Source organism: Thermobia domestica, chromosome 17 (genome assembly GCF_964235325.1).
Source record: "Thermobia domestica chromosome 17, izTheDome1.hap1.1, whole genome shotgun sequence".
Lineage (NCBI taxonomy): Eukaryota > Metazoa > Arthropoda > Insecta > Zygentoma > Lepismatidae > Thermobia > Thermobia domestica.
The window spans coordinates 38,898,473-38,970,561 of NC_137470.1; the positions used below are offsets into that span (position 1 = coordinate 38,898,473).

Consider the following 72,089-nt stretch of genomic DNA (forward strand, 5'->3'; position numbering starts at 1 on the left):
CGCAAATTTTGATAAAATGCTGGGTCATGTGTTTTAACAGTTCCCCCAACCTAATTTATTTATAACATTTAAAAATTTAATACGTTTATAATGTCAATAGTGGAGTCAAGTTTAGAAAATCCACTTAAGTTTAAATTTTAACTGTTTAGAGGTTTAAAAGTTTGTGAACTTACTATACATTTTTTCCACATATTTACCTGCAGAGAAACAAATTTAACTTTAAAATCGGAATATAAGAATAGAATACAATTTTCTAAGTGATTGTACATAAATTGCCGGAAAATTCCCATTTTTGGGTAAAATATCTTCCTGGGAATTTACCCATCACTATCCACGGCTAGTGATGGGTAAATTCCCGGGAAGATATTTTTCTGGAATATTCTCGGGAAAATTCCCCAAAATAGAAATATTCCGGGAATTTATTTGCAATCACAAAAAAAGTGCATTCTATTACTATATTACGATTTCTAAGTTAAATTTGCTTCTTTATCACAGTATATTATTACTGTTGTCTCCAGAGCATTATTTAAGATGTGTATTGTGATTGATATTATGTTATTTTATTAATATTTTATTATATTTAAATAGTACGCATAAATCTATACTTACATACAATATGTTCTATGCAAGTAAATGTGTGGGGAAAGTGGTATAGTAAGTCCACATACTTTTACACCGCTAAACAGTTTAAATTTATATGTAAGTGGATTTTCTACACTTGATTCTACTACTAATATTATAAACATATTACTGTTTTAAATGATATAAACAAATTAGTCTCTGTAACTAGCAGAAGAAACATGTCTCAATATTTTCGCATACATTTTTATGTTCACAATATTTGCACCATACTGACTTATCTTTATAATTTTGCGTGTAACATTGCCACACGACCGTACCTTTCTCCCTACATAACTCTCGAAATAACATGCGTTAATTCACATATAACAGAAGTCTGAGTACCTCTTGAGATATTCGAGTCAGAGACAGCATACAGACCGACGAGTATTGTAACCATATGGTTCACTTCATCGAATATTAATGAAGAAAATTTTAACTTTTAAGTACACCTCGTATAAAAGCACTCATAGAAATTTTCCTCTCAGCAAACAAAGGAATATGAATATGTATGTGTGTGTCGCGTCTGCGACGGAAATCTTGGTGACCCTCTCGTCTCTTCAAATATGATGCTAAACTTCAGCGCAAAGAGCAAACTTCGTCTCCAAAAATTCCTACCTATGGGTTGCCATAGTTACTTTTGACAATTTCTAGCTTTGACATCACCAGGCTGCATTGTCAGTCTGTCCGCTGCGTAAAAACGCAAGGAGACGGAGAGAAAACTAAGTTAGTCTGACAAATGTTCCTGGTGTGACAACAGCATATAACCAAGGAGTCAGCTCCGGAAGAACAGACGAACGACACTGCGCGAATTATGGTACACTTATTATGCAGTTAGGTAGAATGTTTAACGCATTTATAGTGCGTTAACGATAATAAAAATGTTATCTCAAAAGAAAATATTGAAATCTTAAAACGTTTGCTCATAACAGATACTTTTAAAATCGTCTTAACGACAAGGAGTAACAGCTCAATAAATAAATTTCAATACCACCCAAAAAATGAACGTAAAGTGAGGGACTTCACTCCCAACCTTAAGGATGTCCCCATTTAACCACCAAAAATAATTTTCTTCCAGCATCAAAGTGTATGAAAAGTGACAGTGCGAAATTGCGGAAACTAACGATGTAGTGAAATAAAACCAGTAAACCGCGCCTTCCGCGATTGTAATAAGAATAATTGGGCCAAGTGTTTCATTTCATCATATTCAATTATTTGAATTAAAGTGCCAAAATGCAATGTAATATGTGTTTGTGTAGTTTCAATGTTCTTTGTTAAAGTGAAAAGTGAAATTGTGCATACCGTTTATTAAAATAATTATCATGGTATAAATTTATATTTTCTAGTTTAAGAGGTAATCTAATTTACTTTTCTTTCCAGCAAAAATAATTAATGCCTATACAACATAATAATTTTTACATCATTAAATTATATCGGCATTGAAAATACGATAAGTATCAGCTTTTATAACGATATCACAAAATGTTCTAACCCGAACTCTGAACCGTGTTGTCCAATGGTTATGTGGTCAACTTTGGTAGAAAATCTAAACTGCTATTAAAGTCTAAAGAAAACGCCCGAAACACAAAGGATCGAATCCCGGACTTTCGTAAATGTGTAAGCCCTCCTAGGGAACTTTAGGACATGAACAACATATACTTATATATGTGTTCCCGAAGAGGGTCGTACGAGGATCGAACCCTGATACTGTACTTATATATGGCGTCCGAACAAGGACATTTGGTAAAATTGAATAAACCGACGCTAATTGTATCTTTTATTTACACAGATTGTAGTGCCTTTCTGGTATTATTCAATTCCGTTTTCTAAACATTATTAAATTAATCATCGAACCCATAAATAGAAAAATAACACCTGTTTTGCATAAAATGCGGAGAATTTGGAAAGTAACTGAATACCTAAAAGTAGAAAGTCAATTCAGGTATCGAAAAGAAGCATTTACATTGTTAGAAGTCGAGAATGCTTTAAAAGTAGATCAGGAAGTGTGTGAAATTCGTAAAAGAGCTAAGCACGAAATTGCAAAATCTCTTTTAGAAATGAACATAGAATACAGGGCGGAAATTGAAGATAAAATTGTTGCAAAAATGCTTAAATTACGCAAATCTGATTTCTATCAAAAAGTCAAAGATGAATGTGTTTTTTAATTAGAATGTATTTGTTTGTCAGGCATGGAATATAAGTTGAAAATTCATTATGAAAACTCGTACGCATCGTACGCATTGCGAAAGTAAAGTTAGCTGAAACAATATACAAGAGGCATTTAAAGTATCAAAATGTTAGGGGTAATAGGGGTTCCAGTGATGACCGGAAGGAAAATTGTAAAATTTTACCACCAAGATGGATTAGGTTATTTTATTCTCCTGAGTTTGTAACACTTGCACATGCTTCTTCAAAAGTTAGTAATTTCAAAAGCACTCAAAAGCATGAAGATTGTAAATTTAAGACAGTAACATTAGAAATAAAATTTGCTAAAAATAACAGAATGGGTTTGACTTGAGTTTGAAGGTATTTTGTGGGACATTGCCCTCGTATCCCTCCAAAAAATATATTAAAAAACAGTGGGAAATCAGTGTGTTGAGAGTTGTAGTACTTTACCATGCGTTAGTTCTCAACCATCAGGTGATGTTTTAAATCAGTCTAAAATTAAATTACTTGACAATAAATTTGAACAGGTTGAACAAATATCCGAATGTCAATTAAATGTAGGAAAAGAAATAATTCCTCTTGTTAATCACGTTAATGTTGAGTTAAACGAGGCCAAGGAATTTGTTGTGTCTCTTTCAAATATTGTTGTTGTAGAAAGAGGCAAAACAGAAAAAGAAAAAGTAACAAACTTAACCCAGCTGTTGAAAAGAAGGTTTCTCAACCGCGACCCTCAACAATCGAGCTGGCAACGCCTACCGTAGATACTCATGTCAATCAGAGTCCAGCTGCTTCCACTATTGTTTGTTTGCTTTGTAAAGGAAAAAAAACATTCTTGGGTGCAAGGCGTGCCACACTACGAAAAGGTTTACGGAAGTAGTAATAAATTGCGCTAAACAAGGCAAAAATAAACCACTCAAGCATCCTTGTAGTGTATTATGTTTGTTAAAGAAAAATTGCTTTCTCGGCACCTTGCTAACCAGTAAATCAGAACGTGTTCCATTTCACAAAACTTGTTTCTTTTTGTGTCTGTTACGATTGTTCAAGTACGTCATGAGCAGAGTAGTTTTATCAGCTGTGAGTTGAAAAAGAAATACGGACAAAAGAAATGAGGTGCGTTTCTTTCTGCATTGTCATTTGCACTCAAATTGTCAATTTAGAAAGTAGTAAAATGGCTTTATGCTTTGTAGGCGTTATAATAGGACCGATAACTCAGTAACGTGGGAAATAATATTAAAAACCTGTCAAAACATTTAGTAGGCTACGAAATGTTGTTCGTCACATTGTAAGGAAATGCAATTTTCAAGTTCGTTATAGCAAAAAGCACCGTCAACATAAAAAGAAAGTACACAAAGTCAAACGAAAATGAAAAAGAGTCAAACGTATGTTGTACTGTTTTCTTTTAAATTTTCCAAGTTTGTTCATAAATTTTCTTTAAAAAGTAAAGCTCGTAGTCAATGTAATGCACTAACAAGTAGCCTGTTTTGTTGCACCACCACAACCAATATTCTGCATGCATTTTTGAAAAAGGTGTTCAAAATTTCAAATCAAATCACATTAGTCATTTGGATGTTTACAATGTAGTAAACGTGCTAAGTGCTGACCAGGCATCACAGGATGTTAGCAAAATCACAAACCTCTTCAAAAATAATGTGGTAATTGGCTAAACAAACCCCTTATGCCTAAGCGATTTAAAAATGAGTGTAATCGTAAAGTTAAATGTCAATCACCAATTACTATCAATGACGTGCCATCAGCTGATCGTGATGCAGTAACAAAGGTCAAGCAAACAGGTAAACGGAAAATCCTGGTGAATCAAAAAAGGCAATCTAGTGATCAATCTGAATACAGTGAAATTGATATGCATAGAGAATCATCACGAAAGAAGAGTAATTGCAAGTCAAGCAGTAATAAGTTAGTCAATTTCTTGTGTGATGCAGTGATAATAAATAATGATAAACCAATTTTGTGTTTTGAGCTACTGCTTTCTAAAGCAATCAGGATTGGCGAAAACCACATAGTAGTTTATACATTCACATTAGTCGTCTCTTGGCAAATAAAACCTTTCGAAATTGATTTTGTGTTAAAAAAAGCCTCGAGTAGGTGTAAGCTAAACAAAAAAACTCGTTGTGCTGCATTGCTTGTATTTTATGAAATTAACACGTGCAATGATTTTGGTAATTTAAAAAAAGTTACATAACATAATTACCCTGTTAAGATTAGTAGTACTTACATATCGTGTTGGCGTTAGTAGGCGTCCGTGACCCACTATTTGACCCGAGTGGCTTACCCAAGGCATAAGATGTGTTTCCTTCCCACTTTAGGATAATTTTATATTTTTTAAAGCCAGGCGCAGGCAAATTTCGTATTATTCCATTCTTTATTCTTTTAAATTTTAACCCTTTTACTCTATTTTAAACCCTCATCTCAGGGTTGGGAAACATATAACTATAATTTTAATGTGGATGATGTCTTCTAAATTTAGAAGGGCAGACAGTTTAGAAGTGTAATGGTCTAACAAGCCATACACTGCTTTGTCCATTCTTGGTCAAATGCTAACCAGAATGTAATAAATGTAGAGTATTATGATTAATTATTCATATTGTAGATTTAAGTAAAATTTTTAATACTACAATTAATATTTTAGAAATATTTACGTCTATTTTTACTTTAATTTGTATGTAATATCATAGTCTCATAGTAGTAGTAATAATTAAAATAGTACACTACTTATAAGAACTAAATGAAAATAATCATATATTTATTGTGTTGATTTTCCAATGTGTTCGAAGTTGTTTTCAATAAAAGTAAATATTGAAAATGAATGCTTTCTAATAAAAGTAATAAAATAATTTAATGTAAAACTTGGAAGTGGAAGGCACTATACTAGTAAATATTTTGCTATAATAACTATTTATTATACATATACGCAAAATATTTTTGTGTGTAATGATAAACAATGCCAGTAAGTAGTTACTCAAATCCTCAAATATACTATTTTAAAAGAAAGTATTAACTTTGTTTATATTTTGATGTGTTTAAAATTGTGGCACTTTAGTATTCTAATACAACAAATATTAATATACTAAAATACATTAATGAACTTTATATTAAAATTATGGCCCAATCGTAATCCGAAACTCGTCTTTTACGGACCACGTGTTCGTTACCGAGCTTCCAAATGGACTTTGAAAATTTTTCGCAGTATCATCAAAAAATGACTTAATCAGTGTTAACGTTTTGAAGACGAGTGGAAAAAACTTGGTGACAATAGTGAAAGATCTGTGTTGCAGGGTTCTGTTTGTTTTTGAGTTCCCTCAAAACAAACGTCTTGTCGAGCGCCTATGTAACCATATGGTTCAGCTCATCGAATATTAATTAAGAAAATTTTAACTTTTAAGCAAACCTCGTATAAAAGCACTCGTAGAAATTTTCCTCTCAGCAAACAAAGGAATATGAATATGTGTGTGTGTGTCGCGTCCGCGACGGAAATCTTGGTGATCCTCTCGTCTCTCCAAATATTGTGCTAAAATTCAGCGCAAGGAGCAAACATCGTCTTCAAAAATTCCTACCTATGGGTTGTCATAGTTACTTTTAACAATGTTTAGCTTTGACATCACCAGGCTGCATTGCCAGCCTGTCCGCTGCGTAAAAACGCGAGGAAACGGGCAGAAAAGTAAGATAATATTACAATTGTTCCTGGCGAGACAACAGAATGCTACCAAGGAATCAGTTCCGGAAGAGCAGACGAACGACACTGTGCGAATTATGGTACATTTATTATTAAGTACAGTGTTTAACGCATTTATAGTGCATCAACGATAATAAAAATGTTGCCTCAAGAGAAAAGATTGAAATGTTAAAACATTATTTCGTAATAGTTACTTTTAAAATCGTCGTAACGACAAGGAGTACCAGCACAATAAATAAGCTTCAAGACCATCCCAAAAAAATGAACGGAAAGTAAGGAACCTCACCCAATCCTTAAGGATATCCTCCTGAAACTACCAAAAATAATTTTCCTCCAGCATCAAAGTGTGTGAAAAGTGACAGTGCGAAATTGCGGAAACTAACGAGGTAGTGAAATACAACCGGTAACGCGCGACTACCGGTAATAAGAATATTTGGGCCAAGTGTTACATTTCATCATATTCAATTATTTGAATTAAAGTGCCAAAATGTAACATAATGTGTGTTTGTGCAGTTTCAGGGTTGTTTATTAAAGTGAAAAAGTGAAATTTTGCATATCGTTTATTAAAATAATTATCATGGTATAAATTTATATTTTCTAGTTTAAGAGATAAACTAATTTACTTTTCTTTCCAGCATAAATAACTAATGCCTATACAACATAATAATTTTCACATTATTAAATTGTATCGGCATTAAAAATACGATTAAAATAAGCTTTTATAACGATTTCCCAAAATGTTCTAACACGAACTCTAAACCGTGTTGTCCAATGGTTATATGGCCGGCTTCAGTAAAAAGTCGAAACTGAAATTAAAGTCTAAAAAAACGTCCAAAACGTAAGGGATCGAATCCCAGACTATTGTAGTAAATGTCTAAGCCCTCCTAGGGAACTGCAGGACACAAAACACATACACTTATATATGTCTTCCCAAGCAGGAACGGAGGATCTTTCCTACAAGGATCAAATCCTAATACTGTACTTATACTATTATTAACGGTGGTTCGGGGAATATTGATGCTACTTCACCTCTATTTCTACAGAAATTCTTCATTACTTTACAAACGTTCGTTTTAATCATTTGTAAATTAGTACTTTGCTATTTTTAGTTCGAACGGAAATGGAAATAATAGATCGCATGATTAGTTATATAAAATTCAGTCAAGGAATTTTAACTTTTTTAACCTCCAAATTACCTAAAACCTTAAAGTAAATTATAATAATTAAAAATAAAGTAATTAGTGATATGGTTCTTATAACTTGGAAGTAAAGAAATGGAAATAAATTCCTTCCCGGGAATTTATATGCCAGGGAAAAACCCGGGATATTGTCATTTTTATTTTCTCTCTCATATGAAATATTCCCACTTCCCATCACTATTCACGGCGCGGCGTGGGATGAGGTAACACCTCTCTTCGCATACTATCCGCATCTCAGGAGGTTGCAAGTCTACGAAATTCGGTCTTCGCGACCCTTCCAGCTCAGTTTCTCCACCCACTCCCGGCTGTGAAGATTTTTTTTCAGGGTGGCCAGTCTTATACATACGAACAAACGACTAACTCTATTTCTTGAAATGGAAGAGTCTTGGAGAAAACGAAGCAAAGGAAGGGCAGGTAGTTTTAGGTGTGTGCATTGTCCATTCTCAGCATGATACTTGACACAATCTGTTTCACATTTATCACATGGCTACTGGTTCACATTTGTAAAGAACACTCTCATTTCATGACAATTTATAACTCGTTTTAAGTCCTCCCAGTGAACTTTTTAAAGTGTGTATCCATTCGTGCTTCAAGATAAAGGATTGTCTTCTCACTTATTGAAAATTCGTCCATAGAAAGTACCCTACAATATAGGAAAAGCTAAGAATACTCACTGCAACTTTTTCGTTTCATTTGACCGAGATCCTGCCTCTATGTTGGATACCAAATGCTGAAACACTTGCTGTTTTCCTTTTTCATATCACACAAATACTGGAACCGACACTTAGGAAAGCTTGAGTCACTTTCTTCCTCATTTTATGTCAGAAAATGTAAGCAGGTATTTAGACTTGAGATAAAAGTATACGTGCAGGATGTCAACAAAGGAAACAATGTGGAGTCTACTCTAGTGGCATTTTGATGTCCAACAATCACAAGTTTTCTCACCTTTCTACATATAAACTTATACATAAGAATATTAATTAATAATAATGTCCTCAGCTAAATCTATTATCCATAAAAGCATTATGATGCAATAGAAGTAGATAAAGGCAAAACATTTTTTAATACACCCCCCCAAAAAAGTGTGTCTTGATCCCGGTCGTGTGGTAAGAAATTTCTTTACAGAACTCTTTTTATTGCACTTATTAGACATAGCTGTCCGTCAGATCGTTGCACGGGTTTTGCTCTATCGTCAGTTCCTCTTAGTTATTTTATATTTATCCAAGGGGTCTAGGAGGGCCGGACCCCTAAAATGTTCGCGGTAGGTTTTCTAATGAACTATAATATATAGATGAACTATAATATGGTTGGATCGGGCCTACGTAATTCCTACCCCCCCCCTACATTTTTGGTCTGGCTACTGGCCTGGCCTTTCCCTTTAGTTATGATTTAGTCTAGAGTTGAAGAACTCTTTGGTTTTAGGTGAGCCGCAAACTGAAACAACATAACCTAAAAAGATGAACTCGAAAAAGTTTTCTAATTACTTTTCGTTAATCATCAACAAAGTACTACTCCATAATCGAAAAAGTAGTGTATATTATATTTAAGATAAAGAGGCATATATTTAAGATATGATGGCTGAAATTAAAGAAAGATTGTTTTATTGCTGCGGGTGGGGTGGTCATAATGTATGTAATTGCTTGCATTGTATTCCATTTTTAATCATTCGTTGTTCATCCTTTAAAAGTGAGCATTTTTAAAAAGTACTCTTAATTTGTCATTTATTTCTTATATCTGAATGTTAATAAATATATAGTTTGTACGTTAAAGGGCATATATTTAGCGTATGAACGGAAATATCATTTGATTTTTACCTTGCTGTTTCTGCTCGAGTTTCTTAATTTCTGTTTTTCACTAATCTTTCAGACTGTCCCACTCCGTTTATTACTAAATTCTACTGCTTATTTGTATGCCTGATAAGTATTTCTATTAATATGTATATAGTTTTAATCAGTCTGAAATTTGTTCAGATTCAGAGTCAGATCTGATCAATTGTCCCTAAATTTCCCCTTAATAGCCAAGCATAACTGTAACTGAAATGAATAATTTTGGGTCAAATCGCTCACGTTCGTAAGTTGTTGGATAGTTCTTTCATAACCGTAATTACAAGTATTTTGATCAGATACAAAAAAGAAAGGAGGTTATATTTTAACTTTGAGTAACCATTGGCAATTAGTTATTGAAATTTTCTTAACAAAACAAACTATTTTAAAAAAATGTTTAGAAAAAACTTCCTCTAAAAAGTGTGACCAGCTGTTAGACGGCAAGATAAAGATTTGTTGACAATTTCCTATTTTACCAATCAAAAGCAAACATTTGAATTCATGTTTCAACTGCATACTATATGTATCCCAGTAACTACCCTTCAGTTTTGTATAAATTATCCCGATATTTGCATTTCCATCATTAATGTTCGTAAGTGCTGTAAGAAAGTTTTGGGAACTGTAAGAATAACAGCTAATTCCTTTAGATAATAAGCCATGATGATATTCTTCTTCAGGAAGAAAGCTACGAAATTAACAAACAGGCAATCACCACGAAGAACAGAAATCACAGATCCTGTCAAATTTTTGAGTTCAAAACTACTTTAAATCAAAAATAAGAGATAATAATAATAATAATAATAATAATAATAATAATAATAATAATAATAATAATAATAATAATAATAATAATAAAAGTTGTTTGAGTCGATAATGAATGCTAGCTGCAAGAAGTATAAATTCAATGGTGATGCGAGGTAAATTGATTTATAATTTGTTTTCTGGCTATGGAAGTATCGAGACGGAAAAATGTGTCAAATAACTTGTATTTATTTTTTCAAGCAATCTCTCCAGATTTTCCCTGTCGTCTAATAAATTAAACTACAGCAAAATGAGTCACATATTTACTCTCAAAAACAATATATTCATTGATAAGTTTTTCAAACCTTTTTTTTTTTTCGTCCCTCATTTTAAAAACTAAGACGGAATTTCTCTGGTCTTTAACTGCTGGCTAGCCATGTGTAAGGTGTCACTGAAGCTTGATTTACAGTATCTCCTCCCTCCAAATGATCAGAAGGGAGCATTTCTTTGGATTTCACACAAACATGGCATTCACCATATACCTGGCAAATCTGAGAAAAAGTTTGCCTTTGGAGAGTAATAAACTATCGGAGTTTGGCAGTGGCTGTTATAGCGGGTGCCTCGTGTCTGGTGGTGCTCCGAGAGGAAGAAGGTTAAGTGGGCCTTACTATACGCAAACACTACACCTTCACTTTCTGTTACATTTACGTGTACATACATTCCCTTCTTTTTTATACGCTTTCACTTTTTTTTTATTTTATACTTCCCACTTACCCTTAATTTTTTGTCCTGTTCATATTGGCTTTTCGCCCTCTTTCCCTGTCTGAACTTCTTTCCAGATTTTGACCTTTTCCTGACTTTGACTATTTTCCTGACCTATGTAATTTCTTCCCGATTGTGTCCTGCATTTTATTCAATTTTTCTTTTGAATCATAAATCCTCTGTTTGAGGTACACATTTGACCATTTAGCATTTGTAGCCCATATGACTAGTGAGCTGGTGCACCTACCTATTTGACTGATAATAGTCATAAGACAAGACAAGATAAACTATCGAACAAGTTTTCAGAGGGCAACAACTACATCCTTCTGTTCCGCGCTTCCTCAACCGTACTTGTATTCTTCCCTGAAGGGGACATAACTTATCTACTCTATACTATAATTCTTTTGTTAAGTAATTCGCTTTTATAATTTGTTATACGCTTAATACACGCAATAACTGCCCAATGGTCTTTGCTACCTGGTACATAAAAATTGTGAAGAACTTACTGTTTTCAAACTGCATTTATTATGTATTTTATTAAAATCTGATCGTATGTTTGATTACAAGTGTAAAGTTGCTGTGAACGGTCTTGTCAATCATTTCATTAACACTGGCAGCTTAAAAGTCAAGGGAAGTATAAGAACAGTGTCAAATTCTTATTACATTTGAACTCATAATGGCTGGTGAGTCACCTGTTAAGTTGGAATTGATGTGCAAAGAAGAAATTGATTATGACTTACCTCAGGTAGATCCACTCGAAGGGAAAGGGTGGACATATGAACTGATGACTGACAACAAAGAATTAATATTATCTACAACGGAAGGAGAGCAAACAATTGAGAAGGATGTAGCTATGTATTCTTTGGATGAAAAACTAAACGTTGATGGGGTGAAATCAGAATTTGCCGTAGAACATCCTGCATTTGAAAGTGATATAGAAACGCCAAGAAAACTAGTGGTTCAAGAGACTTGCGCGTCATACTCTAAGGACTCCCAACAATTAACAACAAATAGTTTAAATTCAGTTCGGCCAGAAAGGTAATATTCGATTTTTCATAAAGTAATTGGCTCAGATTAATAATACGGATGCATTGGTTCGGAAAGTTTGTAAGGTTAAAGGCAATAATCCATGAATAATATTTAGGTATGGGAGATTTCTCGAATGTAGATTACTAATCTGCAATTTGGAAATGAGATGGCACACATAGACTAACTGTGTACAAAATTATGATAATAAGATCGATACCATCGTTACAAATATTATGTAGTTCGTATCATGATAAAATAATAATTCTTTAGTATTAATTACGAATTTCTCACCAAATTCTTTATTCTTGTATACATTTACAATATGGGTGCTCGACGATAGTGTTTTTAAGACAGGTAAATTGACCGATCGTGAGAATGAAATTTATCCTGAAATTTTCGAAATCTTAATGCATAATTGTTATACTGTAACAAAAACTATGGACGTTTGTTATTTTATTCAGGATTTATCTCGAATGAGTCTACCCTCTCCTTTCCTGAGGGCTTTGAAAAACATTAATAAAATGCAAGAAAAAACAGTATTCTATCCAACAATGCATGTTCATTAATTGTAGATGACCATACATACATAAATTCATTTCATACCGGTACTCATTTCTTTCAAGAAAGTCGACTTTAAATGTAATCAGCAATCATTTCTAAGATATGGACATCTATTTCTCCATACAGGCTCACTTTAGGGTCCTATTGCACATAGGCGATACAAGAATTATTGTACAAACAACACTAACCAATATGTGCTTGATGGTCGGTAAAAGAAAAAGATTGCTATGTAAATTAGGCAAGGCTCAGGATGTTGGTCTGATTGGAAGCAAAAGGATGCGTTGGTTAGTACCAATTGGGTCAACGCAAATAAATATACACAATATCAAGGATAGCGCAAAACACTGTCTATAGGATAAACTTACATATGATATGTGTAGAATATGTATTTTTACGTTCCCAAAGATATTATAAGTAACATCCTGAAATGCTTTCATTGCTTGCATATTTGTGTTCCAGAGTAACACAATACATTAGGAACGTAAATATCTTACTTATGTAAATTCCTTAACTGCCAAATATTTTTTTTTTTCCGTGTCATGATGTAGCACACTGAATTTTGTTTTTCATGTAGCTTACAGTGGTTGCTAGCTACTTTGTGAATGAATTTATGTACAATACGGTATTATTTGAAGTGTTATTAGGAATTAGTTCTCTATCTTTTATAGTAAACTTCGACCGAATAATGTTTTCATATTGGTTGGTCTTGTATAGAAATTCACACCGTAGAGTTTGTATACTTCAAAGTACTTTTATGCAAGACAGAGTTTTGAAGAAACTGTAGGCTATGTATCATTATTTGGTTTACCAGAACAGGGAAAATGGAAGTGTTAAAGAAGATGTTAGAATTTTTATTTTCTCCCTCTCTGTCATCATGTAAGAAAGGTGAAGCTCGGTTGATATAGTAATTTATAACAGCAAGTCAACATACACTTATGACTAACAATATGTAAAAGAGTACTATAGAGGTGAAAGAGCCCATAATATTGCGAAGACTAGAGATGAGAGATTAATCAAATAGGGCTGCAATTAGTATCGAATACATAGTTTTTAGGCTCAATAGTTCTCGCTCATTGGTATTAATTTAGCGCAATTTTTATAATAATATTTATTATTATAATTATGACTAGAAGTGACAATTGTATCGGCAATGGACATGGAAATTGCAAGAACGTTTGCCTTTATATTTATTCTCATCAGTTCCTTATTTCAAAATATTTTGTATATGCATACTTTTTTTCTGAAGCTAGTGCTATTTCGCCTGCTACAGGAAAAATACAAGTTTGTGCAGTAAAGTAATTTTTACATAAACTTATATATATATATATATATATATATATATATATATATATATATATATATATATATATATATCAGTGTTTGAACTTAGCATACAACAAGAAAAATAACTGCAAAATATACATTATTAGTAATAACCTATTGAATAATCCAGGACAATACAGGGTTACTCCATGGGGCTAAGCGGTAAGTGTACGCGCCTTTGCCGTGGGAGACCCGGGTTCGATTCCCGGCGGGAGCTCATGTGATTCGGATTCCACGAGCTTCGCTGCTGAACGGGACGTTAAACTCAAAATCAACTCAACAGTTACTCCACTGATGTATAAAAGTATTTTTAACAATTTTTAGGCATCAGTGCTCCCTACAATGTCGAAACACGTCTAAGATAAATACAAAAGTAGGAAAGTTCTATTTCGTTCTATTTTTAGCGCTTTCCGATTCGAAATTTTTGTTTGCGTTGCTCTGAGCCTATCTTAGAATTTTGTTTTTGATATCGGGCTATTCCTACTAGAAGAGGGAAGTAAATCGTGAGTTTTTTTTTTTTAATGAATGAAGGGGGAAGTGTTAATGTCCGTACTGATAAACAAGGATAGAAATCTTGATCGTAGCATCAACTTGTCTCAAACTTTTTGATCAGAACGGGTCCTACTCTGATTATAACTGCAGATAATATAATTCTGAGATCATTCATTCTTTTTAGGCAACTGAAATGAATTGAGATCTTATTTGAGAATATAAAGGAATGTAAGAACATCCCAGGCAAAAAAGGAATATAAAAAATGCCTAATCATTCTATTTGAAACATGTTTCGAACTTTAACAGCTATTGGCAGCTATTTTGCTTCTAACTGCAGAGGCTGCAATTTGAGATCAGGTCTTTGTTACTAAGTGAGTGAAATAAATTTTGTTACTCTGCTTTTAGATTTTAGACACACATGAGAAAGGCCGTAGACACAAGTACCCCAGGATTTTATTTGTTTTTCTTTTAATAATAGTTTTCAGAATACAAGATTAAGAATAGATTTATCAGTGCAAAAAAACTACGCAAGGTTTTTTTTTTTTTTTTTTTTTTACAAAATAGAATCCTAATACCTTTAAAAAGTGTGTCCGACGTTGGTTTCCTCTTTGTGGGTTTCCTTTAAAAGATGGTCATTATGACTAGAAATCCATTTCAAAGCAACTTTAAAGTCAATTTTTGTTAAGAGCAGCAGCATTTTCTCAGAGGATATCCTCCTAGTACATTTGAAAAGTGTATTTTTTAACGGGTTTTCTTTCTTCTATATAGTACTCCTGTAGGCTGACAGCACTATTATTATTTAGATTGATTTCAGAGCTATGTGAAGTTAATTTTATTGCGGTGTACTGTTGTACTCACTAAATGCCAGCAAAACGTTATTTATTTAATTATTTACGTGTAAATTCGCCCTCTACAGCCTAGATTAGGAATATAATACTCAGTACAAATTTATTAAGTACATCCCGCCTTTTGAACAACAGTTTCATAGTAGAATGGAAAAATACACCTTCTAAGCGGCATTTCATTCTTGAATGCAGGCTTACGTTAGAAAAGTACAATGATGACTGTTTTAGGAAAAACTATTGTCTATTTTATTAGATTTCTTGCACATTGGGATATATTCTATGATCCAATCGAAAGTGCAGGAGCGTGAGAGTACAAGGAACCAAGACAGACGAAGAGGTTATGGAGCCAAGGGTTTATAGTTTACTTGTGTATAAGTTTTTTAAATACATTTTGTTTTTCCACTTATTTTTCCCTTTCTTTAAATTGCATAATTTCTCAACTTTTTAAATATTATTTTACACTATTTTTGACTGTATTCCACCAGGATCAGTTTTCTATCATCTTGTCAGTACTCGTGTATTTATAGCATTTACCATACTTCAAACTGGCTTTTTGCACATGTCCATACTTTTTGCAATTGAAGATGTAAACTCTGAGCTATTCGATATAAATTCAGGAAATTGAAGGTGAAGCCTTAAAAATTAAAGTTAAATTTAACAACTAGCATAACCTACTCTATTTTCCTGCATATAACTAGTACTTCTGGTTTGAAAATTGATTTCCGTAGGATGAGCATTGTAAAAGCTGTCAGGAAGTGATTTTTTGCATGGGATGAAGCATCTGAAGCATATGCTCCATCTTCTGCGTTGAAATCTTATACAAATAAAACCTGGTTAATACTAGCCACTACCGATTTAAATTTTTTCGCCAGAGAACGAAAATATAGCAAGAAGAAAAATTTCAACAAACAATTGAGTGTCAAACATAACGCGATCCTTGACAATACTCTACCAAATCAAGAAGTGTCTAAATTTAATATTAATCTATGTTTCAACAATTAATTGTATATGACAATCGCGGAATGGAATTGCATTTTTACAATGAGAGATACACTAATGGTTTATTTTAGTACTTCCGTTCTAAGATAAGATGCCACATTTTTACACTAACCGCTATTCAAAGCAGATAGATTCAAATTAACCATTGTGGTATTAATATTTCTCATCATAGGACGAAAACAGTAACAGTCAGTAATAAACGGTTTGTACAACCGATTGAGTGTTTGGAATGGCCATATAACAACCCACAGCGCTTTATCAAGTCGGAAGATTTTGAAAGTTTCTAAACAGGTAATTTCAATACTGATTTCTGTAGAGTAAAGACCATAAGAGATATCGAGATACGGTTTCGTACGATCCATTCAGCTTCTCAAGAATAGGTCTATCTCCTCCGTTAACCCTCTATTCAAATGGTAAGCATTTCAAGTTAGCCATTTCCCGTTTTAGCATTTATCCTTACAGAGCAGAAAAGGTATCATATAGCAAAAGGCGGCTTTCTGCAAACAATTGAATATTTAAATTGAACATATCATGATTACCCACAGAACACTACATGAAACAAACATGGTTCAAATTCACTATTATGACCGTTTTCAATATATTTTTCACCTTTTATTGCCATAAAACAGAAACGATAGCATATACCCAGAATCAGTTTTCTGCAAGCGATTGAGCGTCTCAATACAATATATAATGACAATTCCCGACACTGTCAAATAGGGTAGTTGTATAAATTAACTATTAGGTTCAATTTTAATACTTATTTTCTTAGAGGAAGAATGGCAAAATCTATCAGGTTGCTGTTTCTTGTAATCAATTCTCTATTTAAATATTATGTTCACTTCCTTCGTCCCAACGATACATTCTATTTCCTTCCATAACTTTCTGTTCAAATTGAAAGTGCTTCAAATTAACGATTTTTTAGCACATCTAGTTAGCATATTGTGCTGCGGAGAGTACATTTCTGAATATAAATAAACCTTATTGGAAACGTCATGTATAACTTAGACCCCTTTTATTATTGGGTTCTCAGGTGAGCTGTGTGAAAGCAATGAAATTAATGCACTTTCGAACTATCTGTAGCCAGATTGAACTATGTAGTTTTTAATGATTTTTGATAAATTAGCGCTTTTGAAAACAGTGATAGATAAGCTCACATTAAAAGATAACGTAACAATATAGCAAATTACCTTTTTTGTGGTATTGGAGATACTGGGTTTAAAGTTTCACACGTACTTGTTGACACCTCGAAAATGCAGTTATGGTAGTTCAATTTGGCTTCAAACAGCTTGATTACCATTTGTGCAGTGCCACGTTATATATATATATATACACCATTTAATTTTTATCACTTTGATCTGTTTACATGACAAGAAACAAGGACATTGTGCCTTACATCATGAATATTTTCAATTCTGTACTATCATGACAGAGTTTGTTAGTTATTACACCTTAATTTACTTTGTTTAGTATATCCATTTCATACTGCATTAACAGAATCGATTCAATGTTCTCTTGACTGAGGTTTGCCCTTAATCTAGATTCAATAATCTTGAGTTTGAAAAACGCTCGTTAAAAATTTACATATGGTAGGGGGATCGTAAAGAGGAATTTGTACACTTTAAAGAGCTATTTATAACATAAGACGTACATGAGACATTCGTATATAATTTTGATCGCACCCGTGAAGCAAGACGTGCTAGCCATCTTAGAGTTGATTTTTTTACATCTCTGGTTCAATATCGTCTCACCATGTTTCCTCTTCATACTCACTACTTATATATTCACTATCATATTCACTCACAAGATCTCGTTTCGGTTTTAGATCGAACCTCTGCAAATAATTTTAGTTCGTCGATAAGTTTCCCACAGATTTTGTTCATTGCTTTTTAGGGTAGTTCGAATTTTAAATCAGGAAGCCGCCTTGGATCGGAACACACCAATTCATGGTAAGAGATTTCGAGTTTCGAATACCAGTTAGTCACACTTTGATTTTGTCAAGGACATCATTGAAAACACACAATCTGAAACTCTTCTCTTCTGTATTTCCTGTTATTTCATGACATGCCAATTCAGTTCACACGGTTACATTCTATGGAAAGAAATGTTTTAAACTATCGCAGGGAAGGTATGCACAGTTTATATGAGTTGATCACAGAGAAACTTAAGCCCCCTCATCGTGTCTTCGGCAACTCCCCCTCACCAGCTGCCACTATCCCTACAACGTCGTGCTCCGCGTGACACGCAATCTGTTGCGCTCCTTGTGGCTTACAACGACATTGCTCTTCCTAAACCAGTTTTATCTTATTCTTAACACGTTGTGTGAAATGCCCCGTAGGTAATTTCTCCGTGACTAACAACGCAGTTTCAGAACTGGAGCACACAACATAGATGTTTTCAATTTTTGTATCCAAGAGAATCGTCTAGGAAATTTAAATGAGATTTTTATTACTTGTTTACGGTAATGAAAAATTTGTTATTCAATTCCTTTATTTTTTAACTGAGTGTTATGTGAAAAGTAACTAAATATCAAAAGTGTATCATGACATGTCAGCACATGATTCTGGTACTACTTTCCTAGTGTAATCATCAGCGAAACTGACACCAGCGGAACAATTTGCAATCAAGCAAAGGCAGGGAAATAAATAATATATACTCAGTGCCTTCACGAATCGTACTGCAAACAAATCTTGAAAGCTACGGTTGGTAACTACTCTTTACAGCTCTTATACGATACAACTTCTATACATTATTCATCTTACCATCTTCTTCCAAAACAAAACGCAGTGAACGTAACGAAATGATAAATATATCATAATAAGCTACCATGTTCGTAAATTTGTCTTAACACAGGTACCGCAGCGAGTCATCAAAGTTGCCAGAAGGCAGTTTGATAACTTTTACGTTTGAAAGCAAATGTTTAATCGAATATTTCTGATTAAGGCCTACACATCCAGGATAACAGTGTTACCAGCTTCAAATCTGAAGAATATTTCTAGACAACCAAATATTTAAACATGTACAAATTTTGGCCTGAAATTCAAATTGAAATGTCGAATCTAATACAATCCATAGAGATAATAGTGTCATACATCGATTACTTTATCTGTGTGAATTAAAACTTCACAAAACTATCATATGTTCAATCGAGTCATCTTGCCGAGGAAACGATCTATCTTACTCGTTGAAAACCTGCACAAACCTGAAGCGATTAAAGTTATCTGTCTCCTGTTTTAACATTTATCATTATAAAACGAAAGTGGTAACAGGATCGAGGAGCTGTTTTCTTGCAAATCATTAGTATTGTTATTATCCGATTTTCATATAGAAAAATTGTATAAGATGTCGAAAAGCTCTTCTGTGTTCGGGTCAGCGGCCCAACGATACGTTCTATTTTCTTCCGTAACTTTCCATTCAAATCGGAAGTGCTTCAAATTAAGGATTTTTTCAACATTTATCTCTATAGAAGTGAGCAACGCATAGCTAGTAATAGTTTTTGAGCTAAATCCAGCTTCCAAGGAACAGATTCTATCTTCGATCTTCTTACTCTATATCAACAAGTTGTTGCACATGTATACTTGGAATTTAAGTATTCTATTCGCATATTTCGGAAGTCTTAGTTTCACACTGTGAAACGATATTCAATTGTTTAAATTGGGTACAGGATAACCCTTGTAATACACCGCACCAGGTTGATACTGTTAGTTATCCATTAAAAAGTTGGGCTATTTAACACATATTTGGGAGAAGTTATGTGAATAGTTAAAAAAAATAATGCCGCCTTCACAGTTTATCCTTCACTGCCATCAGTTTAAACCTTTATCCTGGTTTGAAATGTTATCCTAGTACAAAGGAATGCTGTTATTTTGATCTTCAGTCAATAAGATATGACACGGCAAGTTTTTACTATTCCGACATTTACGTTGGGATACGGCTGTTTCGGTGTAGGACGTTTTGCTGCAGAGCGTTTCGGTGTACGGATTTATCTTTGTAAGGACGTTTAGGTGTGAGGCTGGTTCGGGGTAAATGTTCCAATGTTTACAACGAAACGTCCACTCTTCAAAATGAAAAATATTCGTTAGGGAGAAATAAATTCATGAAGTAGAAAATATAAATTAATAAATAAAATAAAAATTAAATGCTGATGTAATTGACATTGGTTACTTATTTATAGTGAGTCCCCTCGTTTCACTGTATGTCAGAACTTCTTATATACTCAAATGTTATAATTATGAATTGATTGGGAAAACGTTTTATGGTAATGATATATAGTAAAAAAGTGTGTGATGCATAAACATTGTGTACACCACACACACACTTTATTACGGCAATAATTGTGCACAAATCGCAAAATACTGCACAATCTTTGAAAGGAATTGTTCAAACACATGTGGTTTTTCTTCCAAATAACCGCTTTTATATCATGCATACCCAATAAGATTAGCAAATCTAGGAGAAGAAAACTGATTATGTATCAGTGTTGAGATCTTAATTATATTATTACGGAGATATTAATTCATGTTATAGTTGTAGAGGACAGTGTCAGAAAAAAGCCTCAAGAAAATTTTTAACGGCCTAAAGAACACAAGAAGATTCTGAATTCTACCAGTTTTTTCTGAAGAAATGGTTTATATTATGAGTTATTCTTTTGTTCTTAAAATAGGTTCAAAATTGATGAATTGTGTCCACTCCACGAAGCTAATAACAAAATGGACTTTGCATTAGACGCTTGAAGAAAAATCTGTTGGAACCATGATCTCACAACACTTGATGTTAATTGTCCCGGATTTGACGCTTTCACAAGGATATTTTCAAATTTAAAGAGGTTTTGTTGGACTATAAGACCAAATGTTCCATTGTTCTCCTACAAAACAATTAACAGTGGTGATAACAAAACACTATTTGCAGAAATTAAAGGCTGTATGATGTAGCTACGAGGCATAGCACGTACTGACTGTGTCACACTTGCTACTGTTTGCATCCCTGTAAATACTAGAGTACGTCCCGTCTGCATTTCCAAAGTAAACCGTATTGATCAGAGTTACTATTTTTTCAATAACACGTGTTGCTTCACATTCGCGACAAATGCATCGGCACTGGCTTCTGACTTTTTGGGCTATAGATTTAAACAAACGTCCTTTTAAAATAAGTACAGAAAGGGTTTCAAATCAGTCTGCACCTTCTCTCAGTAGTCCCTGCCAATTATAATTGTTCTTAGCTAACTGGAGATCATTTCAAACCAGAAGACTATTTGCAATGGTAATCATCATATTAGATCCGCCAATTTGAATTTTGTAATTTTAACGTCAGGTTCTGAATCAGTCCTAAAACCCCTTGGCAGTAAGCTGGCCGTATCATTTAATCTTCTATTTTAATAATTATTTTCTGTTTATGCTTGGAGGCTACCTCTAACGTTCAAAGGGTGGTTTCTACCCTTAAACCCGCACCATTACCAAAGTAAAAAAAAAAAAAAAAAAAGAATACGGGACGATTATTTTTTGATATTCTACAAGTATGCAAAGTTTCATTCAAATCAGTAAATTACACTTCAGTAAGTCTCCTTGTTAGTGCTGTTCAAATGGAACAAATAAGTTAATTGGCGAACATGAAGTCAGAAAAACGAAAAAAATACGCCAATGTTACGAAGAGATTGAGTAATAACAATGTTAAACAGTTTACACTATTGCAGAGTGGCTATAATGCTATACACCGAAACGTCCTTTACAGCCAAGCCTCCTTACACCGTAACGTCCGTACACCGAAACATCCGTACACCGAAACATCCTAGACCCATTTACGTTGGTTATTTCACTCATTCCGCTAACACGGTACCACTTCTTCATAAATGCAAATATTTCACCAATTCTTTTATCATCTTGAACTTGATCATGGTAGTTGTCTTAGCGTAAACAGCGTGTTTCTGTGAGTTGTTAAACACTTCTTTACTTCCATTTGCAATACTTTGGCTGATTCATCCCTGTACTAACTGGCTTATAAAAAATAGCTAAGGATATTAGCTCTCTGCTGAAGCCGAGGTCTTATAATGAAAGCGTCATGAGTTTGATTCCGGTTTGGGTCGATTTTCTGGTATATAATGATATATTCCTTAGTGCATGAATAACTGTTTCCGTAAAGTTTCGCCCAGTTCATTAAAATTTATTTTGCATGCATGTCCTCTAAGTTTACTAGTTTGTAAAATATTATAGATTAATACCAGTAATATCACTTTGTGGTAGACATTTGCTTTGCATGTATAACAATGTATGTAATTGTTAGCTGTTGCTGTAATCAATGGAATAAGTTATTAGAATAGACCTATCATACAGCCACAGTTTTACTCGCAATCGATCAGAATTGTAAAAATATCGGTTGACAAGATTTACAAAATGTCATCTCAACTGTAAACAATCCTCAAAAAAGACCAAATTGAAAAACGTATGATTTTCTCTTCTATCTCGCCTTCAATTAAACTTAATTGTTACAAGTCGAGGGTATCGATTCATTTCCATTTCCATTCGTACGACTTTCTTTTTTTTAAAAAAGAAAGGAAACAGAAAAGGTTTTTACTAATCTAGTATGATCTACCGATCTTCGTAAATGTGGTTTAGTTTTCTTTTCTAAACTAGTAGCTTTCGGAAAAAAGTAACCTGAACAATTGTGCGTGATTTGTTGATATTGGATATATTGGTGACTTTATGTGTACAGTTGTGTACGTGAGAGCTGAAACGGTTAAACGTGCTTATTAACACGCATAAAAAAGACTCGTTAAATTTTGATTAACTTACTTAAGGTGATATGAACTAAAAGAAAGTTTACGTTGTTATATATAGTGAATATTTACAATAGGAAGACATCACATATTTTTACACATATAATTAAATCGATATGTCTATGATTGACGGGTCACGTCACTCATGTCACTAATACGCAGGGGAACTGTAAAATTCTTGTGAAGGTTAGTAGGTCAAAAAGAAAAGGATAATAATATACAATACGATACTCTAAGAATGGTGATAATAATGCATGTTTGCATGGTTTAGTGTAGGATGGTATTCTGTTGAGAAGTTAAATTTATGAGGTTTGGAATTTCGGGTTTCGTTAGTCATGTGGTGAATGAATTGTTCTTTTCTTATTTTACTTCAGAAAAAAATAGGGTTATTTTTATATTGACGTAAAGGCCTAAGGGCAGTGTTGGGTAAATTCCCGGGAAAATATTTTTCGGGAATATTCCCGAGAAGATTTCCAAAAATGCAAACTTTCTGGGAATTTATATACAATCAGAAATAAAATTGCATTATATTCGTTTAAGACAGTATATTATTACTTTTGTCCCCAGAGGAGCCTTTAAAATGTATATTCTGAACGATGTTATGTTATTAACATTTTATTATAATTAGAGAGTACGCATAAATGGATGTTTATTTACAATATGTTCCACGAATGTAAATATGTTTAAAAAATGATATAGTAAGTCCACATTCTTTCAAAACGCAAAAAAGTTGAAATTTACATATAAGTGGATTTTCTAAACTTGACTCTGCTACTGATTTGTACATATTAAATTTTTAAATGTTATAAACAAAATAGTTTGGGTAACTGCCAGAAGACACATGTCCCTCCATTTTGTCAACATTTGCCATAAATATGTACGTTCACAATATTTGCAAGATCCTTTCTTATGTTTATAATTTAGCATTTAACATTGCCACACTCGACCTTTCTTGCTACCATTTTTCTCGAAATTTCATGCGTTAATTCACATGTAAGAGAAGTCCGAGTACCTTTTGAGAAATTCGAGTCAGAGAGAGGAGACAGACCGACGTGTATTACTAACAGTGGTTCAAGGCGTATTAATAGTACTTGATCTCTATTTCTAAGTAACTCTACAAAATGGTTCCTTTTCATAGTTTGTATTAGTACTTTACTAATTTGGCTATTGTTTAGCTTTGGCGGGCCAGTTTTCGCGTTATTCTAATCCGATGTGGTTGTTTTATGGTTTCATATGTTACATTACGTTACAAACATTAAATTCAGACAGCATTGATGAGCGAGCGTTAGCAAGTGGAGGTGGGGTAGAACCCCGCAGGGCACGTTGTTTTCGATATTTGTGTTCGATATTTTCTTTACTACTTGAACTCCACTATCAACTAGTTTTGACCCCCAATACTAAACAACTGTCGTACTTTTCAGTGCACATGAAAATGGAACTTAAAAACTCATATTATTAGTTATATAAAGTACAGTCAAAGAATTTTAAATTTTTTAAGCTCAAAATTCTTTAATACCTAGAAGTAAATCATAGTAATTTAAAATAATGTAATTAGTCATAGGGTTATTATAATTTGGAACGTAAAGTAAAGAAATGGAAATAAGCTACTTCCCGTGAATTTATAGGCCAGGAAAAAAAAACCCGTGAACATTCCCATTTTTTAAATTCCTTCCCAGCGGGAATATTCTCACTATCCATGGGGTGCCTCGGAGGCAGCCTTTTCAATTTTAATCCTATTATTCTTAATAGATATTTCGTCTCGTGTCCTGTGCCCTAAAATTCTTCTCTCTGTTTGTAATGCACCCTCTGATTGCGTTTCCTAAGCAAGTTTTTACTTCAGAAAGAATAGCGTAATTTTGTATACTAATGTAAAGGCCAAAGGGGTGCCTCTGAGGCTCCTATTGAAGTATGCACTTTTCTAATTATTTGATACTGCTCGTTGTTTATTACCATTGACAAAGGATTTCATAGCAATGTAGTGACTAGCCTTTCCTATTAATGACGGAAAATACAAATGGTCGCTGTGAGTTTAGGTAGCTTGTATATGCAGCAGGGAGCTTGTATATAAATTACTTTTTTAGTTTTTATGTTGGAAAGGTTTATAAATGTCCAGTGTTCATGTTAGTATTAGGCATATAGTATTATATAATTTTTGTTCCGTCAAGATTTTGTTTAAAGAAGATATATTACCTATAATGTCTTTAAAACTACGTAGTCATACTTAGTGAAGAGTGCCCATCGTCTTCTCCTGTGATTATTTTATTGTAGTAACGCGGTAATGGGACATGTAATGTTAATGTAAATTCCGGAGGAAGAAGTAGTGATTCCTCGATGTTGTTCCCATGAAGTAGAATGCTCCATATAAGTAAAGAAGCACGTTCGAAAACTATAAAGGCGTTATTTGAAAAAGAAATAATGAAGATGCTTTGCTTCCCATTAGTTATTTCTTAAGTCGTATACTACAAGCTTTTTTGCTGTTTTTGAGGTTGCATGTGTTAAAACATATATATAAGTCTATAAGTTAATTTGAAATTACATGGATTTACAGGGTAATTTCACAAAATCCGCTTGAAAACATAGTTTTCTTAAAATTTTTTGTATGCTAGCAAAATTGTGATCACTTAAGTGCATCAGAGAATACATGATGGAGTTCTATACATTACGTATTATTTTATATCATATGTTAAATTTATATATAAAAAATCTACGAAAATTGCCCGTTTTATGTCGTAGTGCGTTGATCACTTGCTCACTGGTATTGAGTAGAGATTTTATATGACAAATTTAACCTCCCTACCGTAATCCACTCGTCAGATACATTGCTTTTCGCCTAAAATTTAAACCTGTTCTCTTACACGTAGGATCTTCTTTCTAATGACAGTAACGTAAAAAAAGAAGAAAAGAAGTTTTCTAGCTAAGATACATGTATGGCTAACCGCAGTGCAAAATCTAATTCCAATCGGTTTACCCATTTCCGCAGCTAATGCCACATTAGCTAGATGTCGAGCTTGTTTGCTGAGATATAATATCGTCGCATGAAAACCACAGGAACGTAAGTTCAAAAATGCAGTTTTCATTTTCTTCAAGTTTGGACACAATTTTGAAAGCCCCCTTGGTGTAAACGGTACGTAACGCCATCTGTTCTTATTGTCGATTGTCTTCTGTAATATAGCTCAATTACCATTGTATTAAATTCACATCTTTCTAAGAAAACAATATTTTTGTCTTCTGACTTGTATCCCTTCGAAAATGGAGTTACGTACCTCTGGTTCTTGTGCGACGATATGCAGATTGTTCATCTTCTCCTTCTTGAATGTTGTATTTCCCAAAACGCTAGTGCACGCGACAGTTTTTCAACGTAAAAATGCGAGTGTGAAACTGTCCTCTGTCTAGAGTCCCGTCAAAATATAATTTTACACGTAATAATTTAATTTTCTTCCCGTCCTTATGATAACCATTTGAATGAACGTTACATGATAAAATGCCAGTTAAATATAGACACTCAACATATTACATATTTTATTTCATCCAGTTCAGCTTCCTGTCTTATGTAATGTGACGCATAACACTGTAATGTGATGCATAACAAATTTCTTGCATTTTTTGCTATTCATCGTGTAGCATTTATCTTTAAACGCCATTTTAACTTTTAATTAAAAAAAAAAAGACAATAATGACTAAAGTGTTTCACGATGACGGGAACACTTCCCTGCATTGTTTTAAAAAAAGTAATAGCATGTTTCCAAGCCGAGTATAGAATTTTGATTTCTCCGAATGGAATTACACCAGGTTAATAGAAATTTATTTTTTTTTTTCCAGCAGAAACGTTCAATAGCACTAATCCAATTAGGGTGACGAAAGTGCTAATGCTTGTCCACGTTACCTTACGTGGACTTCTGGAATCATAATATCACGTATTTCAAATAAACAGATAAAAATTACAAGAAATTGAATACTCGCCGCCTCTCAAAAATATATACTTAATAAGAGGATTTAATTATGAATCAGATGTAACCGCGTAGCTATATATCAATAGACGCAAAGTTTGTATTACGTATTAAAGTTTACTATCTCAAAGGATCAGATTATATTAAAACCAAACGTAGAAATTGGTGTAATGATTCAAATGACATATTTTGTGCAATATTGTAAAACTTGTTATACCTTTCCTTTGTTTCTTTGCCAACATCACTTTTTTTTTTTTTTTGTAGCGGCAATTGCAACAAGTTCTTGCGATTGTTAAATTTTGTGACACAAAAGTTAATGATATATAAATATCTTAGTGATAATTCCATAGCATAACATATGCATGTTCGTATGCACTTAACTCTGATACTGTATATATAAATAATTGAACAATTTGATATAGTAAAGCAAATTACACACTTTTAATTCGAGAAAAGAGAAATATGGGATTACCTCGATAGTTCTCGGTTCCATATTTCTACAATATTTCATGTAACAGAACAAAAATGAAACGTAATTTTAGCTCGAAATATAATATTTGATTTCAGTTTTGGTTTTTACTGATTAACTCAAATCACGTTCCCTTGTTTATTGAACCTGTTCCAGGCGCTACAACGAATATGATCTTCAAAGAAAAGTGAATAGGTGTGTTGTATTAAAGGAACCAATTTCTCATTCAGATGAGAAATGTGATATTACGAAGCAGTTCGGCAAAGGAATTATTCTGTCACGTATAGCAGGTAATATGTTAACACATAAAAGTGAAAAGCGTCATACGTACCGGAAGAGTGATAAGCGCGATACTCAAAGTTTAACTTCGTCAAGTCGTAAGTCCATGCATACAGCTGAGAAATCCCACCTGAGCGAACAGTGTGGTAAGGGATATAGCGAACGTTCAAGTTTGGATACACACATGTTAATAGACACAGGAGAAAAGCCTCTCGCATGCAAAGAGTGTGGGAAGATATATAGAGACCGTTCTAATTTGACTAAACACGTGTTAATAAACACAGGAGAAAAACCCCACACATGTGAAGGATGTGGAAAGAAATTTAGTCTACGTTCACACTTGTCAAGTCACATGATAATCCACACAGGAGAAAAACCTCACACATGCCAAGAGTGTGGAAAGGAATTTAGTCAACCTTCAAACCTGGCAAGACACATGACGACACATACAAGTGAGAAATTTCACACGTGCAAAGAGTGTGGTAGTGGATTTAGTCAACGGTCATACTTGTCAAGTCACATGCTAATTCACACTGGAGAAAGACCTCATACATGCCAAGAGTGTGGGAAGAGATTTAGAGTACGCTCCAGTTTGGCTATACACACGTTAATCCACACAGGAGATAAGCGTCACGCATGCAATGACTGTGGAAAGAGATTTAGAGTACGATCAAGTTTGGCTAGACACATTTTAATCCACAAAGGGGAAAAGCCTCACATATGCACTGAGTGTGGACAGAGATTTAGTCAACGTTCAAGATTGTCAAGTCACGTGTTAATCCACACAGGAGAAAAACCTCACAGGTGCAAAGAATGTGAGAAGGAATTTACTAAGCGTTCAACACTTTCAAGACACATGTTAATCCATACAGGAGAAAAACGTCACGCATGCGAACAGTGTGGAAAGGGATTTAGAGTACGTTCAAATTTGGCTACACACATGTTAATCCACAAAGGAGAGAGACCTCACACATGCAATGAATGTGGTAAGGGATTTACTCAACGTTCAAGCTTATCAAATCACATGTTAATCCATACAGGAGAAAAACCTCACAAGTGCAAAGAGTGTGACTTGGGATTTACCCAACTTTCAAATCTTTCAAGACACATGTTAATCCACACCGGAGAAAAACGTCACACGTGGGAACAGTGCGGAAAGAGATTTAGAGTACGTTCAAATTTGGCTACACACATGAAAATCCACACAGGATTAAAACCTCACAAGTGCAAGGAGTGTGGAAGGGGATTTACACGACGTTCAGGCTCGTCAAGACATATGATAGTCCATACAGGCGAAAAACCTAACACATACCAAAATTGCTGAAAGGTATTTAGTGTACGTTGAAGTCAGACTTTAGATATTTTAATCCACACAGGAGGGAAGGGTTACACATGCGGTATCTTCCGCAAGGGATATAGAGTGCATTCAAGTTTGGCTAATCACATGTTAATTCACACAGGAGAGGAACCTCACAAATATCAATGTTGTGGCTTGATTTATTGTGCGATCTTGTTTGGCTACTAACTAACTAACTCTATAGCCTATGGAACCCGGAGGTTCCGCGTTCACAAAAGCACTCCACTGACTTCTATACTTAGCTAACTGCATCCAGTTTCTACTTCGTATTCCGATCTCTGCAAGATCCAAGTTAATATTGTCCTCCCATCTGCGTCCAGGTCTTCCTAGTGGTCGTTTTCCGATTGACCTTCCAGTCAAGTCTGTGAGAGTGTATCTACTTTCTTCTATTCTAACTATATGACCTGCCCATCTAAGCTTCCTAGACCTGACGACCCCAACAATGTTGGGCAAACCGTATAAATAATGTAGTTCCTCGTTATGAAGCTTCCTCCATTCCCGTTCCTCTTGGGTCGGAATATTCGTCTCAGGATTTTGTTCTCAAATACCTTCAGTCTATGTTATTCCCTCGGAGTAATCGACCATGTTTCGCAACCATACAAAACAACAGGCATGATTATCGTTTTGTATATTTTAAGCTTCAAATTCCTCGACACACTTCGCGATGACGAGACATTTTGAACCCAATAGTAACACGAGTTCTTTGCTTTCAGTCGACATTTAATTTCTTCGTGAATATGATTTTCGTATGTTAATATTGATCCTACATATTTGAAACTATCTGCTTCAAAAGTATTATTTAATGTTTTAACGCATCCATAACTTGGTGTATTACGGTCCCGAAGCACTTCTTTGTATTTAGTTTCTCTGCATTTACATTTAAACCCATGTCCCTGCACCGTTTAATAAAATCTCTGCATTTCTTTCTATTGTTCTTCTATTATCCCCCATCAAATTTACATCATTACCTAATGCCATAACCTGGTGAATAACGTTCAACTCTCGGCCTTGGTTGCTATCTTTGATTTTCCTTATAGCGTGTTCAAGAAAAAAGTTAAATAATAATGGCGACAACGCATTTGCTTGTTTCAAGCCATTTTGGATGTGAACGCTCGTGGACAGAAATTGTCACTACCCGGTCGTAACTTTGGGATTCATATATCCCCTATTTTGTGTCTGAAATTTTGTCGTAGTCTTTTGTCTTGCTGTTTCACAGACCCGAATATCGTAGACTGTATCTATATTGAAAATTACCACTAACAATTTACTATTACAATTTACAATGACCATATTAGACTCTATCAATATTGAAGATGACTACTAACAATTTACAATCAAAACTAATTGACCTTAATCTAATATCATAGACTGTATCTATGTTGAAACTAACGGCTAACAATTTACTGTTAACATTTACAAGGACCTCTAACCTAACATAACCTAACCTAACGTTTTATTATTTAGCTTAATATTGATTTAAAAATCAAATCCTCTTCTGTTTTACAATTTAATCTTTATTAATGCACAAAATACAATTTCATATTTGGTACATTTCATTCTATTTCTCATTCTTACAGGAGAACTCAGCTTTTTTTACGTTTATTTACATGTTGCACAAGTAAGTGCTTGTTGCTCTGCACATAAATGTTTGTTGCATCTTTCACAAACTAGTATACTTTTTCTGTCCTTCCTATCACAAAGATGACAACGCTTTCTTCTGTTTGCAGATGACGCTCAAATTGCTAAAGTGTTTTCAGTTTTGGAGACTCCGAGATGTTTCATTGCAGCAGTCACTGATTTTGGTAACCAAGCTGACATCTCGCATCTTCGCTGCATGTGATTTTCTACCATGTCCTCGGCAATGTTGGATAAAATTTACTGCTCGCATTGGGTTTATTCGATAAATCTGGATCTTGAAAATTATAGATGCATTATTCGCAGAAGCATCTACCATATTTCAGAACACTGCTAATGGCGACCTTCTTGTTTGCCGTTTTCTTGTGAATTCTCTCACCATTTGGTGAAATTTATCCACCATCCCTTTGGTCTTGTTATAATATAGAATTATATCTGGCTTTCTCTTAGGGGTGTCAGATACAGCGGTATCATGATGTTGGGTGCTGACAAAAATCACAGCTTTGCTTCTCTTAGGTGCATACCTTACGATCGTTAGGTCACCGTTGAATCCGAAGATAGATCTCAAAAGACTACGAGATTTACTAGGTTGAATAATGTCGGGGAATTCACGTTTGTTGTTCATCATCGTTCCAACGAGAGTGAGATTCAGCAGTTAGCAGGTACTGAGCAAGTTCAACACTTGTAAATAAATTGTTCATAGTAATGTTCCTTCCACTTTTGAACAAATGTTATGAAAGTTTCTTCACAACATTCTGAGCCAGATTGTTCTCCACAGTACCTCCTGGTTGCTTTTCTACGTATACATAACCTTTGAGTGCAAAATAGTATAGTGCATCACATAACTAAAATATTTTTATGCCATATTTATCTGGATTATTAGGCATAGATTGAACGAAACCGCTGTGACCACGAAATGGAACCAGTTGTTCAACTGTTACACAATTACTTGGTATAAAATAATTCCTACAGTTTGCAAGAAAACATTCCCAAACAAATCTGATGGGGGCAAGTTTGTCTTCTTTCAGTCTATTTGCGCGTGTTCTTTATAATCAAATCGAAGAAACCTTAGAATTAGATGAAATCGCATCTGTGACATAATTTCATTTCATAATAATTTCATCCGAAAAGCTAATTGTTTGGAAAACCAATTAGGCATACACTACACTACAATTATTGCTTACAAGGAGAGACGAAAACAGCGGTCACACTTACAAATTAAGAAATTCTTAACTATTTCTTCTCAGATTGGAAGAAATTGCAATCAACTAAGATCTGTTATACACGATCAAACTTTCTGTTTACTTTGAACGCGTCAAACTCTGGATGGGCGTATTCCCAATTCGATCAAATAAATTCACCAGTGGATGCAAGGTATATTCATTTGTAGATAACACATTCCTACCTTCTAGATTGTCAATGGTTACGTCACTCGGCAAAATTCCAGTGATACTGTAGAAGGTAGGACTGTGCTACCTACAAATGAATATACCGGTGAAGATATTTAACTTGCCTAACTGAGGTACGGCCGTTTGGTCGATTTGGTGGTAAACTAACACACATAAATACGCTGATAGAAGACAAACTTTCTCCCGACAGCCTTATTTGGAAACATTAAGTGATTATTAGGGTAAAAGAAAAGTTAAAATGACAAATATATGAATTGTCTTTTCCTAGTACTTTCCTCCTTGCAACAGACAGATCGCGATAGTCCCTTAGCTCCATCAACCAGTGACGGATCTAGGAGCTAAACTTGGGGTTGGGGGCAACCAGACTAAAGTCTATGACAGATATATCATGAGTTTACGCAAGCCATTTTCATTTGAAATATATATATAAATAGTAGCTTCAATTATTTTTGACGTTCAAAAGTTTGGTGGGGCCTGGGCCACCCAGCCCCGGGTTAGATCCGACACTGTCATCAACAGAAAAAGTACGAACTATTTTGAAATCATTTTACACGAGCTTAATTGTCAGAAAGTGTCGTAAATATAATTTAAAATTTCTTCGTAACTATTAGCAAACTGAATCCCACAGAAAAAGCAAGGTGATTTACAATTAAGCCAAATAATTATGGCTTAGGTGTAAGAAAATTGTTATAGTCATAAAATAAACTGTAAAATTGAATTTCTGAAGATATCAGAAACGTACAGTGTTTTAACTATCAAAATGAGAAAATAATCAAGCCGTATGATTCCTTGGGGTCTGGAGACCCTACGACATAAAACTGGGGTTAAGCATATCTTAATTAGCTTTCTCGGTATTCCAAGTTCTCTAAGAACGTTGTACAATGCTTCTCTCCTAACCGAGTCGTACACCTTTCTAAAATCCATAAATAGTTTATGTACCAGGGTATTGTATTCCCACTTTTTTCGAGTATTTGGCGAATGGTAAATATTTGGTCGATAGTTAATCGATTTCGTCTAAATCCACACTGACAATCTCCAATAACTTCATCTGCATATGGGGTCAATCTTACTAATAGAATATTTGAAAGGATTTTATAGGATGTTGACAGTAGAGAAGAGCCTCACAAAAGCCTCATCTTTTCCTACACACATGTTAATACACACAGGCGAGATCCCTCACCTAATCGAAGAGTGTGGTAATTTTTTAGTCATCGTTCACACTTGTCAAGTTACGTGTTAAGGGCCATATGCATAGTCGAGCCCGTAGGGGTCCCCTAGACGAACCGTACCTGTGGGATACCTCAACCTTTCCATTGACTATGCATTGCATAAAGCTTCCAAAGTGATCCCTCAGGTACGGTTAACACTGCGGGTTGGTTTGTCTAGCTACACCTCGGGCGAGGCTAAAATTGTGTCAAAAAAAAAGTTGAAAGTAACGCTCCGAAGCTCAATTCTACTCGGTGGAAGTGTAAATATGGCATGCAGCAACTACAATGGTAAAATACGTGCCACATACAACAAACGCAAAAAACTTTTATGAAGTTGTTGAAATAATAATAAAAAAGTAACGGAAAATAAGAAAATAATAAATGCAGCAGATTAGAAACAGTATCTTTTTCTTTTGATTTGATTTTGAGATAAAATTTAAATCTTAAAGGAAAAATAGTGAAGTTATGTAGACAGCACACGTATGAGGATGTAGATTTACAATAGGGGCAACAGTAGAAACAAATATATGCTGTTTTTTTTTTTTTTTACGAAATCGTCTATTAGTAATTATGAGAATTGTATTTTATAATTCGAGCGAGTATGCGCGTCAGCGGCAGAGGGTATACATATAAACGAGGATGGTGGAAAAACATGTAATATGTCATAAACTGCATTGCTTATGTGTCACATAGCTTTGAGGGAGATACTAAACGCCATCCCAAAAAGTACCAAAATGTACTAAAGTAGGTTAGATTACATTAGGTTTGCTTAGAGGTTCATCTTCCTTTCAGCAGTTTCGTTTCCACACTTACGATAAACTGTCCACCTGTTTAGTAGACCATGTCTTTCACACAATTTCAACAACTGACACTTCTTATTTTTGTACAACTCGATAAAACGCAAACACGATGTATGACAATCTTGCCATTTAAGCACCATTTGCACACTGCCTCTCCCGTAAATAATAACAAGTGTACCTCTCCGCCAAATAGATCCTTCCGCCTCCACATATAGTGCCATTTAGAACATCAAAAACAACTAGTATTTTCTTAACTTCAACTATTCCCTTCACCTGGCTTTCATTTACTTTTCTTCACAAACCAATCTGAATTCTCCAATTCATCTGGTAAATTTTCTAAGATTGGTCCGTCTAAGATTGTTAATTGGTTACATAGCAATCAACACATAGCTATAAACACATTTTATTGGCAAAATTTGATGCAAATATCTTAGAACTGTTACATATATTTTACTAGGATCACCAACATATCCACCAACTCGTTTGTGTTCATAGCGAAGATGCACGTTAGCGCTGATGGGTATACGCGTACAAGATGTGCTCGAAAAATACTAATTTGTTAAAGGTGGCCACTGCAAGCTAGTTTTGACTACAATTGGAAGCAGTGAACCGTTTCTATTGTTACAAGTGACCTATATAATTTCTCTTAATATTGCTGTTCCTTTCTAGCTTGACACGTTTCAGGTTGTAAGCCTGTAACAACACCTCCGAAAAGAATAAAGAGCACTTCATCCTTGACAGTCCACAATTGCTCCTTCTGTGAAGATTACTTTGTACATAGGTTCATATTTGCTGGGTGAATTCTTCATTATGACTTTTCAGCTATGTCGCCTGAGTAAAGTAACTATTCTGCATACTCATTTGTTGAGACGTGACAGATTTCACCTGGAAATTTCCAAATACTGGACTCCTTCTTCATTTTAAACATGTGTCATCTGATATCGTAAAAACGGTTTTAAGCAGTGCGATCCATTCGTATGCGATTGTGACTCAAAGCTACTTCTTGGGACCATCTAGCACAGGGTATGGGAGTGTTTCTCACACTGTTGTTAGTTTTCACATAAACCTACCATTGTTATCTCGCCTACTCCTAAGATTACACCCGAGCTCAATTCCTCAAATTCCCTTTGTTCTAAACTGAACTATGGAAAAAAAAATACTTCTGGACATCTTGCAGAGTCTTGTGCATGATTTTCGTACTTGACGTCTTCACGCTATATAGCTAAGTATGTATGCATGATTATTATAAATTTGTACACAGCAGATGCATAATACTCAAGAAAATAAGACAGCAGAACATATCAGGAGATAATCAGTGAATTTTCTGGTGCCATCATTTAACCTTTCTTATGGAAATGCGCTAACAAAAAAAAAAAAAAAAAAACATGATGACAATAATTTGTGAACAAATAAATGTATTGTTTTTTGGTGATCTCTTACGAATATTATGAGGCTTTCAGAGCACAACGAATCAAGTCTTCAGAAATCTGAGAAAGTAAGACATACTGTTTGTAGGTACTTTTATGTACATGGTTAAAAAAAAAAATTTTATTCAAAAGTTATTTACAATATCTGGATATGAATCTATAAACAATGAAAGGAACTTCAGTCAAATATTTCAAACATGAATGCATCTAAAATGAACAAAAACCAAAGTACTTGATTCTTTTGTGCACTGGATGCACCATATGACATACAACCTAAACTCAAAATATTTATATAAAAAAAGCCTACATGGATATCTGTATGAACAATTCCAGAGAGTTCTGTAAGTAGTTAATGATAGCCTGTGATATATATTTAGAATTTCACTCTTCTAAGAGTAGTATGAATAAAATAAAGCTGTCTAACATGTTTAAGCGGGCTGGGGCAAATGCAGGATAGAATATGCATATCATGTAATGCCTCTGAGCATTTATTTCATTATTATATTTTATTTCTCATCGTCTTACTTAGCCGACATGATAGAAGCATAGAGGGAGAATACTAAAAATGCAATACAATCAAATAAAATAATGCCATTTAAAAGGTTAAACTTCGAAGATTGAAAATAACATTTACATACATTTCGATATACTAATTTATTTTTATTTATTTTACAATCCAAACGTATATCACATAAAACGTTCAATTTCTATGGCCTCATCATTATCATCACCACCACCAAGAAGTAAGCCCGTCAATTAATTTACAATAATATATTTTGCTATGAAGCCAAACTGGATAGAGTGCGAAACTGTTACACGTTAATATTTTTTCAATAAACTTAGTTTCAATACACTACACGTTAATATGTTTTACTCTGCGACTAGTTTAAATCAATTTTAGTCTATAAAGTGCAAAGTTTGTACAATGTAAAACTTTACAATTGCTGTTTCTACTTATACAGACAATTGCTTCTTCAAACACGAAAATTTATTTTTCACATTCCAAATTATCACTCAGCTACATTTGTTGTTCTCTTGTGATTAAATTATTTATATCTCGACTAAGCCTCTCTCTCTCGGAGTTAACGATGGGAGTGAGTGTTCTACACGGATACCCATAGTCACAGAGTAGAGAACACCGCATCCAATCGTCTTCCAACTTTCTTTAAAGTACTCTTTTGGAAAACTGCTGTCATGCATTTAGTGAGATACATCCAACACTGTCCATGATATCCATTCCGAAATTCCCCACTGCCTGAAAAGAATGAAAAAGATATAATTCACATTTTGAGTAGAAAAGTAATATGATACATAAAATTTCATATTTTCAAAAAATTAAGTATTAGAAAATTGATTCTACTTTGCATTACATCACTTGAGACTTATTCAGCAATGTATTTCAGGCATTCCCGGAACAATTTATTAATGTTTATTCTAATACTACACTGCTCACTAGAACATGACTACAGGGGGCACGAAAGCATAGCGGTAGAGCACTTACCTCTGGTGCGTAGGGTCCTTGGTTTCATCCCCGACCAAGTAACTTTGTCGTGGAGAACATCGTGTCCGTGGGTTTTCTCGGGGCACTCCCATTTCCTCCCAAGAAACGTTTTAGTGAGCGGTATAGTAGTAGAAAATGCATTGATAAACGGCCAAGAGAAGACCTATAACAGTTTGCTGTTATGAATCTCAAGTCCTGATGCAATAGGGGCATAATTTCACTATCAGGTTCAAAAATAGTGAGCCTTTTGTACAAAAGATGGCGTGTGTATCCCAAATCTCAGATTATATGAGTCTCAGCGAGTAAGGCTTAACATCATTCGTTAGCAGACGGTTGAAGCAAGTATATGCAAAATGTATCGATATTCTCTCATTCAGACGTAAGACATTATGTCGTGAAGATGTTAATGCTGCGCAGGCCTGCGAAGAAATTAATGTTGTTTATGAACAAGATACGTTAAAAAAATAGCAAAAACAATTCAGTCGCTTTAGGTTCTAGAAATTTTGATGTCCAGAATGCCACTCGCTGTGAGCGACCAATCACAGAAAAAAATGGATGATATTCTGGGAAAAGTCCAGGAATATGATCGGCATGTAAGCAGTAATGACATCACCAATGACCTAATATCCATCATCAAATAGTATTAAATCATTTGGATAAAGCTAGGTAGAAAGAGAGCTCGACACTTGGGTGGCATATGATCTGACTCAAAGAGATATACGCGATTAAATTTCTATCCGAGAATCTTACTGAAACGTAACGAATTCGAGCCATTTCTGATACAGTTGATCACAAGTGATGAAAAGCAGATAACCTATAACACCAATATAAGAGAAAGATTGAAGTCGAAAAGACCAGAAGTTTTACAATATGTGGCAAAGCTTACACTTCACCCCGGTAGATTAAGCTGTGCGTTTGATGGAATTGAAAGAGTATCTTGCACCACGAACTGATGATGTCGGGCAGAACGATACTCGGACCTGAATTGTCGACAATTAGTGCGAGTGTGCCTAGGAATTCAAATTAAACGACCGGAACTTATCAACAGAAAGAGTGTGGTAACCCAGGCTAACATCATTAGAGCGCTTACATGCTTGGGCTGTCAGAAACTGAGAGAACTCGGTTCAGAATATATGACCATAAGAGCAGAGACAACTTGCAAACTGCTTACTGTAAGCCTGCATTGGAAATCGGTAAGCTTGCATCCGGCTTGATTGGAAACCGTGCAAGCATGCCACAAACTGGATTCCAGTAACAAAGTTATATGGGTGCAACCTTGGATTCAATGTTCCATTTAAGGTTGACTCAGGAGTTTTACGCTGGCAGCAAGCAAAAAGACAATGAACGACCAGTGATGATATGACGCTCTGCGAATGATCTAAAATATCACATGCAAATACAACAAAAGGCAGATTGTATGAAAGCACGTGTTAATACAGCAAGCGTAGAAAGCCAAAAGCCAAGCACGCACCAACTGGCCGAAAGCTTTCTTGCTACCGTATAGCATGAATGTATCCACCGTATAGCACGGACATGGCACTATCAGACTATTGTTTTTTTCGGTATGTTTCGGTATCTGGAAAACTCCTTGAGCAGTGTTTTTAAGTTAGATTTAAAAAGAAATCTGTTGAAACCATGTGTCACAATTTTTAACCGAAACTACAGAACCTCTGTAGCAACGGGATTATGGTGTTACCGGAGAAAAGACAAAAAGCATTGACTAAACTGGTAAAGTGGTTTCGTAATATTTTCTAATCTCAACTAACATACTCTCAATTCTACCCTACAAAGGCTCAAAATTTTTAGACAACCTGATGCTTGCAAACAACTTCCTTTATGTGTATGCTTACTAACATGTTTTGAGTTCGGTGTCTACAGCTACTGCGTACACATTTTGCTCAGTAATGCAAACCAACTGGATTACATTAGGTGCACTTAGGTTTGGACAGTTTTCCTTACCTTTTAAAATAGTTACTTACGTGATTACTGATATATGTTTTGATATGTATTAAATTGAATAAAAACCCACTACTTCAAACATCGTTTACACATTGTTCTACATGCAGTTTTTAAGAAAAACACTTCTTTGCCAGCTGCAAAAACGAACTATCAACCAAATGTCAATTTTTTTTTATTGCGAAAGTGGTGCGACTAATCTTTAGTGGACATTATCTAAAGTTTGTATCCTAATGCCTTATTTTATTAGTAGTCTTTTACTTTACTATATATGCCTGAATGCAGGGGCGGATCCAGGACCGACTTCTGGGGGGGCGGTGGGGTCAACTGCTACTTTTAAGGGCTCCAAACTTTGGGATGGGTTTCATTTATATATAAAAAATAAGAAAACTTCCTCTCCTGGGGGGGGGGGGGCGATCGCCCCGATCGCCCCCCCTGGATCCGCCCCTGCCTGAATGATAGGCTATTAGCTAACCTACTGGGTAGATGATGCTAAAAAAGTAGTCAGACATCCTTAGGGGGCGCAGAAGGACAGAGGCGGACGCTTTTTGCTATCAACACTTTAAGGTACTCATAAACATATTGGAGTAGGCCTATGTAAAGAGCCTGCAGCACATTGGGTAGATTATATAACAGTGATGTTACATCATTTATTTTCGTACAGATTACGAATATGGGGTTAAATTTATATAACAGTGACTCATTTCTTCATGAGAATAGTGTCATCATACGTTCTAAACAACTCTTTTCTTGGCGCATGCCGATACCCTACTAGGAACATGTTGAAAGGCGCCAACAAAAGCTTTAAGCAATGGTGCCTTTAGAAGAAACTCACATCGGTTAAAATTATAGTTCCATCGTTTCAATTCAACTTAACAAACTTGCCTAATGTTTTGGTTATATATACTATACAATGGTTAGTAAATTGAGTAAATTTTCTGATCTTTTTTTGAATTGATAAAATTTAATTTTTACTGTTGTAACTTCCCTCAAGGGTCGCCACTGATTACAAGTCTTTCACTATTTTTCTTCTAATACTATCCACTCTTTTATTTTCTTGGCGCCTACCCACTAACTGCACACGGATTTATAGTATACTTGCAAACTTGTTATATATTAAAAAAGACAAGTGCAAAAGCACGCACCAACCTGTGCTACGTGGCCACCACAAGCTAGCATTACATCTACTGCGAATCAGAGCAAGACGAGCTTGAACGACCTGCTCAGGCGTCCTTATCGAACACGAACGTCAGTGATGATGGATATGCGTACAAAGGAAAACAAATGTAAAATCTAAGGACTAACTTGTGGTACTTGTTCAATATAGGTACCTTTGTATTATGACTCCATAGTATTGAACTACATTTTTTACGCTGTTTCTATCTCTCTGTGTGCGTGGGTTTTCTCGGGGTTCTCCCGTTTCCTCCCACTTTCTTGATTCCACCATTTCATTCCTTTCTCATAATCACCGTCTCCTTTAGCCTAACCGGCATAAACGTGGGACGTAAAACTCAAAGATTTCATTTTTTCTATCTCTACAGACGACTTACCGTATATGTTTTCTATTTACACTAAATGTTTATCTTCCTTTCTGAATTATCACATTTTACTTTTCATTTTCAAAATTGGACCCGTATTCTTAATCTGTACTCCCATTTCTACCTAAATTTATTTAGCTCGGTTACAGATTTTAAAGTGATATTTCTGTTTTTACCTTTGATATTTTCTATTGGCATAGATTTACCTCTTAATTGATATATTTTATGTTCGACATGTTACTGTAGTCATTTTCACAAACATATCTTTTCTTTAAAGTTTACACATACTTAACTGCCTAATCCAGGGGAAAATCAGAAATAATAAGATTCCAAACTTATTTTCATTGATAAACAGTAATATTGGTTTAACATTGAACGTAAGTTTCTGCCTAAACAATATTGTAAATATTAATATATTAAGAAAATAACCATAACACTCACCTGATATTTATCAGAACTCTAGAAGCTGCATTTCAGAACTGGTACTCAATCGATGTACTAAAAAAATGAACATTCTCGATGTTACATATCTTCTAGATATTTCATCCATTTGTTGAATAAAATTTTCAAAATTACTATAAAATAGATCTTTTGCACCAAGCATATCCATCTTCTATAACAAAACAGACTGCTACGGGCTACCAAGGGGTGCTCTGAAGCTCCCGTAGCCTTTCCCTTGACTTACGGGGAGGTTGCGGGCTAGTTTGACCCTGTGGGAGAACTCTGCAACGCAAATTATGAAGTGTCACGTACGTGGCCCTTAAGTAGCCCGCAGAATAACTATGCATATGGCCCTAAATCACACAGGAGAAAAACATCACATTAGCCAAGAGTGCGGTAATGGATTTAGTTAACATTCAAGTTTGCCAAGACACAGGTTAATCCACACAGCAGAAAAACGTTAGTAGTGTAGAAAATGGTTTACGGTACTTTCAGGTTTAGCTAATCACAAGTTAATCCTCACAGCAAGAAAACCTCAGTCGTGCAATGAAGGTGGAAAGTGATTTAGTCAGCATTCAAGTTCGGTTACACATCTTGATACACACAATGGAAAATTCTCATTCAAGTCGAGAGTATGGGAAGGGATTTAGTTTGCATTCAAGGTTGGGAAGACATATAAATACACAGTTGTGAAACTTTTGTTGTGCGATGAATTTGTTTCGCATTCAAATTTGGCAGCACAAATTTTAATATACATAAGTGAAAATTTTCTCACATCCGCTGAGTGTGGAAAAGTATTTGCTCTACCTTCAAATATTCCAAGACATTTTAACATACAGATGAAAATCTCACATACGGCAGGATTCACGTGAAAAGATCGTGAATACGAAGCTGAAATTTTGCAACGCACATGCTAAAATAAACAGGGGAATTATATTACTACCGGAATGAAGAAAGTAAATCGTTCTAAATGGGAATGGTGGATTTCATTCAAGTTTATATTTGGCAACAGTTTTATTATTACAGATCTGGAGAATTGAGAGTGTCAAAATTATGAAGAATGATTTGGTCGAAGTTTTGTATCAGAGAGACATGTTATCCCATACAGGTAAAAAATGGGTGTCAAAAGTGTGAAAAGCGTTTACTTTAATTCCATATTTTGTTAGTGGAAATATATTAAAAGATATGTGACGCGATTTACTAAAATATTATGCTTGTACTTTAGAGGATGTAGTCAGGTTACACACATGGCAATTCATACAAGTGCGACAAATTCGCCAATAACACGTTCCTTAAGACAAATGCTAACATAGAGATGACAGACTTTGTACGTACCAAGGGTGTGGCAGGGGCCGCGGTAGCTCAATGGTAGAGCGTTCACCTCTGGTGCATGGAGTCCCTGGTTCGATCCCAGCTCGCGCCAAGTGAACTTTGTGGTGGACGAACGCCGTGTGCGTGGGTTTCCTCGGGGTTATCCCGTTTCCTCCCACTTTCTTCATTCCACCATTTCATTCATTCATTTCTCATCATCACCGTCTCCTTTAGCCTAACCGGCATAATTGTGGGACGTAAAACTCAAAGATTTCATTTCGTTTCATTTTTCATTTCATTTCAAGAGTGTGGCAAGATATTTTGCCGAAGTTCACAAATCTAAGAGATGATAGCATAATGCAATAATAATAGTAACAGTAGTCATAGTAGCTATAATAATAGTAATAATAATAATATGTAATTGATAAGGAGAATTATTCACAGTAGTTGACAAAATTTTGTTTAAGTTTTTGTAAAATTATTCCGCTGTAGGAAGTTGCTAGTTATGAGATGTTCTGTAATTATGTTGATCTGTTCAGAGGTCTTGGAAGACGCATTGAATGCTTAGTGAAAGTCTTTGTATGTTCTGTGAAAGTTAGTTTTGTGTTAAAAGTAACTCCGAGATCCTTATGTGTATTGATTCTTGAGATAGCCAAATCATTTATGTTTTATGAAGTATTTTTCTTCGGTAGTAATATTTTTCTTTACGACTGAGGTTATGTTAAGCATTTACTCTTATCGGGGTGAACTTTTAGAAGCCGTGTGTTACACCAGAAGGAAATATTATCAATGTCGCTTTGATGCAGCTCGGGGTCCTCTATTCTGTACACTTCTTTGAAGACTTTGCAGTTTTCTGGAAATAAGAGCATTTTCTTAAAATTTGAGTTGAAGCAGCTAGTCGAATCATTCATGTTCAATATCAATAAGAGTTTTTGAATTACGCTTCCTGTGCTTCTCCGGATGTAAGAGTTAGAAATCGATCTTACCAAGACGACTCTCTATGCATCAATGATATGAATGGCCCATGAACACAGAATGTATTGGAAATTTTGTAAGTTAGATGGTTAATGGAATCGAAGGCACTAGATAAACCGAGATAGATGGCGTTAAGTTTTGCATTCTTGGAAACACAATGTACAGCGTGATTAAATGGTGAGGCAAGAGCTATAGACATAAACCATGTTGAGCTGTGTTAAGATAGGGAGAGGTGAATTTGAAAACCCTGTCTTTGCTAATTTTCTCGCAGACGATCGATGTGTCTGAGAGAAGCGAGATCTTGCTTTAGGGTGACATGTGATCTTTCAATCCAGATTTAAAAATGGGAGACACGCGGTGTTTTGCAAGAAGAGGGAAACAACTTTCCCTGAAACAACTATTAAAAATGAGCGAAAGTAGAAAAGAGATAATAGATGGTGTCGAAGACAGAAAGGCCTAGCTTGTATTGTCCATGCAAGAGGCTCTCTGAGTTTGGGGAGAAAACAAGAGTAACTCATCCTCTGTAGGACTTGTATAGATAAATGAGATAACGAATTAAAAAGGTAGGTACGCTAATTGTGCTTTTCTAGAATTTTTTTACAAAACTATTCATTAAAATGTTGTTCTTTCCTCATCTTCTGCACTTGATAGAGCTTTGTACATCAGAGGATGTATGCTAGATGTTTAGACCTAGGTCTGAGAAGAAACCATTCTTGTTGATGCTAGTGTCTGAATATTTTAAATATAGTAGGTATTTACCTCTCAATAGCTTTTTCGTGTGATGTCTTATATTAAAAAGTTTATACATATATATATATATATATATATATATATATATATATATATATATATATATATATATATATATATACATTTGGCAATATACGCCACAGTTCCCAAGTCTTTTTCCTATTTCGGAATGTTTCTCGAGTCTCTTTGACGTGCCATGTCCGCCGTAACATCTATAGAAGTTTACAGATTTCACGGCAAGTTCCTTCCCCCATTCAGGTAGAAGCTTTAGTTTTGAGTTGGGTTGCTGGCTTTTGGGGACTGACTATGATAAGGTACGCGGTAGGTCACTTCTAGAGATTCGTGGTTTAAGAGATGTAACTTTTTCTATGAGATGATACATTCTGTCGAAAAAGTAGAAAAGGCATAATCGAAGCTGTTATTTTTACGAGCTTTATGCATATTGTACTATCTCAAATCGAGTCCCTTAATAGAATAGTCGAAGAACGGGTCTCATTTGTGTCTGATGCTATCCCATATTTACTGCCGATCCATTCTAAGCCCAAGTTATGGCCACCAAAATGAACAAATTTATTACCTTGTGACGTTATTTGAAAGTGATTCGTGGCATGTTTCAAGTAAACTTCGATGACTGTTTCTATGCGATCTGCAGACACACTGGTTGAAGTTTGTGCTTCTTCACAGACTTTCCCCGGCTCAAATGATTTCACGCACACTTACGAGACCATTCTGCCTCTCCTGCTCCATTTATTGTAATACATACTAACACTCCGCCCCCTCTGGTCTTGCGTTCGTTCCTCTATATAGAGAATTCTTTTTGAAAAGGCATTTCACTGTTCCTTTCCGGATCATTCAACTATGATTCACTCTTCACTAACAGTCATATTCCAGCAACTAATAACACTATCTGAAGTTCATTTTTAATGCTTTGTATATTTTGGTAGTACACTTTAAACGTTGTTTTCTGTTCACTGCACTTTGGACCAGCATTCGTCTGTACAATCACCACACAACACGAAAACAAAATATTTGGCACCTGATTTGGCACACTTCTCCCGCCTGGAATGACGTTGTTCAAGTCACTCTCACTGATTTCTTGCCATCCGTGTTGAGCATTGTAAATTATATTAAGAGTACGTAATGTAGCAACAAAAAATAACGGTATTTCACAACATTTCCAGCTTGATATATTGAGCGTTGCGTTGTCAGACACAGAACTCTAGCTGTAACGTTACTACTGGGTTCACAATGGAAATGATAAAACACAGAGATAACGCAAATATTCTTCCTGAAACGGGAGCACGAACTTTACCTTTGCTAGAGTTTGACTCTAACTTTTACACTACAGTTTGACTACAGTTTGCACAGAAGATCGTAAATACATACAAAGTTTTCCTACGGCCAAAGAATCTTTCCTAGGAAGATAGTAAAATCAGCCCTTGATCATAAAGTGGGTCGCTATTGTCCCAAAAGGTAACCCTTGACCTAAAATTACCTCAATTTTTTTACCCCCACCCCCTCCCCTTACCAAGTTATCGTATCTAGGTGCTCAAAATTCAATATATTTTTTTTAATTTTGGTGGGGGTGATGGAAAAATTTTTGAAGTTTCACAGATTGTAGATACTATCTAGATGTAAATGCGTATTTTTTTTCAAAACCGTAGATGCGTATTTTCTTTATTTTTTGCGTGTTGAAAATTTCAAAAAAAAAAATTGTAGAAAAATTTTTGGGAGAGAGAGGTCGCTGATTTTTTGTTAAAAATTTGTTATACCATTAGGTACAACGTATATTCTTTTCGGGATCTGAAAATGATGGAAACATTGTCAAAAATAATAAGTAAAACTTAAGACAAACGTGTTTTTCACACAGCTTCTCCACCATTTTATTGCCCTTAAGGCTAGGGTCTCTTCAAACAATCCTTTGCCAAAGTTGACAATTTTCTTTCTTTTTTTTTTTTTTGCATCCTTTCCGCTTCTGTCATTCTTCGGTTGTTTTTATTGTGTCCTATCTGAATTGAAACACTAAATATATTTCCGTAACAGTCCTTTCACTTCAATTGCTCTTGCACAACAAAGTTATAAGCAGCTCGCGGTAGAGAGCTCCACTCTGTGCGGCCAGTGAAGCAAGCACTAATAGATACGTTTAGCCGACGCGAAGTGTGTGTAACTTTGTTGTGCAAAAGTTGGTTAAGTTGGAAGCACTGTTATGGAGATATATTTGGTGTTTCTATCCCGAAATGTACACATTCGAAGCGGAAGGGATGCAAAAGAAAGAAAAATTGTCAACTTTGGCAAAGGAGTGTTTGAAGAGGCCCTCTCCTTGAGGGCAACAAGATGGTGGAAAAAACTGCGAAAAACACGTTTGTTTTCAGTTTTATTTATATTTGATAATGTTGCCATCACTTTCAAGCCCCGAAAAATATATGTTGTACCTAAGGTTATAATAAATTTTTAACCGAAAAATCAACGAGTGTTGCCCCCCCATATTTTCCTACATTTTTTTATTTTTTCAACACGCAAAAAAAAAAAGAACAAGTACACATTAATGGTTTTGAGAAGAAAATTCATTTACATCAAAATAGTATCTGCAATCTGTGAAACTTTCAAAATTTTTCGATAACCCACACCAAAATTTTAAAATATTCAATTTTGAGCATGTCTGACACGATAATTCGGTAAGGGGAGAGGGTGCGGGTCAAAATTTTTTTGAGGTAGTTTTAGGTCAAGGTTAGGTTAGGATTTAGATTTGTCGGCTTTCGGCATCTACGGCCATTTAGCCCTTCACGTTTTGAGGGATGACGTCCATCGGCGAGCACACTCTCCGGGGAAAGGAAAGGAAGAAGGAATGGGGCTTGGAAGGAAGCCGCCTGGGACCTAAAAGTTAGGTACCACCCCAGCATTTGCCTAGTGTGAATGAGGAAAACTCAGGAAAACCTCATTCAGAGTGGCTGGCCTGAAAAAGCGTTTTACACTTTTTCGACGGAGCGCCCCCACCGGGAATCGAACCCGGGACCGCTCGCACCAGTTGTAGGTCAAGGGCAACCTTTTGGATCAATAGCAGCCCAATTTGGATCAGTTGACGATTTCACTATCTTACTAGGAAAGACGCCTTAACATACGGATTCACAGTGTGGATAACCGCGTCATCTAAATTCTATCAAAAGCTTTTGATAATCGAACAATTAATTTTCCACATAGCTTTCCGTGTCCGACTACCTAGCTAGCCCCACCATGGAGCTATACCAACGCACAACTATCTCCACATTACAGTACTATATCGAAAAACTACTCCTCACCAATATCAACAAACGTTTCGAAACCCATTTTTCTTTACTTCATACAGTATCTAATACCTTGCTTTACGCCCCACTCCACATGACTATCAGCATACTCCTTGTCTCCACTCTTTACGTTCTATCAGTACACTTTATCCCCGTTAGAATCATCGTTCTTAATTATATCTGAATATGTTATTCATGAGCATCTTCCACTCTTTCATCCATCATATCCTGCACCGTAAACACCTTCTACTCAATTTGGCTTCCCCTGTTCTCATCATCACATACAGATGACCATATGCAGAAGAGAGATTCATTTGTCTGATTAACAAAGCCCATGTGTTATCTTGTGCTTTGCACCTGGCTCATTCTCCATCATCGCTATCACTATCAATTTTCCATTTTTTCTTTTTGAGTTTTTGTTAGTTATTATACCATATGATTGTGAAATTTCAATAGAGCACAGATCACCTTCTCATAAGATAAGGGCGTAACCTTCTCATAAGTTGTTATCCACTTTGGCTGGCCGGTAGATAATAGTGCATGCGCATAGTTTCCCAGCTGGCGTACTACAGCTCTTTTAGTGAGGCATAGTTGCCAAGTCTAGGCTGTGTTTATTGTAATCGTGTGGACGCACGGTGATCCGAACACATTAACATTCGACACGTTGCAAGAGATTGACAGTTTTCACTACTGGAAGCTTGCTTAAGTACAAAACTAATACAATTTTGATCATCATTATGATCATTTTCAATCTTACCATTATCTTCTCATCGCATAGTTGTGGAAACTGCTTCAGTTCGGTTATCTTATCGCATATGATCATTGACCATGCAAAGATTTTTACATATCCGTTCAAGATAATCGAGAAGAGGAGAAATCGACAAGGTAGAGCATATACTGAATCAAGTTCTAAGCTTTCTCGTTCTTCAATCAGTGACAACCAGCAAGCACCGTACGCACCACAATCATTTATGAAGTATATACACGCACATAGCATCTCGAGCTCCTGTCTGACTCACACCGGTTTATCCTCAGCAGCTTATCTACAGCTCAATCTATAATGTTATTTTCAAGCACATCCCAAAACAGTGATAACGTAAGACTGGGTTACTTTCCACATTAACGGTAACTTTGCTGAAAATATGAAAAGATTTACAGAGTCAGGTGTTGGTAAAACGTGAACTGGAAAGAGAAAGTTTCCACTGCCACCGTAAGATAGAACATCTAACTTCATTTTGGCTATAACGTTGGCGGTTAACATCAACTGTAATTAAAAGGAGGAATTTTTGTTGTAGAGGCAGACCCGTAGTCAAGGGGGATAAGGATGAGCTCATCCTGACTAAATTTTTGAGGCCCCCCTAACTAAAATCGTAGTTCGAATTAACGGAGGATACAGGGGTTTCGTAAAAAAAATTGTCCGACGGTATGAGCTACTGCACATCAAAGTGACAACAAATCAAAATCGGAAAGTAAAAAGTGTGCAAATCAAACAAGAAACGGTAAACATACCTACGAAAACAATGCATGAGGAAAAACGCTACCCTAGACAGAAGAACAGCAAACCAAGTGGAAATAAGAAAATATTGATTGTAGGGGACAGTCACGCCAGAAACACAACGGTTCTGTTAAAAGACGTATTAAGCAACAGTTATGAAGTGTCACGAAGCCGGGTGCCACCATGAGTGAAACAATGAGACTGTGGTTCACTATGCAAGGATATGAGTATGAAAGACATACTAATAATCATTGGCGGGGGAACGATGTTGCACGTGGTGAGGGTAACAAAGCTGTGGTAAATCTGTACAAGTGTCTAAATATGTTAAATAACTCTAACGTAATTGTAGCAGGTTATCCACATAGACATGACATAGACGGTAACTCCTGTGTTAATGTACATTTAAAACAAACAAACAGCAAAAATTTGAAAATATGCAAAGGTTATTGTAATGTAAGGTACGTTGATTTGGACTTTATGAAAAGGGATAATTTTACTAGGCACGGACTACATTTAAAAAAAAACTGGGAAACGTTCAATGTGTAATAAATTTGCTGAAATTGTAGGATCATCATCTGTAGTCTCGACAAGTATCATACCTTTGCCATGCCAAGCATCGTTAGACAATAATGAAAATCTAGGGCCTGTAGTAAGATACTGTAGCAATAACGTATGCGAGACCCTTTATACATACTCTAATATTAACGTAGAGTGTAGTAGTATAGGAGTAGATAGTATTGACAGGATTAGTTTAATACAGAGGTCAAGTAGTTCAATCTATAAAGCAGAAGATTGTAATAATTGAAAATACTCAAAATACAGAACGACGGAAGATAATGCGTAAGATGTTATCCAATGTTTTTTATGGTAGGAAATACTGACTTTTTACATCTTCTTTTTCATAATGTGCAAGGTTTAGGGAACAAAATTGATCTTCTGGAGGTATTGTTGGAAAGCGACTTCTCAAATATACAGTTTCTTTGTATATGTGAGCACTGGTGAGATGCAAATATCGTTAATATGGTTAGTTTAATGGTTTGAACATTATTACTCAGTACCCTCGTACAGTCAAAAGTAAAGGTGGTGTCGCAATTTTTGCTGGCTCTTCTATACATGCAACTGAGATTGACGTTCGGAATGTTTCCGTCCAAATGCATTTTGAGGTAGTCGCATCAAAACTTCAAGAGTTAAATATTTGTGTTGTGTTTATCAATAGGACCCCTTCTGGTGATTTAGGAATTTTCTTTAAAAATTTTGACAAACTTCTTACGAACTTACTTTGTTTTCCATTATCTCGTGAATCTTGGAACTCCTTGTACGACTTATCTAGTGCTAATGACAAACTCAATTATTTTGTTGATGTCTTCCTACATGATTTTAACATAAGGTTTCCATTACAGTTACGCAAAAGTCTTAATAACATGAAAAAGTGGATCACGCAAAGAATAAAAATTTCAAAGCAAAAGCTTATATATTATAATAAACTTAAGAAAACCTCTGTTAATTTGCCAGCTGAAGTTAATTCCCGTATAAAAAATAATACAAAAGAATATATCATAATGTTACTCGAGCAACCATCAGAATCCACAATGACACTATAATACACGGATACAAAAACAAAATGAAAGGTGTGTGGTACATAATAAATAATTCATCAAAGACTGTTCCAAAGCGGGAAATAACACAAGCTAATTATATAAATAATTCTTTTGCTTATCCTGCTGCTATTCTTATTATTTTTTAATACGAATTTATAACGTGTTAAATCGGATCCCGAGCTGTGTGAAGTTGGCACGCAAAATCGATAAAATTTAAAACTATATAGAGCGATTGCCCATGTTTGCCCATAAATAAAACCTAAGTTATACGAAAAAACAATTTTAGGGCCAACATCACACTGGCACAACAAAGTGTGAAAATAAAATATTTCAACATGCAAATCAATTGCCCATCGTTTGCCCAAGAAAAATTTTTGTTTGCCCACAAACAAACAAAAATATATAAACAAAACCTGTCTTACGCCTAATAAACTTTACAAGCAAAATAAAAGATTTGTAAATATTAATATTCTTTTTACATAAAATATTAATTGCTTATATTTCTCTATCAAAACCAACCATTTTGCGATACATAAACGAAAAATTAAAGGAACGGACTAAGCATCAAATAGTAACAATGACACAATCATATTACTGAATTTCTAGTATGCAAATTATAATATTACAGAATCTACTTTTTTCTATATGTGTAAATACAAGAACTATCATTAAACAAACAAAAACAATTTCTGGGTTAACCAAATTATTTGCTCGAAAAATTAAGGCAATTGTTGGGCAAGTCAAACAAGGGCAACATAGCGCCATCAATATTTGTGATTAGAAACATAGCCCAATTGAATTATCACACGTAGTCACAAAAACGTACGAAATCATGTTCCAGTTTCTTTTCTATCGTTGCGCAAACAAAAACTAATGCTGGGAAAACGAAATCAAGTGCTGGCCAAACATAAAGTAATCAATAATGTAATTAGAAACATAGCCCGCATAAGTCTCAAAAACGTACGAAATTAGGTTCCAGCTTTTCTATCGTTGGGCAAACAAAAACTAATGCTGGGAAAACGAAATCAAGTGCTGGGCAAACGTAGGACAATCAGTATTTGTGATTAAAAACATAGCCCGCTTAAGTCTCAAAAACGTACGAAATTAGGTTCCAGCTTTTCTATCGTTGGGCAAACAAAAACTAATGCTGGACAAACAAAATCAAGTGCTGGGCAAACAAGGGCAATCAATATTTGTGATTAGAAACATAGCCCGCTTAAGTCTCAAAAACGTACGAAATTAGGTTCCAGCATTTGTATCGTTGGGCAAACAAAAACTAATGCTGGACAAACAAAATCAAGTGCTGGGCAAACAAGGGGAATCAATATTTGTGATTAGAAACATAGCCCGCTTAAGTCTCAAAAATGTACGAAATTAGGTTCCAGCTACTTTTCTATCGTTGGGCAAACAAAAACTAATGCTGGGCAAACGAAGTCAAGTACTAGGAAACAAAAGCAAACGTAGGACAATCAATATTTGTGATTAGAAACATAGCCCTCTTAAGTCTCAGAAACCTTCAAAATTAGGTTGCAGCTTCTTTCTATCGTTGGGCAAACAAAAACTAATGCTTGGCAAACAAAATCAAGTCCTGGGCAAACAAGGGCAATCAACATTTGTGATTAGAAACATAGCCGTTTACATCTCAAAAACATTCGAAATTAGGTTCCAGCATCTTTCTATCGTTGGGCAAACAAAAGCTAATGCTGGGAAAACGAAATCAAGTGCTGGGCAAACGTAGGGCAATCAATATTTGTGATTAGAAACATAGCCCGCTTAAAATTTAATATGTAGTCTCGAAAACGTACGATTTAAGGCTTTTCTATAGCAAAGCAAACAAAAACTAATGCTGGGCAAACGAAATCAAATGCTAGGCAAACAAGGACAAACATAGGGCAATCAATATTTGTAATTAGAAACATAGCCCGCCTAAGTCTCACAAACGTACGAAATCAGGTAGCAGGTTCTTTTCTATCGTTCGGCAAAAAAAACTACTGCTGGGCAAACGAAATCAAGTGCTGGGCAAACATAGGACAAAAGTGTTTGTGATTGGAAACCTGTCCCGCTTTAATTTTCACATCTAGTCTCGAAAACGTACGATTTAAGGCTTTTCTATCGCTGGGCAAAAACACTAATGCTGGGCAAACATAGAGCAATCAATATTTGTGATTAGAAACATAGCCCGCTTATAATTTCACACGTAGTCTCGAAAACGTACAATTAAAGGCTTTTCTATCACTGGGCAAACAAAAACTAATGCTGGGCAAACATAGGGCAAATCAATATTTGTGATCAGAAACATAGCTCGCCTAAGTTTCTAAAACTTACGAAATTAGGTTCCAGCTTCTTTTCTATCGTTGGGCAAACAAAAACTAATGCTGCGAAAAAGAAATCAAGTGCTGGGCAAACATAGAGCAATCTATATTTGTGATTAGAAACAGCCCGATTACATTTTCACATGTAGTCTTGAAAACCTACGATTTAAGACTTTTCGCTGGGCAAACAAAACTTGCTGGGCAAAATAAATCAAGTGCTAATCGTACAAGGTCAAACATAGAGCAATCAATATTTGTGATTAGAAACATAACCCGCTTATATTTTCTCATGTAGTCCACGTGTGCACGTTTACGAGTACTTGCTATACATTTTTCTCCGTGCGCTTTCTTTTCTAATCACAAATATTGATTGTCCAGCGCTGGATTTTGTTTGCCCAACATTAGTTTTTGTTTGCCCAACGATACAAAAAAGCTGGAACCTAATTTCGTAAGTTTTTGAGACTTAAGCAGGCAATGTTTCTAATCACAAATGTCGATTGCTTTAGGTTTGCCTAACACTTGATTTTGTTTGCCCAGCATTAGTTTCTGTTTACCCAGCAACAGAAAAGCCTTAAATCGTACTTTTCGAGACTACATGTGAAAATTTAAGCGGGCTATGTATTTAATCACAAATATTGATTGCCTTATGTTTGCCATTGTTGGCGCAGCACTTGATTTCGTTAGCCCAGCATTAGTTTCCTTTTTTCGCGTAACGATAGAAAAGGAGCTGGAACCTAATTTCGAACTTTCTTTGAGACCTAAGCGGGCTATTTTTCTAATCACAAATATTGATTGCCCTATGCTTTCCCATGATTGCCCAGCACTTAATTTCGTTCCCCCAGCATTAGTTTTTTATTGCCCAGCGATAAAAAGATCTTTAAATCGTACGTTTTCGAAACTACATGTGAAAATTAAAGCGGGCTATGTTTCTAATTACAAATATTGGTTGCCCTATGTTTGCCCAGCACTTGATTTTATTTGCCTAGCATTTAGTTTTTGTTTGCCGAACGATAGAAAAGTAGCTGGAACCTAATTTCCAACGTTTTTTGAGACTTAAGCGGGCTATGTTTCTAATCGCAAATATTGATTGCCCTTTGTTAGCAATTATTTGCCCAGCACATAATTTCGTTTGTCCAGGACTCGATTTCGTTTTCCAAGCATTATTTTTTTTCCCTTGCTATAGAAAAGCATTAATTCGTACGTCTTTGAGACTACATGTGAAAATTTATGCGGGCTATGATTCTAATCACAAATAGTGATTCCTTTATGTATGGCCAGCACTTGATTTCGTTTGAACAGCATTACTTTTTCTTTGCCCAACGGTAGAAAAAAAGCTGGAACCTAATTTCGTACGTTTTTGAGACTTAAGCGGGCTATGTTTCTAATCACTAATATTGATTGTCCCATGTTTCCCCTTGTTTGCCCAGCACTTGATTTCTTTTGCCCAGCGACAGAAGAGCCTTAAACCGTAAGTTTTCAAGAGTGCATATGAAAATATAAGCCGGCTATGTTTCAAATCACAAACATTGATTGCCCTATGTATGCCCTTGTCTGCCCAGCACTCAATTTCGTTTCCCCAGCATTAGTTTGTGTTTGTTCAACGATAGAAAAGAAGCTGAAACCTAATTTCGTAAGATTTTGAGACTTAGGCGGGCTATGTTTCTAATCACAAATATTGATTGCCCCAAGTTTGCCGTTGTGTGACCAGGACTTGATTTCGTTTCTCCAGGACTTGATTTCGTTTGCCCAGCATAAGTTTTTTTGCCTTGCTATAGAAAAGCATTAAATCGTACGTTTTTGAGACTATATGTGAAAATTTATGCGGGCTATGTTTCTAATCACTAGTAGTGATTGCTTTATGTTTGCCCAGCACTAGATTTCCTTTGTCCAGCATTACTTTTTCTTTGCCCAATGGCAGAAAGGAAGCTAGAACTAAATTTCGAACGATTTTTGAAAGATAAGCGGGCTATGTTTCTAATCTCAAATATTGATTACCTTAAGTGTGCCCATGTTTGCCCAGCACTTGATTTCGTTTGCCCGACATTAGTTTCTGTTTGCCTTGCTATAGAAAAGCATTAAATCGTACGTTTTTGAGACTAGATGTGAAAATTTATGCGGGCTATGTTTCTAATCACTAGTAGTGATTGCTTTATGTTTGCCCAGCACTAGATTTTGTTTGCCCAGCATTACTTTTTCTTTGCCCAACGACAGAAAAGAAGCTAGAACCTAATTTCGTAAGTTTTGAGACTTAAGTTGGCTATGTTGTTAATCACATATATTGATTGCCCTATGTTTGCCCAGCACTTGATTCGGTTTGCCCAGCATTAGTTTTTGTTTGCCCAACGATAGAAAAGAAGCCGCAACCTAATTTTGTACGTTTTTGCGATTTAATCGGGCTATGTTTTTAATCACAAATATTGATTGCCCCATTTTTGCCCTTGTTTGTCCAGCACTTGATTTCGTTTGCCCACCAATAGTTCTTGTTTCCCCAGCGATAGAAAGGCCTTAGATCGAACGTTTTCGAGACTACATGAAAATATAAGCATGCTATGTTTCTAATCACAAATATTGATTGCCATATGTATGCCCTTGTCTGCCCAGCACTTAATTTCGTTTGCCCAGCATTAGTTTTTGTTTGCCCAACGATAAAAAAAAGCTGGAACCTAATTTCTTACGTTTTTGAGACTTAGGTGGGCTATGTTTCTAATCACCAATATTGATTGCCCCAAGTTTGCCCTTGTGTGCCCAGGACTTGATTTCGTTTGTCCAGGACTTGATTTCGTTTGCCCAGCATTAGTTTTTGTTAGTCTTGCTATAGAAAAGCATTAAATCGCACGTTTTTGAGACAACATGTGAAAATTTATGCGGGCTATGTTCCTAATCACAAGTAGTGATTGCTTTATGTTTGTGCAGCACTAGATTTCGTTTGCCCAGCATTACTTTTTCTTTCCCCAATGGCAGAAAGGAAGCTAGAACCATATTTCGAACGATTTTTGAAACATAAGCGGGCTATGTTTCTAATCACAAATATTGATTACCTTAAGTTTGCCCATGTTTGCCCAGGACTTGATTTCGTTTGCCCAACATTAGTTTCTGTTTGCCTTGCTATAGAAAAGCATTAAATCGTACGTTTTTGAGACTAGATGTGAAAATTTTGCGGGCTATGTTTCTAATCACTAGTAGTGATTGCTTTATGTTTGCCCAGCACTAGATTTCCTTTGCCCAGCATTACTTTTTCTTTGCTCAATGGCAGAAAGGAAGCTAGAACCAAATTTCGAACGATTTTTTTGAAACATAAGCGGGCTATGTTTCTAATCACAAATATTGATTACCTTAAGTGTGCCCATGTTTGCCCAGGACTTGATTTCGTTTGCCCAACATTAGTTTCTGTTTGCCTTGCTATAGAAAAGCGTTAAATCGTACGTTTTTGAGACTAGATGTGAAAATTTATGCGGGCTATGTTTCTAATCACTAGTAGTGATTGCTTTATGTTTGCCCAGCACTAGATTTTGTTTGCCCAGCATTACTTTTTCTTTGCCCAACGACAGAAAAGAAGCTAGAACCTAATTTCGTACGTTTTTGTGACTTAAGCGGGCTATGTTTCTAATCAGAAATATTGATACACCTATGTTTGCCCAAAACTTGATTTCGTTTGTCCAGCATTAGTTTTTGTTTGTTCCAACGATAGTAAAGAAGCTTGAAACTAATTTCTTCGGTTTTGAGACTTTAGCGGGCTATGTTTTTAATCACAAACATTGATTGCCCTATGTTTCCCATTGTTTGACCAGCAATTGATTCCGTTTGCTCAGCATTAGTTTTTGTTTGACCAACGATAGAAAAGAAGCTGGAATCTAATTTCGTACGTTTTTGAGACTAAAACGGACTATGTTTCTAATGACAAATATTGATTGCTCTATGTTTGCTTTTGTTTCCTAGTACTTGACTTCGTTTGCCCAGCATTAGTTTTTGTTTGCCCAACGATAGAAAAGTAGCTGGAACCTAATTTCGAACGTTTTTCAGACTTAAGCTGGCTATGTTTCTAATCACAAATATTCATTGCCCAATGTTTTCCGTTGTTTGTCCAGCACTTGATTTTGTTTGCCCAGCAATAGGTCTTGTTTCCCCAGCGATAGAAAGGCCTTAAATCGTACGTTTTCGAGACTATATGTTAAAATTTATGCGGGCTATCTTTCTAATCACAAATATTGATTACCTTAACTGTGACCATGTTTGCCTAGGAACCTAATTTCGTACGTTTTTGTGACTTAAGCGGGCTATGTTTCTCATCAGAAATATTGATACACCTATGTTTGCCCAGACCTTGATTTCGTTTGTCCAGCATTAGTTTTTGTTTGCCCAACGATAGTACAGAAGCTTGAAACTAATTTCTTCGGTTTTGAGACTTAAGCGGGCTATGTTTTTAATCACAAATATTGATTGCCATATGTATGCCCTTGTAAGGCCTTAAATCGAACGTTTTCGAGACTACATGAAAATATAAGCAGGCTATGTTTCTAATCACAAATATTGATTGCCCTGTGTATGCCCTTGTCTGCCCAGCACTTAATTTCGTTTGCCCAGCATTAGTTTTTGTTTGCCCAACGATACAAAAGAAGCTGGAACCTAATTTCGTACGTTTTTGAGAGTTAGGCGGGCTATGTTTCTAATTACAAATATTGATTACCCTAAGTTTGCCTTTGTTTGCCCAGGAATTGTTTTCGTTTGTCCAGGACTTGATTTCGTTTGCCCAGCATTAGTTTCTGTTTGCCTTGCTATAGAAAATCATTAAATCGTACGTTTTTGAGACTACATGTGAAAATTTATGTGAGCTATGTTTCTAGTCACAAGTAGTGATGACTTCATGTTTGCCCAGCACATGATTTTGTTTGCCCAATATTGCTTTTTCTTTGCCCAACGATAGAAAAGAAGCTGGAGCTTAATTTCATATGTTTTTGAACCTAAGCAGCCTATGTTTCTAATCACAAATATTTTTTGGCCTGGTTTCGCATAACTTCGTTTCGTTTGCCCACCATTAGTTTTTTTCTTTTGCCCAGCGATAGAAAATCCTTAAATCGTACGTTTTCGAGACTATATGTGAAAATTAAAGCAGGCTAGGTTTCTAATCACAGATATTGGTTGTCCTATATTTGCCCAGCACTTGATTTCGTTTGCCCAGGAGTGGATTTTTTTCCCGACGTTTTGGAGACTAAAGCGAGCTATGTTTGTAACAACAAATATTGCTTGCCCTATGTTTGCCCTTGTTTGCCCAGCAGTTGATTTCGTTTGCCAAGCATTAGTTTTTGTTTGCCCGGCGACAGAAAATATTTAAATCGTACGTTTTCGAGTCTATATGTGAAAATTTAAGCGGGCTATATTTCTAATCACAAATATTGATTGCCCTATGTTTGCCCTTTTTTTGCCCAGCATTAGTTTTTGTTTACCGAACGATAGAAAAGAAGCTGGAACCTAATTTCGAACGGTTTTTGAAACTTAAGCGTTCTATGTTTCTAATCATAAATATTGATTGCTCTGTGTTTGCCATTGTTTGCCCAGCACTTAATTTCGTTTTGCACAGAATTACTGTTTTTTGCCCAGCGAAAGAAAAGTCTTAAATCGCACGTAATAGAGACTACATGCGAAAATTTAAGCGGGCTGTTTCTAATCGCAAATATTGATTGTCCTATGTTTGCCCTTGTTTGCCGAGCACTTGATTTCGTTTGCGCTCGGTGGGATACTATATTCATTGAGGTTCAAGAAAATTTTAATACAAATAACTGCAAAATCAAATAAACTTCAAAATAAAGATGATTGTGAACCCTCATCTTGGTATTTTTACACTAGTTCGGAAATTAAAGAATTAAAGAACTAATTCGGAATCTTGAAATTAAGCGGAAATTTCCACGAGTATTGGAAAGTAGGAGCAGGTTTTAACAATTTTCACGCAGGGACCGAAATTAAGAGTGTTGTGTTTTCTTTTGATCGCTTTAGTTGTTTCAAAGATATTGAAGTTTCGCTCAAATACTTCCCATGTACTCATTTTGTAGTGATATGAATGGCAGCATCGAAAACAAGGAAACTTATACTGCGATTGGGTTGTTACTGATTGTTCAACTTGTTTCTGTTAGTGTGACAATATGAGGAGTGTATATATGCGTATTGTGTTCGTGTTTCTTAATCTTATGAAATTTATAAATTTGTAGAGGGCAAAAAAAAAAAAACAAACATATAATTTCTTCTTTCCAACATCACAATGAAAAACTAATCAAAAATATTTAGAAAAACAAGCGTAAAATAAAACGTGTGATATTTGAGGAAATATGAAGTTTAGTATAAATGGAGATTAAATAATAATACAGGAATGATGCTAATGTCATTTTTCCAATATGCGTATATTTGTTTAGGCCACATGTATTTAAAAATATATTGATTTAAGATTTTTAGTCCCTTATCTGTACAATCTCTTTGAACTTAATGTTGAATGTTATTACTCTCTAGATGTTATTTCTACACAAACATTTTTTCAGTCGATCAAAATTTGAAAAAATGCATTTCATGTATTAATTCTTTGGTAATTTTAATGATTGGTTCGTTCTGCCAATTATTTAAAAAAATGTTTTTATTGCTTACATTTCCTTCAAGATGAGAAAACGGAAGGAATATGTTGTTGCTGTAACAAATAAATAATAAGGAAACACATTCTAGCTTTCTGGTACAGTTGTACTAACGATATAGGTCTATCTCTGTCTGTCCTTCTCTAAATTGCAGAGTAATGAGTTCAAATTTTAATGATAATTCATTCACACTCTAGTTTTAGTTTTAAGAGTATAATAATTAGTCATCACACACAGAGACAGATATTATATATATATATATATATATATATATATATATATATATATATATATATATATATATATATATATATCCATCCTCACGGCATTGTCAAGGCTTTATATTTGTATTTTACATTTAAAGTTGCAACCGGGTATTTCTGACTGCCGTATTCGGTAGCCCGATCATCATCCCTGTTCTTCGCGCGCAGAGTCATTCGAAGAACTGAAAACGTACTTTGTACACAAACAGATTATGGTTGTGAACTCGGAAAGCCTGGTACTTCTGCTAGTCAAGGTCAAAAAGTGGGAGAAAAATTGATGTGTAGAATGTAAAGAGGGTTCAACAGTGATTGATACTTGTAAGAAACATATTCATTTGTAGTTCGTGCACATTCCGCCTGTAGCGCTACTGTGGCAAAACGTATATGGTAACTGTATAACTCTTGTACACAGCTTGTAGGTCTATTGGCGTAAGTGATGACCGAAACTATGTTGTCAGCTCTGACTGCGATAAGGCCCTGCTGTGCTGCTTTTGCTTTTCTTTTTTCTCCTTTGTCATTTGTGAGACGCCAAGCATGTTGTTTTTGCTTGTTGCACGCGCTGAACGAGTTCCTGCGGAGATAAGTATTTAAGAAGTTGTTTTGTTTTGCTTGTTCTTGTTTTGCGATAAAAATATGATAAGTACTTTGAATTATAATACGGTTTTAAATTCGTTAACTGTTGAAAAAAATACGAAAATAAAGCTGTACTTGTAAATGTATATTAGTCGAGGACGTAGCTACTGACAATGTTGCAGGCACGTAGCCAGGATTTCGTGAAGGGGGGGTACGTGACATGAAATACTGTGGTCATCATAAGAGGGGCTCGATCACTCTAAACTATTTTACTGGAACATATATTGGTTCGTTTAGCCAACATTTCGTAACGGTGAGGGGAGTGACATGAAATTCTGAAAACCCAGTACCTCGATCAATCTAACTATTTTACTATCAACATATATTGGTTTGTTAGGACAATAAAATGAGGATATGTTGGCAAGTATTTTAATAACAAACTATGAAGAAATTTCGAGCAAAATAATAGGAAAAGTATTGAAAAAGATTTTGCAATATTTACGTTCTTCTCCTGTTTATTCAAATATAACAATTTTCCTTTCGTTATGACCTCAATTATTATAAAAAGTACATACTGAATACTGTCTTGTAAACTATCTTCTAATATAAATAAAATGAAGAGTTTGTTTGTGTGTTTGTCTGTCTGTGTGCGGCCTGGGGACCAGACGAGTGGAGCGAGAGTTACCAAATTTTGGTCAGGGCCCAGGCCCCAGATCAAGACGCAGCGATTTTTTTCAAATTTCGAAGCAGTAGGGTCTCAGGGGTCTTTTACCGGAACCGGCTTGGGAACCAGACAAATTAACCGAGCGTTACCAAATTTTAGTCACGAATACCTTGGTCAAGGCTCCAGACCAGAGTAAACGTTTTTTTTCGAAATTCGAACCAGGGGGTCTCAGGGGGGCGTTTACCGGGACTTGTAAAAGTAGTAGAAAATGACCAATATTTTACTATTTATTTATTTAACAATCACCAGATACAGCTCAGAGGCCATTTTGCATTGAATATACAACAACATTAACAATGGAAAGGATTTGGGAAGGTATCGCCCAGGGCCAGTTTAGTAGGTGCCATCCCTGCATTTGCCTGGTAGGACTGAGGGAAACCCTGGAAAACTTCAGTCAGGATGGTAGGCAGCGGGATTCGAAGCCACGACCTTCCGAATGCGAAGCCAACGCTCTACCACTTGAACTATTAATGTCGAATTCTTATTTTCGCGGTCGCTGAAATCAATGGTGAAACTCCAGTCGCATTAACTTCCAAATTCACGCTATTCGGCTCCGGGCCGGGGATCACCGGAGGGGGGTGAGATACCAAGACATATAAAAGTAATCCAAAATGACCGATATTAGTGTCAAATCCATAGTTTTCGCGGTCGCTGAAATCAATGGTGACATTTCCATTAGCGATGACTTGCAAGTATGCGGGCCGGGAGTCAGCGGGGGGGTGGATACCGAGGCATGTAAAACATATCCCAAAATGACCGATATTAGTATCAAATCCATAGTTTTCGTAGTCGCTGAGATCAATGGTGATACTCCCACAGGCGTTGACTTGCAAATACAGCCTCTGTGCGAAGCATGTGTATATTCAACTAGTTTTACAATATATGCGTTCCTTTCTCTGTTGAATCAAATGCTAACATAACTTTCTTTCAACAGAACTTTTTGTTTTCATTATTCCTCAACTACTGTCGGTTCCAAATGACAGGTTAAAGGAGCAACAGAAAATTGTCCTTGAAATGACATATTTGATACTGCAAGGATGCGATGACGAAAATTTATGATTAAAAATGTCCACGCTGTTACACAACGGCACTTACGTTTTCGAAAGCTTGAATTTAATTACACTATAGGTGAAAAGCAGTATTGCAAAAATACATGTAATTCATATTGAGCATGATAGGAGACAATGTTCATTTCAGATTTTCCAGTGCGGGGGGATTGAATAAACGATGGGTGAATACAGTACTGTGAAAATTCTGTTAACTCAGATTGAGCACGCTCGGGAAATGCCCTAGAGAGAATTTCGAAGCCCTAGGACCAAGAGCCACCTCTATTATCATCATTGACTGACATTTCAATAATGTGTTTTATGGTCTTATGTCCGTGTTCCCATCCTTTCCCTCCCCCTCCAACTGGATACTTGATACTTTTTCTATTCCAAAGTTTTGTGCTAGATTTCTGCCGAAACCTTGAGTTTTGAACTCTCATCGGTTTCGAGTTAGTTAATTATTTCAGTTTAGAATTCCATTTTTGCATTGAGATTATATGGAACGTAGACTCAAAGATTATGATGAAACTCAAACACAGTAATCGTCCAAATTTTGTAAGAGACTCCCACTGGGAATCGAACGTGCAACTACGTGCACGAAAGTCGCGAGTACTAGCTACTAGAACACCGGAAATGGCGTCACCATTTTTTAGTCTCTTCAAAATTAAGTTGTATTGACATCTTACAAGTTGTATGTACTTGCATTATAAGAAACAAACATAAATTAAAATTATAAGAAAATCTTAATAAAACCCTTACAAACGTTTAAGAATATGTCGAAAAGGACAGAAATTTCTCAATCTCTTTCCCTCCCATGTCGTGGTGCTATTTAAAAGTATACTTTAAAAAAAATAATAATAAAAAAAACTCTACAGTCGCATCTACATTATTGGATGGCAAATAGTCTAGTTTTTCTTAATGCATAAGTTTACATTAATTAAATTAAAAAAGTTGCGTTCTAACTTCTTTTTAAATTGTATGAAAAGTACCACTATTCGTCTTAGCACTAATGAGAACTATGGATTCGCCTTTAATATCCGTCATTTTCGATTACTTTTAAAATGTCACTCTTCCCGATTCTTCATAGATGAACTTGAACGGCATGGAAACAGTCATTATCCATATCAGCGACTCACCCGAAAACTATGGATTCAACACGAATATCGATCATTAGAATTATTTTAAAATGTCAGCTCTCCCATCCCCACTCCTTGGGATGCTAGGGGTTCCTTACCCTCCCGCGTATTTCTTTCCAGATTGTAAGACATATAAAGTTTAGTTGGAATTAAACCAAGTGTTACATAAATATGTAGGAAAAAATGTTTTAAAATTAATGGAGGTGACTCTTGAACTGGAAGTGGCAGAAATCAACGATTTCTGGTTTATGATTGATCACTGTAGAGCAAAAGACGTTAGTAGAAAACTAGAAGCTGTTTCTGAAAATCGATTAAGCGTCCTAAGAATGCATATTATCTCTGTTCTTAACCTACAAGTAAAACAGGAAGTGGTAGTGATTAACTATTTCCTGTTTTTAACGTTGATTGCTATAGAAGAAAAACTGTAATAGATAACAAAACGCTGTTTTCCATAATCGATTAACCATCCGTTCTCATCTCCATCCTTAACCCTATACTAAAACCGGAGGTGGTAGACATCAACCTTTTCCGGTTTAAACGTTGATCACTGCAGAGCAGAAACCCTAACCTGGTTTTCTACAATCGACTAAGAATACACTTCATCTTCATCTTTTACCCTCTACTAAAACTGGAACTGGTAGATATCAACCTCTATACGGAAGTAGGTAGCAAGACGCAGTTTTCTGCAATCAATTAAGCACCCCAAGAATATAATTGTGTCACCAATCCAATCCCTCTACTAACACCGGAAGTGGTATAAATCTACTATCACTTCCTATTTCATTATTAATTAAGAAAATATTGTGTGAGCTTCCTTAGTGTCTTCATCAGAGTTTATTCATTACGAGCCTTCGTCTTGCTGAAGGATTTGCCCTCAGACTCGCAAATTTGTTCGCTCTAACGCTTTGCATCTCAAACCTGCAATCATCAGTGTTTGCTAGGCTTACAGGTGCATTTCGCCAGCCCCCCCACCTTGGAGTTTCGAAAAAAAAAACTATGCCAATCGTTTGTGCTAGGTTTGTGCCGGAATGTAGCGCAAAAATTTTCGTTTGTACCACTTCCGGTACGAAGTTATAATAGTTTTAAAGTGGGGGGGCTGGGGAAACGGCAGCCCCCCACCTTGCAATTTCGACACGAAACCTATGCCAATCGTTTGTGCTACGTTTGTGCCGGAATGTACCGCAAAAATTTTCGTTTGTACCACTTCCGGTAGGAAGTTATAAGAGTTTTAAAGTGGGGGGGCTGGGGAAACGGCAGCCCCGCCCACCTAGGAATTTCGAAACAAAACCTATGCCAATCGTTTGTGCTACGTTTGTGCCGGAATGTGCCGCAAAATTTTTCGTTTGTACCACTTCCGGTACGAAGTTATAAGGGTTTTAAAGTGGGGGGCTGGGGAAACGGCAGCCTCCAAATTTGGAATTTCGAAACAAAACCTATGGCAATCGTTTGTGCTACGTTTGTGCCGGAATGTACCGCAAAAATTTTTGTTTGTACCACTTCCGGTACGAAGTTATAAGGGTTTTAAAGTGGGGAGCTGGGGAAACGGCAGCCTCCAAACTTGGAATTTCGAAACAAAACCTATGGCAATCGTTTGTGCCACGCTTGTGCCGGAATGTACCGCAAAAATTTTCGTTTGTACCACTTCCGGTACGAAGTTATAAGGGTTTTGAAGTGGGGGGCTGGGGAAACGGCAGCCCCCCTCGTAAAAATTTCAAAACAAAACCTATGCCAATCGTTTGTGCTACGTTTGTGCCGGAATGTACCGCAAAAATTTTCGTTTGTACCACTTCCGGTACGAAGTTATAATAGTTTTAAAGTGGGGGGCTGGGGAAACGGCAGCCCCCCTCGTAAAAATTTCAAAACTAAATCTATGCCAATCGTTTGTGCTACGTTTGTGCCGGAATGTACCGCAAAAATTTTCGTTTGTACCACTTCCGGTACGAAGTTGTAAGAGTTTTAAAGTGGGGGGGCTGAGGAAACGGCAGCCTCCAAACTTGGAATTTCGAAACGAAACCTATGCCAATCGTTTGTGCTACGTTTGTGCCGGAATGTACCGCAAAAAGTTTCGTTTGTACCACTTCCGGTAGGAAGTTATAAGAGTTTTAAAGTGGGGGGGGCTGGGGAAACGGCAGCCCCCCACCTAGGAATTTCGAAACAAAACCTATGCCAATCGTTTGTGCTACGTTTGTGCCGGAATTTGCCGCAAAAATTCTCGTTTGTACCACTTCCGGTATGAAGTTATAAGGGTTTTAAAGTGGGGGGGCTGGGGAAACGGCAGCCTCCAAATTTGGAATTTCGAAACAAAACCTATGGCAATCGTTTGTGCTACGTTTGTGCCGGAATGTACCGCAAAAATTTTTGTTTGTACCACTTCCGGTACGAAGTTATAAGGGTTTTAAAGTGGGGAGCTGGGGAAACGGCAGCCTCCAAACTTGGAATTTCGAAACAAAACCTATGGCAATCGTTTGTGCCACGTTTGTGCCGGAATGTACCGCAAAAATTTTCGTTTGTACCACTTCCGGTACGAAGTTATAAGGGTTTTGAAGTGGGGGCTGGGGAAACGGCAGCCCGCCACCTAGGAGTTTCAAAACTAAATCTATGCCAATCGTTTGTGCTACGTTTGTGCCGGAATGTACCGCAAAAATTTTCGTTTGTACCACTTCCGGTACGAAGTTATAAGAGTTTTAAAGTGGAGGGGCTGGGGAAACGGCAACCCCTTTCTTAGAATTTCGAAACAAAACATATTCTAATCGTTTGTGCTACGTTTGTGCCGGAATGTACCGCAAAAATTTTCGTTTGTACCACTTCCGGTACGAAGTTATAAGGGTTTTAAAGTGGGAGGGCTGGAGAAACTGCAGCCTCCCTACTTGGAATTTCGAAACAAAACCTATGCCAATCGTTTGTGCTATGTTTGTGCCGGAATGTACCGCAAAAATTTTCGTTTGTACCACTTCCGGTACGAAGTTATAATAGTTTTAAAGTGGGGGCAAACTTCAGAAACATCAAATTCTATACAAATAGAGATAGAAACGTTGAGTTAACGGCAATCGTTAGTGCACTTAAAGGCACTAAGCACTAACATTAGTGCTTTCATATTTTGGGATTATTCAAGATTTTTGGTGGGGGGGGGCAACTTCAGAAATATCAAATTCTATACAAATAAAGGTAGAAACATATTGTTAACGGCAATCATTAGTGCATCATTAGTGCAATTAAACGCACTTAGCACTAACGTTAGTGCTACTATATTTTGAGATTTATTCAAAAAAATTGGTGGGGCGGTCAACTTCAGAAATATCAAATTCTACACAAATAGGGATGAAACATGGGGTTAATGGCAAACGTTAGTGCATCGTTAGTGCACTTAAACGTACTAAGCACTATCGTTGGTGCTACCATATTTTGGAATTCATTCAAGATTTTAGATGGGGGCCAACTTCAGAAATATCAAATTCTATACAAATAGAGGTAGAAACATGCAGTTAACGGCAATCATTAGTGCATCATTAGTGCAATTAAACGCACTAAGCACTAACGTTAGTGCTACTATATTTTGAGATTTATTCAAAAAATTGGTGGGGCGGTCAACTTCAGAAATATCAAATTCTACACAAATAGGGATGAAACATGGGGTTAATGGCAAACGTTATTGCATCGTTAGTGCACTTAAATGCACTAAGCATTAAGGTTAGCATTACCATATTTTGGAATTTATTCAAGATTTTTGGTGGGGCCAACTTCAGAAATATCAAATTCCATACAAACATTTAGTGCTTTCTAGAAGCACTAACGATACACTAATGAATGGCATTAATTTTTGTTAGTGCTTGAAGTTGAAGCAAGTTCACCATGCCCTCCAAAGATATTGTGCCTGTAGCACCTACACTAGTGAAGTACTAACGTTAGGGGTTGGTGCACTAAGAACCACTAACAATTGCACTAGAAGATATCATTAGTGCTTTTGAATATGGCGGAAATTTGATGCAATTAAAAATTCCCAATAAATGTCTTATAGGAGTTTAGTGACATGTAATTGTCCATAACTACACTAATATTGAAGGACAAACGAAACTGTTAGTATTTTCTAGAAGCACTAACGATGCACTAACGATTGCACTAGAATAGATCATTAGTACTCTTGAATTTGACGGAAATTTGATGCAATGAAAAATTTCCCATAAATTTATTATGTGTTTCGTTACATGTAATTGGCGATAACTAAACTAATATTGAAGTTCTAACTAAATTGTTAGTGTTTTCTAGAAGCACTACCAATGCACTAACGAATAGCACTAAGTTTTTAGTTAGTGCTTGAAGTGGGGGCGCTAAGTTCACTCTGGCCTCAAAAGGTATTTTAATTGTAGCACATTTACTAATGAAGCACTAACCTTAGGTGTAGATGCGCTAAGAAGCACTTACAATGCACTAACGATCGCTCTAGAAGAGATCATTAGTGATTTTGAATTTGGCGGAAATTTGATTCAATGAAAAATTTGCCTAAATTTCTTGTGAGTCTCGTGATATGTAATTGGCCATAACTACACTAATAGTGAAGCACTAACGAAATTGTTAGTGCTTTATAGAAGCACTAACGAATTGGACTTTTTTCCGTTAGTGCTTAAAGTGTCGGTGCGAAATTCACGCTGACTTCTACATAGTTTTTTTTACTTGTAACACCTACACTAATGAAGCACTAACGTTAGATGTTTGTGCTCTAAGAAGCAATTACGATGCACTTCAATTGCACTAACAGAGGTAATTAGTGCTTTTGAATGGGAATTTGATACAATGAGTAATTCCCCATGTGTTTCTTATGGGAGTTTTGAGACTTATAATTGGCCATTTCTACACTAATGGTGAAACACTAACGAAACTACTTGTATCTTCTAGAAGTACTAACAATGCACTAACGTATAAAACCATTTTTTTTGTTTGTGCTTGTAGTGTGCGCTAAGTTCACGATAATTTCGAAAATTTTCTTTCCTTGTAACATTAGTGCTTCCTAGTGCACCAACACCTAAGTTTCGTGCTTCATTAGTGTAGGTGCTACAAGTAAGAAACCTTTGCGGGCCAGCGTGAACTTGGTTCCCACTTCAAGCAGTAACGAAAAATAAGTCCATTCGTTAATGTATCGTTAGCGCTTGTGCAAAACACTCATAGTTCCGTTAATGCTTAACTATTGATGTTGATATGGCCAATTATATGCCACAAATATCCCATAAGAGATTTATGTGGAATTTTTCATTGCGTCAAATTTCCGCCAAAATCAAAAGCACTAATGACCTCTTCTACTGAAATCGTTAGTGCTTCTTAGTGCATTAACACCTAACGTTAGTTCTTCCTTAATGTAGGTCCTACAAGTAAAAAAACCTTTGGAAGCTTTCATGAACTTGGCGCCTCACTTCAACCAATAACGAAAAAATTAGAGCCGTTTTCGTTAGTGCTTCACTATTAGTGTAGTTATGGCCAGTTACATCTCAGGAAACTCACATAAGAAATTTAAGGGGAGTTTTTCACTGTGTCCAATTTCTGCCAAATTAAAAAGCACTAATGATCATTTCCAGTACAATCCTTAGTGCATCGTTAGTGCTTCTTCGTGCACCAACCCCTAACGTTAGTGCTTAATTAGTGTAGGTGCTACAAGTAAAATATCTTTGGTGGTCAGCGTGAATTTGCGCCCTCTTCAAGCACTAACAAAGTAATTTGTGCATTCGTTACTGATTCCTGAAAATACTGACACTTTGTATGGAATTCGATATTTCTGAAGTTGGCACCTACCAAAAATTTTGAATAAATCTCAAAATGTGGTAACACTAACGTTAGTGCTTAGTGCTTTTAAGTGCACTAACGATGCACTAACGATTACCGTCAACCCCATGTTTCTACCTCTATTTGTATAGAATTTGATATTTCTGAAGTTGCCCCCCCCCAACGAAAATCTTGAATAATCCCAAAATATGGTAGGAATTACGGTAGTGCTTAGTGTGTGTAAGTGCACTAACGATGCACTAACGATTACCGTCAACCCCATGTTTTTACCTCTATTTGTATAGAATTTGATATTTCTGAAGTTGGCCCCCCACCGAAAATCTTGAATAATCCCAAAATATGGTAGCACTTACGGTAGTGCTTAGTGTGTTCAAGTGCACTAACGATGCACTAACGATGCGCTAAGTTTAGTGAAAATCTGTCTGCATAAAGATGGGTGGGGGGCTAACTTCATATGAAGTTGGTCCCCCACCAAATCTTCAATATCTCGTAAACGCTGATAGCACTAACGTTAGTTCTAAATGAACTAACGTGCACTAACGATGTGCAACGTTTGGTGTAATTTGGGAGAGAGGGGGGGCAACTTCAGGCACGTAAATTTTTTTTGCGGTACATTCCGGTAAAAACGTACCACAAACGATTGACATAGTCTTATCTCGAGATTCGAAGGTGGGGGGTTCTGGAAACGGCAGCCCCCTAGTTAAAACTGTCATACTTTTGTACTGGAAGTGATAGAAACAAAAATTTTTGCGGTACATTCCGGCACAAACATAGCACAAACGATTGACATAAGTTTTGTTTTGAAATTCCTAGGTGGGAGGCTGCCGTTTCCCAGCCCCCCACTTCAAAACTCTTATAATTTCGTACCGGAAGTGGTACAAACGAAAATTTTTGGGGTACATTCCGGCACAAACGTAGCACAAACGATTGGCATAGGTTTTCTTTCGAAATTTCACTTTTGAGGGTTTCCGTTTCTCCAGCCCCCCACTTTAAAACCCTTATAACTTTGTACCGGAAGTGGTACAAACGAAAATTTTTGTGGTACATTCCGGCACAAACGTAGCACAAACGATTGGCATAGGTTTTGTTTCGAAAGTTCACTGTTGGGGGTTTCCGTTTCTCCAGCCCCCCACTTTAAAACCCTTATAACTTCGTACCGGAAGTGGTACAAACGAAAATTTTTGCGGTACATTCCGGCACAAACGTAGCACAAAGGATTGGCATAGGTTTTTTTTGAAATTCCTAGGTGGGGGGCTGCCGTTTCCCCAGCCCTCACATCAAAACCCTTATAACTTCGTACCGGAAGTGGTACAAACGAAAAATTTTCCGGTACATTCCGGCACAAACGTAGCACAAACAATTGGCATAGGTTTTGTTTAGAAATTCCAAGGTTAGAGGCTTCCGTTTCTCCAGCCTCCCCACTTTAAAATCCTTATAACTTCGTACCGGAAGTGGTACAAACGAAAATTTTTCGGTACATTCCGGCACACACGTAGCACAAACGATTGGCATAGGTTTTGTTTTGAAATTTTTAGGTGGGGGGGGGCTGCCGTTTCCCCAGCCGCCCACTTCAAAACCCTTATGACTTCGTATCGGAAGTGGTACAAACGAAAATTTTTGCGGTACATTCCGGCACAAACGTAGCACAAACGATTGGAATAGGTTTTTTTTGAAACTCCTAGGTGGCGGGCTGCCGTTTCCTCAGCTCCCCACTTCAAAACCCTTATAACTTCGTACCGGAAGTGGTACAAACGAAAATTTTTGTGGTACATTCCGGCACAATGTAGCACAAACGATTGACATAGGTTTTGTTTCGAAATTTCACTTTTGGGGGTTTCCGTTTCTCCAGCCCCCCACTTTAAAACCCTTATAACTTCGTACCGGAAGTGGTACAAACGAAATTTTTTTGCGGTACATTCAGGCACAAAGCTAGCACAAACGATTGACATAAGTTTTGTTTTGAAATTCCTAGGTGAGATGCTGCCGTGTCCCAGCCCCCCACTTCAAAACTCTTATAATTTCGTACCGGAAGTGCTACAAACGAAAATTTTTGCGGAACATTCCGTCACAAACGTAGCACAAACGATTGGCATAGATTTAGTTTTGAAATTCCTAGGTGGCGGGCTGCCGTTTCCCCAGATCCCGACTTTAAAACCCTTATAACTTCGTACCGGAAGTGGTAGAAACAAAATTTTTTCCGGTACATTCCGGCACAAACGTAGCACAAACGATTGGCATAGGTTTTGTTTCGAAAGTTCACTGTTGGGGGTTTCCGTTTCTCCAGCCCCCACTTTAAAACCCTTATATCTTCGTACCGGAAGTGGTACAAACGAAAATTTTTGCGGTACATTCCGGCACAAACGTAGCACAAACGATTGGCATAGGTTTTGTTTCGAAATTTCTAGGTGGGGGGGCTGCCGTTTCTCCAGCCCCCACTTTAAAACTCTTATAACTTCCTACCGGAAGTGGTACAAACGAAAATTTTTGCGGTACATTCCGGCACAAACGTATCACAAACGATTGCCATAGGTTTCGTTTCGAAATTCCAAGTTGGGGGGCTGCCGTTTCCCCAGCCCCCCCACTGTAAAACTATTATAACTTTGTACCGGAAGTGGTACAAACGAAATTTTTTGCGGTACATTCCGGCACAAACGTAGCACAAACGATTGGCATAGGTTTTTTTTCGAAACTCCAAGGTGGGGGGCTGCCGTTTCCCCAGCCCCCCCACTTTAAAACTATTATAACTTCGTACCGGAAGTGGTACAAACGAAAATTTTTGCGGTACATTCCGGCACAAACGTAGCACAAACGATTGGCATAGGTTTTTTTTCGAAACTCCAAGGTGGGGGGGCTGGCGAAATGCACCTAATGCTTACGGCCTCGCAACTCACATACCTGCAAGTATACTGACTTTAAGTTGAAATACCTGGGGGCTTTGCTCCCAGGCCACCGTGTTTGTTCGGCCTATGGCCTTGCACCAGGGACGGCGCCAGGAACGCTTGATGGGGTGGGTGGAAAGAGGCGGACCTAGTTGCTGGGTGGGCGGACAACGAAAATGAGAACTGGGCAATGTAGACATTTTTTGACAATAATTAAATTTCAATTTTTATACTCTTTAGTTAGCTAAGGCTCAGAGCGAAATAGGGGAGAAACAAGGATGTGGAAAACAACTGTGTTGACCTTATATAAGGTGCCATTCCAGCATTCACCTTGTAAGACTGAAGAAATGCAGGACTTAGGATGGGCTGCGGAAGTTCGTGGCA

The 72,089-nt window shown here is 36.1% G+C and overlaps 1 protein-coding gene across 1 annotated transcript; it reads left to right on the top strand.

Annotated features, from left to right (window-relative positions):
• Window positions 1-11,061: 11,061 nt before the first annotated feature.
• Window positions 11,062-38,865, top strand: LOC145674319 (uncharacterized). The gene is made up of 2 exons (XM_081744220.1): window positions 11,062-12,035; window positions 27,588-38,865. Exons 1-2 carry the CDS (start codon window positions 11,674-11,676, stop codon window positions 29,032-29,034), a joined length of 1,809 nt encoding a protein of 602 aa, XP_081600346.1. The 5' UTR covers window positions 11,062-11,673; the 3' UTR covers window positions 29,035-38,865.
• Window positions 38,866-72,089: the final 33,224 nt, after the last annotated feature.

What these genes read in the sequence shown, in the direction of transcription:
- LOC145674319 (XM_081744220.1), top strand. Translation starts at nt 11,674, where the DNA reads ATGGCTGGTGAGTCACCTGTTAAGTTGGAATTGATGTGCAAAGAAGAA. An exon ending in AATTCAGTTCGGCCAGAAAG is followed by an intron (nt 12,036 to 27,587) that starts GTAATATTCGAT and finishes AACCTGTTCCAG; the next exon opens with GCGCTACAACGAATATGATC.